At 31.3% G+C, this 72,089-nt stretch overlaps 3 protein-coding genes and 1 long non-coding RNA gene across 6 annotated transcripts; 1 reads left to right on the top strand and 3 right to left on the bottom strand.

The window, feature by feature from the left end:
- Positions 1-9,503: 9,503 nt before the first annotated feature.
- Positions 9,504-21,310, bottom strand: LOC143230649 (D-2-hydroxyglutarate dehydrogenase, mitochondrial-like). 3 transcript variants are annotated; one of them, XM_076464523.1, is made up of 9 exons: positions 21,167-21,310; positions 18,851-19,206; positions 18,030-18,227; positions 17,746-17,817; positions 17,296-17,489; positions 16,382-16,550; positions 14,797-14,973; positions 14,406-14,515; positions 9,504-10,246 (listed from the first exon to the last, which is right to left on the bottom strand). In XM_076464523.1, the coding sequence occupies exons 2-9, from the start codon at positions 19,191-19,193 to the stop codon at positions 9,803-9,805; spliced, it is 1,707 nt and encodes a 568-aa protein (XP_076320638.1). In that variant the 5' UTR covers positions 19,194-19,206; positions 21,167-21,310; the 3' UTR covers positions 9,504-9,802. The 3 variants fall into 3 exon arrangements, with proteins under 3 accessions (XP_076320638.1, XP_076320639.1, XP_076320641.1); XM_076464524.1 differs by lacking the exon at positions 17,746-17,817 and having other exon boundaries at positions 21,167-21,309; XM_076464526.1 differs by lacking the exons at positions 18,851-19,206; positions 21,167-21,310 and adding an exon at positions 18,705-18,838.
- Positions 21,311-34,738: 13,428 nt separating this feature from the next.
- Positions 34,739-52,491, bottom strand: LOC143230648 (myeloid leukemia factor 1-like). Its single transcript, XM_076464522.1, has 6 exons — positions 52,135-52,491; positions 44,176-44,359; positions 42,190-42,318; positions 39,910-40,069; positions 36,422-36,584; positions 34,739-35,727 (listed from the first exon to the last, which is right to left on the bottom strand). Exons 1-6 carry the CDS (start codon positions 52,194-52,196, stop codon positions 35,568-35,570), a joined length of 858 nt encoding a protein of 285 aa, XP_076320637.1. The 5' UTR covers positions 52,197-52,491; the 3' UTR covers positions 34,739-35,567.
- A 7,950-nt stretch (positions 52,492-60,441) lies between these two features.
- LOC143230646 (prostamide/prostaglandin F synthase-like) lies at positions 60,442-69,764 on the bottom strand. Its single transcript, XM_076464521.1, is given in 7 exon segments — positions 60,442-63,638; positions 64,077-64,152; positions 64,492-64,555; positions 64,849-64,900; positions 65,142-65,346; positions 69,521-69,587; positions 69,709-69,764. Coding segments are annotated over 6 exon segments (585 nt in total). The 5' UTR covers positions 69,578-69,587; positions 69,709-69,764; the 3' UTR covers positions 60,442-63,507.
- On the top strand, positions 63,625-71,854 carry LOC143230647 (uncharacterized). Its single transcript, XR_013016557.1, has 3 exons — positions 63,625-63,731; positions 71,106-71,318; positions 71,705-71,854. It is a non-coding gene; the product is annotated as an uncharacterized LOC143230647 (long non-coding RNA).
- Positions 71,855-72,089: the final 235 nt, after the last annotated feature.

Raw genomic sequence — 72,089 nt, 5'->3', positions numbered from 1 at the left:
CATTACTGACATTAAACAAGAGTGTAATTTTAAAATCAACACATCATCAACATTAAACCAGTGTTGATTGTTAATATGAATACATCATTAACATTAAACTAATGTTTCTTTGTGACACGAATACATCTTTAACATTAAACAAGTATTTTTTAATATAAATACATCATTAAAGTTCAACCAGTGTTTATATCTAATATGAGTAAATCGTAAAATACAAAACAGTTTTTATTTTTAATATGAATACCTCATTAACATTAAACAAATGTTTATTTTCAATATGAATACGTATTAAAGGTAAAACTAGTTTTAATATTTAATTTGTATACAATATATACATTAAACCAGTATTTACTTTTAATATGAATACGTCATTAACATTAAACCAGTGTTTATTTTTAATATGATTACATCATTAGCATTAAACCAGTGTTGATTTTAAATATAAATATATATTTAAGGTTAAACCAGTGCTTATTTTAAATATGAATTGCGCATTAAAATTAAACCAATATTTATTTTTAATATGAATGCATCATTAACATTATACTAATGTTTATTTGTAACACAAATACATCTTTAACATTAAACCAGTGTTTTTTTTTAATATGAATATATCATTAAAGATCAACCAGTGTATATTTTTAATGTGAGTGTGTCGTTAAGGTTAAACCAGTGTTGATTTTTAATATGAATAAATCATTAACATTAAACAAGTGTTTATTTTCAATATGAATGCATAATTATGGTTAAACCAGTATTTATTTTTAATTTGTATACGATATATATATATTAAACCATCATTAATATTAAACGTAATCTGAGGGTCGCGGGTTCGCATCCGCATCGCGCCAAACATCATTAACATCCCAGCCGTGGGGCGTTATAATTTGACTATCAATACTATTCGTTGGTAAAAGTTAAAGCATGGGTGGTTATGACTAACTGCCTTCCCTCTAGTCTTACACTACTAAATTAAGGACGGCTAGGTGCAGTGTGTTAACAACCTACTCACTTAAAAACATGTTACGGAAACCGCAGTGATTGCGGCCCTATGTTCCTTAAAGAATTGAGTGGATGATATATATTAAACCAGTGTTTATTTTTAATATGAATACAACTTTAACATTAAACCACTGTAATATTTAATATGAATACATCATTGACATTAAACCAGCGTTGACTTTTACTATGAATACATCATTAGTGTTAAAGCATTGTTTATTTTTAATATGAAAACATCATTAATATTAAACCAGTGTAGATTTTAACTATCAATACATCATTAACATTAAACCAATGTTTATTTGTGATACGAATACATCTTTAATATTAAAACACTGTTGATTTTAAATATGAATACGTCATTTAGGTTAAACCAGTGTTTATTATGAATACATCATTAACATAAAGCCACTTATGATTTTTAATGTAAATACATAATTCATATTAAACCAGTGTTTTTCTTTATTATCAATACATCATTAAACATAACTTAGTGTTTTTCAAAATGAATACATCGTTAAGGTTAAACCAGTATTTATTTTTAATGTGAAAACATAGTAACATCGAACCAGTTTTCATTTTCATTATGAATACATCATTATAATTAAACCACTGTTTATTTTTATTATCAATACTTGATTTACATTAAACTACTTTTGGCATTTAATATAAATACATCATTAAACTTAAACTGATGTTTATTTGTAACACGAATACTTCATTAACATTAAACCAGTATTTGCTTTCATTATGAATTCATAATTATGGTTAAACCAGTGTTTAATTTAATTTATATACAAATTATACATTAAACTAATGTTTATTTTTAATATAAATACGTCATTAACATTAAACCAGTATTTATTTTAAATGTAAAAGCATCATTAATATCAAACCAGTTTTTATTTTGATTATGAATATATCATTAACATAAAACCATTGTTCATTTTTAATATGAATACAACTTTAACAATGAACCAACGTAATTTTTAATATGAATACATCATTAACATTAAACCAGCGTTGCACCTCGCTAGTACAGCGATATGTTTTCGGATTTAGAATGCTACAATAAGGGGTTCGATTCCCTTCGGGGGGCTAAGCCCATACCCCGATGTGGCTTTGCTATAAGAAAACACACACAAACCATTGCAGATTTTTAATATGAATACATCATTAATATTAAACAATGTTTATTTGTAATGCAAATATATCTTTAACATAAAATCACTGTTGATTTTTAATATCACTACATCATTAGTGTTACATCAGTGTTTATTTTTAATATGAATACATCATTGACATTGAACCACTGTTTGTTTTTACTATTAATACATAATTAACATTAAACTAGTGTGTTTTTTGTATCAATCCATCATTAATATTAAATCGATGTTTATTTTTAATGTGAATAGGTCATTATTGTTAACCTAGTGTGTATTTTAGATATGAATACATCTTTACTGTTAAACCAGTGTTTATTTTCAATACAAATATGTCAATAAAGTTAAGTCAATGTTTATTTTTAATATGAATACATCATTAAAATTAAAGCATTGTTGATTTTTGATATTAATTCTTCATTAGTGTTAAACCAATGTTTATTTTTAATATGAATACGTCATTATTCTTAAACCAGTGTTTATTTTTAATACGAATGTATCTTTTAGGTTTAACCAGGGTTTATTTCTAATACAAAAACATTATTATAGTTAAAGTAGTGATTATTAATAATACAAATACATAATTAAAGTTAAGCTACTGTTTATTTTTAATATGAATACGTTTTTAACTTTAAACCAGTTCTTATTTTTAATGGTAAAACATCATTAATATCAAACCAGTTTTTATTTTGATTATGAGTAGATCATTAACATTAAACCTTTGGTTATTTTTAATATGAATACAATTTTAACATTAAACCTCTGTAATGTTTAATATGAATGTATGATCAATTTAACATTAAACCGTCGTTGATTTTAGTATGAATATATCATTAGTGTTAAACCAATGTTTTTTGTTTATTATTAATACATCATTAACTTTAAACTAGTGTTTATTTTTAATATCAAGACATTATTAACATTAAATCCGTGTTTAATTTTAATATGAATGCGCCATTAAAATTAAACCAGTATTTATTTTTAATATGAATCGGTCATTAGTGTTGAACCAGTGTTTATTTCTAATATGAATACATCATTACTGTTAAATCAGTTTTTATTTTGAATATGAATATGTCAATAAAGTTAAACCAATGTTTGTTTTTAATATGTATACATCATTAACATTCAACTAGCATTTATTTTTAATATGAATATGTCATTAACGTTAAACTAGTATTTTAATACAAATACATCATTGAAGTTAAAACAGTGTTTATTTTTAATATGGATACATTATTGACAATAAACCAGTATTTATATTTAATATGATTACATCACTAATATTAAACCAGTGTTTATTTTTTCCAGTATTTATATTTAATATGATTACATCACTAATATTAAACCAGTGTTTATTTTTTATATGAATACATTATTAACATTAATGCTGAGTTTATTTTTAATATGAATGCATGATTTGTGTTAAACCAGTTTTTATTTTAAAATCCATACATCATTAACATTAAACCACTTAATTTTTCATATGAATACATCATTAATATTAACACATTGTTTATTTTAAGTATTAATACATCATTAACATTGAACCAGTGTTTATTTTTAATATGAATACATGTTTAAGGTTAAATCAGTGTTTATTTTTAATACGAATACATCGTTAAAGTTAAACCAGTGTTTATTTTTAATATGAATACCTCATTAACATTAAACCAGTGTTTTTAATGTGAAAACATCCTTGAAATCAAACCAGTTTTTATTTTGATTATGAATAGATCATTAACATTAAACCAGTGTTTATTTTTAATATCAATAGATCATTAACATTAAACCACCTTTGATTTTTAATATGAATACATCATTAACTTTAAACCAACGTTGATTTTTAGTATGAATACATCGTTAACATTAAACCAGTGTTCATTTTTATTATGAATAGGTCATTAACATTAAACCATTTGTAATTATTTTATATAGAAATTTAATTTTCAATGTTATTTGTAGATTTAAACATGAAGTCTCTTCTAAGAGCAGATAAGCATTCTTTTTAACATTAAATCATGTTAAGACAACTTATGCTAAAATAACTTATGTTATTTGATAATTAATAACAACAGTCCAATACAAGTAAGAAAATAAACAAAATCAGTTGATAAAAGAACTTTAAGATTATACCTTTATTTTTTTAAATAATTTATTAACTAATTTTGTGAAGGTTTTGTTGTTGTTCCACCATTTTAGAGGCTCTACTTTTCTTTCCTTGAATAAGAATATCAGTGTATCTTTATCACGTACATCTTCAGAAATCTTGGACACTTCAAGCCCTTAATTAATATTTAAGTAGAAGCAAAAATATTGAAAATAGAATTGGAAGTTGTCAAACAAACGAGGGGCTGGTATAACTGGATCCCTTTCTAAAACTGAGTGATGATTTCATAAAATGTGTTGTTGCTTTTCAATAAGAAGAAAAGAACTGATGGAAAGAGGGCTGTGAATTTAAAGTTGACATTAACTTGTCAAAACAACATAAAAGTCACTTTCTTTTTGTTGTCTTTGTCTGCCACAAATAAATTTATAAAATATATTTAATCACAAGCTCAACTTCAAATGTTCAAAACTATGTATTAATTTAAGAAAGACCTATTTCATCCGATGATGCATTAATTCTGCATTAGATTTATAGAGAAACAGACTTGGTGTAAGAGGAAAAGTTTCCAAATCTTACAAACTATGTATTTTTATGGCCAGTATATTAATTTAATTTGTGTTCCATTTAAGCATTCTTAAATATGTACTAAATGCAGTACCATACTCATTCCAGTTTTTACAGGTACTAACAATAGTACCTTACTCATTCTAATTGTTATTGTTACTAACAATCGTAACGTTAACTTTTGGAAATGCTCGTGTGAATGGCATAACGGAAGTACCAGCGAAATAATGTGTAATAATGTAAGGACTTTAGGTAACTTATTAATGTTACTTAAGGTTATCTAACAGTTCACAATTATTTTCTGCTAAGTTAGAATGTAACAAACTTTTATTTTTTTTATGTATGTGTTATAATCGCTTTACCTGTTATCACTTCTCCAAGTCGAAAACTGGAAACAAAATCTACTTTAACTCAAATAATTTAATGCTCTCCATCTTACTACACGTTATTGAAGGTTTGAATGTGTCCAACAAGAGTATAATGCGTCAACTGATCTCTGTAACAGGTCACTAATTAAAAACTAGCAAACCGTAGACTGTAATCATATCTGGCATTATTGTATTGGAATTGACACTGAAGAATCTATTCAGTTTATAGAAAGAAATATTGGTTTGATTTCAAATATAAGCAGGACACTAAATTAAACGACTAAATACTATCACAGTTTTATAAAGAGGAAATAGAGAGACGGAAATTTACATTTGTTCCCTTGCACTTTGACGCGTATATATCGATTTAACGAATTTCCACACTGGGTGCATTCAGACTTTAATATAGCGATTTGAAATAGCCGGAATATAACAGCTAAATTATTGAAAAGCTCGAATTGGCCCGGTATGGCCAGGTGGGTTAAACGTTTGACGTGTAATCTAAGGGTCGCGGGTTCGAATCCCCGTCGCACCAAACATGCTTGCTCTTTCAGCTGTGGGGGCGTTATAATATTACGGTCAATCCCATTATTCGTTGGTAAAAGAGTAGCCCAGGAATTGACAGTGGGTGATGACTAGCTACCTTCTCTCTGGTCTTACACTGCTAAATTAGGCCAGCGCAGATAGCCTTCATGTAGCTTTGCGTAAAATTCAAAAACAAAACAAAGACTCCGAGATCCCGAGCCGACACGATAACCACGAAGCAGTTCGAAACCAGTAACACGAGTGAATATTTAACTATTAACTCAAACTTGTGCAAGTTGCGGCTAACGATGTTGTGAAATTGTAATGCACTTTTGAGCTAAATGTTTTGACGTATATAAACTTAGTTTTAACCGTTAAAACTATTTTCCCGTTTACGTAATCAAAGAATAAAATTACAGTCAAAATTGATATAAAAACTACAATCTTAAAATAATGTTATTTTGTTCCCAGATATTAAATATTATCTATGTGTACAAGTTTGCATTCCTTCATTGTTCTTAATCATCGTAATGTTTATATTTCATTTAGCTTTCTCTCTTTCATTTAATACGTGATGCTTTGTGTTAATTCGTTCTCATTAATACATAACTTCAGCGCTAGATGTCAGCACCATACATGCATTTGACCTACTTACAAATTGTTTCACTTTCGATCCAAAATGGCGTCACGAAAAAGTTACAAAATGAAGAAGCATTAGAGTTGTATTGTAGCAGCTAAAATACTTGACAGTCAACAGGTTAAACAACCAATCGTTTAATACAGCCGTCTCTTGGGTATGGTTGAACATAACAATAGGCGAGAATTTATATAAACCCGTCGTTCTGATATTTTGTTAACAGCCAACAAGACCAACTATTTTATTCTATACTGAAAACACATACATTTATGTCGAAGTGTTCATTAAATGTTGATTTTTGACCGTCAAATTAATATTATTTTATTACGGTTGGAAAAATTTATTGTCATTGTCTCACAATAAAACCTTACCACGGCGGGTAGAAAGCTCACGTAGACGCAGAGTTCTGTGAAAAATTTAACAATAGAGAGAGATTGAAAATAGCAAAATGAGTGACCTGCCAACCCCTCCCATTCCCCCAGTAATAATGTGATGAAATAAACTTCAAATATCGATGCAGGTGAACGCCCAATAAAACAGCGAGTAGTTCACATATGATAATTTATCGTGTATCATTATCTCTCAATGTTCCTATTCTAAAGTTGTTTGGTTCACCATAACGAAAATGAGCCAAATAATAAAATATTTAAATAATAAAAAAGTCTTTGTTCAGTGGAAGCGCCCTGACTAACACGCACAGCACAAGGACTGAATAATCAACTCAGATTCTAAATTTTAAGTATATTAGTCCCTAATTTACAACACACCAGTCGAAACTATACTTTACAACATACCAGTCACTAATTTAAAACACACCAGTTCCTAATTTACAACATACGTCACTAATTCAGACAATACCAGTTCCTTATTTACAACATATCAGTTCCCAATTTACAACATGCCAGTCACTAATCTAGAACATACCGGTTCCTAATTTACAACATACCAGTCACTGATTTAGACCATACCAGTTTCTAATTTGCAACATACTAGTCACTAACCTGAACATACCAGTTACTAATTAAGACTATACCAGTTTTTAATTTACAACATACCAGTCACTAATTTAGACCATACCAGTTCCAAATTTACAACATACCAGTCACTAATTTACAACATATCAGTTCCTAATTTAGACTATATCAATCCCTAATTTACAACATGCCAGTTCCTAATTTTGACCATACCAGTTTGTAATTTACAACATACCAGTCACTAATTTAGACCATACCAGTTCCTAATTTAGAACATATCAGTCCCAGGTGTAAATAAAATGTTCAAACAGAGATTACGTCCTAAGGTTATTGCTGAAAACTACAAGATGGTTGGTCATTTTCATGTGTTCTGTTATTTCAAAATATAAATAAGTACCATATGGAATACATTGATCCAGTATAGATAAACAGAAAGGCAAATATTAAAAACTAGACACCGACCCAGATTTCTAAAGAGCAACTACGAGTTGTTGTTTTTTTTTCACTTTTGGCAAGATCAACAGACAACGGGTTTCTTTGAAGTTAAACACAGAGTGCACACACAATGGGCTATTTGTTATACACCACGCTTATCGAAACACGAATTCTAGCCTTTTATATCCGCAGAATACCTCTATGTCACTAGAGGTATAAACAGGAAGGTCGAGTTGTTGTTCTACCTTTAAAAGGCTAGTAAGACTTACTCGTGTAGAGAGAAAATTCTAGTCTAGTGAAATGTTTTATTGAAAGAAAGTCCAACATAAATTTGCCAAAAGGAAATGTGTATGTTTTCTTACAGCAAAGCCACATCGGGCTATCTGCTGAGCCCAACGAGGGGAAGCGAACTCCTCATTTTAGCATTGTAAATCCGTAGACACACCGCTTCACTAGCGGTGGGCATCCAAAAGGAAATACTATCATACTAATCCGATATTTGTTGAAGAATGTTGCTTGTCATCTGGACGAAGAAAAATTCATACGTTTTACGCTGTTATATTTTCAAAATACTTTTCATAAAGTTCTATACACACAAAAAGAAAACGCTAAGGAAATTCTATAGGAAATTTTGGATCGAACGATTGGTTAATTGTATTGTAGGATGGCTGAATGGGTGAAAGGAAAATATAATTATTAACGGAATCCAATCAGTTCGTACCACTGTTAACAGTGGAGTTCCTCGAACATCAGTTCTTGAGCTTTTCTCGTTTTTAATTCACATTTATGATACATCGCTACAGTTAGTAATTTTTGCTAATGACATTGTATTTCTGTGTATTTTTAGCTGTATTGAGATGTTGACATAATAGAGGATGGCTGGAACCAACTTTTGAATTGGGCAAATATTTGACAAGCGGCCTTTAAATCTAAGTGCAAATTTTGGTATTATAATTTGGATCACACATGTAATATTCATCAAGTAGCGTGACTAGATCGTTACAAAGTCAATGATCGAATCTGTAATCAGTTGCTGATAATAAAGTTAATATAATTTTAAAATGTATTTATACACATGTTCATTAATACTTAGGCCTCATTTTGGAGGACCTTATATAACTGTAATAACCCTATCTAAGAAAGGATATTGACTTATCGGATGATTACAGAGACGGAAAGGTTATAACCTTTTAGCTTTTCTTGAGAAAAGAACAGAAAGAAATGTTCTTGTTGAATTTAATAATCACCGGATGATATAATGAATTCCGTTTTCTCTGAGCTTTATTCGGATGGTATCAGGACAAGAGAAAACATGTATAAGGTTTAAGAAAAAAAGGAAAGTCAGGCTCCAATTAAGATGGTTTTAGTTTTGTGATGTGGCTTATAAAACGGGTTTATGAATCTGTGATTTGTGATTTTCAGAAAAAATAAGAGTTTAATGTTCATTTTCCTCAGGGTTGGGTGAAGAAGAACACACTTGAAGGACGAATATTTTCCGTTTATTATGATAAAATCCAACGTTTTGGGGCGTTTGGCCTATCAATCATTATTTCTCTTAGTTCGTGCCCTATGATTGGTTCGCAATTAAACATTGCTTTATTATTGGCTGTTATTCTGTGAAGGTAATTTTGCCGCCATATTGGATACACGGAATAGTTGTCACTAGATGTATCTCTTCGTCCATTATCGTGCGATTACCTTATTAGTCTTACAGATATAAAAACGCACGTGATACAAGTTTTATTTAAAATGTTTCAAATCATAAATAAAAAGGAAATAGGATAAAAAATTACCCGTAATTAGCTCTTTCTCAAACAATCTACTATCCATATATAACTGTATTAATAAAAATAGAAATTTCATTTAATAGTTCGCCAGTTCTGACACGATGTTTAATGTAGTCAGTAATTCAAGCATAATGAGAAATTCTGACGTCAGCAATTAAAATACTAATAACTTTTTCTGGACAATAAAAAAGATCCAAACATATTTGGAAATTTACATTTGTTTACGTGAAAGTCTTTTTACAGCTCCTTGAAACTGTTTACTTCATAAGGGAACACTTTGTACGGATTTAATATGGACTTAGGATCAATTAGAGTTTTTAAGTCTTTCATCAGTTTTATGGAATTCGGAGATTTGGCGAGAGATAAGTACAAACAACGTTTCAGTCCTATTCCGTGCTCAGCACTGATACTGCCGCCGTACTTCGTTGTCCAGTCGTACACAAAGGGTTCGATGAGGTTTATAACCTCTGGGTCGTAACCCTGACCCGTGACGTTAAGATGTAAGTTTCCGTCTCCCACATGTCCGTAACCTGCACACCGTTTCACTCTACCTCCTAATCTTTCCTTCATAACAGGCACAATATGATAATAGGACTTGGATGGAAGGGACAGATCGTACGAGTAGACGTAACCGTCGTGAAGCAAAGCTTCGGCTGCACGTTCCCTCACGTCCCATAATTCCTAGAAAAACAAGACAACACAAAGGGGTAACGAAACACTTAACTATCAGACTTTTTCAATGGCAACATTTCATCGCAACTTACAACAGACTTAGTTAAATAATAAAACTAAGATACTGTCTTATATGTCGTAAAAATAATAAACATTTTGTTTAATCAAAAATGCTGAAAATTGTCTTTCGGAAATAATAACAAATTAACTCAGTTATGTTTGAAAATCAAAGATATAATTTTCAAGGTATTAAGCGTTAAACATCGCCAGACTAGAGGTCTTATAACCAGCGTTAGGACAAACAAAAACCTATTTCTTGATCTGATGAATATTACGATAAAAACTGTGTTCTGTATGGTGAGTTACAGAATTCTAGGGCATAGAATATAGCTGACTTAATAAAAAGAATTCCGTAAATATAAAGAAAGAACAGTAAACTGTATTGGTCCACTTGCGTATTCAGATATGTCATGAACAAGATATTTATATTCAACAACAACTTTACAACAAACATTAAAAACAAACTAATTATCATCTCATTAAATACTGTAAGAATCGACAACATAAGACAGTTTTAGTAAAAGTCTCGGAACATTCACAAACACGTTCTGAACCAATAAAAAGCTTTCACTCCTATACTTTACGTAAGAGAAGAATAGACGACCTACTTTCCACATATTTGTCAACTGTATTCACGCCTTAGTTGTCCTCAAGAATCACTAGTACGTTATACTTTCAAGGTGTGAACTCGCACTCAGTGTTACTCAACTGTACTTATACATTATGTTTACAATTTACACATTGTATATAGAATATTTATATCTATATATATATCAGTACTGTTTATTTTCTTGTAGGTTAGCAAAAGTTACACATATATAGGTATTGTTTGTTTCTTTGTAGGTAAGATAAAGCTACACATATATAAGTATTGTTTCTTTGTAGTTAAGAAACCGCTACACATATAGAAGTATTGTTTATTTGTAGTTAATCAAAGCTACACATACACAAGTATTGTTTGTTTCTTTGTAGTTAAGCAAAAGCTACAAATACACAAGTATTGTTTGTTTCTTTGTAGTTATACAAAAGCTACAAATACACAAGTATTGTTTGTTTCTTTGTAGTTATACAAAAGCTACAAATACACAAGTATTGTTTGTTTTTTTGTAGTTAAGCAAAAGCTACACATATATAAGTATTGTTTATTTTTTTGTAGTTAAGCAAAAGCTACACATATATAAGTATTGTTTATTTCTTTGCAGTTAAGATAAAGCTACACATATATAAGTATTGTTTCTTTGTAGTTAAGCAAAAGCTACAAATACACAAGTATTGTTTGTTTTTTTGTAGTTAAGCAAAAGCTACACATATATAAGTATTGTTTATTTCTTTGCAGTTAAGATAAAGCTACACATATATAAGTATTGTTTCTTTGTAGTTAAGCAAAAGCTACACATACACAAGTATTGTTTGTTTCTTTGTAGTTAAGATAAAGCTACACATATATAAGTATTGATTGTTTGTTTACAGTTACGCAAAAGCTACACATATACAAGTATTGTTTGTTTCTTTGTAGTTAAGATAAAGCTACACATATATAAGTATTGTTTCTTTGTAGTTAAGCAAAAGCTACACATATACAAGTATTGTTTGTTTCTTTGTAGTTAAGATAAAGCTACACATATATAAGTATTGTTTCTTTGTAGTTAAGCAAAAGCTACACCTATATAAGTATTGTTTGTTTCTTTGTAATTAAGCAAAAGCTACACATATATAAGTATTGTTTGTTTCTTTGTAGTTAAGATAAAGCAACACAAATATAAGTATTGTTTGTTTCTTTGTACTTATGATAAAGCTTCACATATATAGGTATTGTTTGTTTCTTTGTGGTTAAGATAAAGCTGCACATATATATGTATTGTTTGTTTCTTTGTGGTTAAGATAAAGCTACACATATAAGTATTGTTTCTTTCTTTGAAGATAAAGCTACACATATAAGTATTGTTTCTTTCTTTGTAGTTAAAATAAAGCAACACAAATATAAGTATTGTTTGTTTCTTTGTACTTATGATAAAGCTACACATATATAGGTATTGTTTGTTTCTTTGTGGTTAAGATAAAGCTGCACATATATAAGTATTGTTTGTTTGTTTATAGTTATACAAATGCTACACATATACAAGTATTGTTTGTTTCTTTGTAGTTAAAATAAAGCAACACAAGTATAAGTATTGTTTGTTTCTTTGTACTTATGATAAAGCTACACATATATAGGTATTGTTTGTTTCTTTGTGGTTAAGATAAAGCTGCACATATATAAGTATTGTTTGTTTGTTTATAGTTATGCAAATGCTACACATATACAAGTATTGTTTGTTTCTTTGTAGTTAAGATAAAGCTACACCTATAGAAGTATTGTTTGTTTCTTTGTGGTTAAGATAAAGCTACACATATATAAGTATTGTTTCTAGTTAAGCAAAAGCTACACATATATAAGTATTTTCTCTAGTTAAGCAAAAGCTACACATATATAAGTATTGTCTCTAGTTAAGCAAAAGCTACACATATATAAGTATTGTTTCTAGTTAAGCAAAAGCTACACACTGGACTATCTGTACTCTACCCACTACAGATATCGAAACCCAGTTTCTAGAGTCGTAAGTCTGTATACATATCCCCGTACCACTAAGGGGCATATGAACATAAATATTAGTGAAAAAATTAATTTGTTATTTACATCAAAAAGAAGGCCTAAGTTCAAAACACCAAGACCAAACCTGTAACACAAAACAAACCTCGATACAAATTTAGCACTGCATGATGTCAACAGGCCACAAATGGGATATAATGTGGAGAATATAAAATAAAGGAAAAGGATACACTGTCTATCCATCTTAACCTCTGTTTGTCAAGATGTCCATATAAGAAATAAAGGAACAAAATAAGAATAAAAAAAAAGATGCGAGTTTTCAATCCCACAATGTCCCAAGACTATATGGCCTATTACTGTCTGAGGACAAGTGTAGGAAGGTGGTTGCTCTAAGAAGAAAAAAATGAAAAGGTTCTACCACTGGTACATTGTAGGTTTGAGTACTCATGAAAAGGTTCTACCACTGGTATGTTGCAGGTTTGAGCACCCATGAAAAGGTTCTACCACTGGAATGTTGTAGGTTTAATAACCCATAAAAAGGTTCTACCACTGGAATGCTGTAGGTTTAATCACCCATAAAAAGGTTCTACCACTGGAATGCTGTAGGTTTGAGCACCCATGAAAAGGTTCTACCACTGGAATGCTGTAGGTTTAATCACCCATAAAAAGGTTCTATCATTGGAATGCTGTCAGTTTGAGCACCCATGAAAAGATTCTACCATTGGAATGCTGTAGGTTTGAGTACCCATGAAAAGGTTCTACCACTAGAATGCTGTAGGTTTTAGTACACACATCTTGCTTTCTTATTTCAATAGTTTATTCCTTACACATGAAATGTCACCAATGGTATTTTCTTATGTCATCATAACTAGTATATGGATTCTAATGTTGTAGTAACTTCCCATTGCTACGTAGCACGTACTCTGGTGCCTTCATTTATTTTGAATTATAAATATTTTATATTACATGTTTGGTCTTCCTGGTTTTAATGCAATTTTTCCTTTTAATGTAAACGTTAATTAACTGTTTAAATAATGTTTATTTTGATTTAAATAAAAAAACTGAAACTTTATGAAATAAATTTTCAAAACTTCCCAACAGATATAACGTTTTTAAAGTGATAAATATGATCCCAGAATCACAACAAGTAATAAACCTAATGATAATTTTAGGTTTACTAGTAAAATGTGCAATTTATAATTAAAGAAATTAATAGCATACTAACATTGAAACTGGTTCATCAGTCTATGGGTACAGTAATTAATAAGTTCATTACACCTTTTTAAAACTTTATTCCAAATGAAATCCTTTTCCAAACCTACTTTTCCTGTATACTATACCTATATTGTACACATTTGAGACTTATTTCAAAGTCAGTGAAAAAACAAATAATTAAACAGACATTTTAATAAATGAACTACCTGATATATTATTTGAAAAATCGAGTTTCAAATCTGCATATAAAAATCCGATATTTCACATGTATCCGTCCAACGCTAAAAAATAAACTAGGCTTACCTGTACGTGCCCGGGATCAGAAGACATCGTTCCGTCGGTAACTATGTTGTTTTCCATCGCGGACTCCAAGAAAGAAGCTAATTTTTCTTCGTCGTGTTCTTGCTCAGATCCTAAAAAAATTCGAAAGCTACTAATGTCATATGAACAACGAAGCATTCTCCAAATAAGTTTCGGGTTTTTCTTTTAAGTTAAACTTACGAACCTTGTACAGATATAACCGATGACTCTGGAGTAATAACAAAAGTTTGACGACATTAGCTTAACGTCTTTTCTCAAATATCCCTAAATCCAAAAAGTACTGAAAAAACGAAATGAATGGATAATTTGTTAAAATAAACCACTGAATGTAATTTGTCCTGTTTCCTTAATTAGCTTAAGATACACTACTCACCCACGGTTTCAATCAAAACATAGAAAGGGCTATGACTAATTGGATTTCGAAGGCGAACGTTCTCTTCAATGGCTTCCATTGTGGTGCCATCCATCATTTCGAATGCCGATAGAACTTCCGAAAGCTTTTCTCGACAAGATTGGAAAGTTTTTAAGACTGCTTCGAACGTAGGACAAGCTGTGTGCGACAAAAACAACCGTTAAAAACACAAAATGCACCCAGTTATACATTGTTTGAAGAGATGTGCAGAATCGACCAGTTACAGCAAGAGAAAACAAATAAATATTTATAAGATACTTGTATTTGTATCTTATAAAAGTGACTCAAATAATTTCTGCATATGAAATCATACCCAGGTGATATTACATGACCCCAAAATATAAGTAACGGAAGTGCAAACGAAAGACCAACAGATTCACAACGAGGTAAGATAGGCCTAACTTCTTATGAAGCTACTTATTAGTTCAAATGAAAAATTAACAATAATGAAATTTCTTCAGCTAATTTAAACTATATTTGTAATATTGTGTATATAAATTTAAACAAAAACTAACAATGATTAGAATCAGTTCAGATACAGCCTTACTTTATTTAGTCCTCATTTCCTTCGAAATAATATTTTCGAAGCGCCATCTGGACATTATGGTAATTGTTGTTGTTTTGAATTAAGCACAAAGCTACACAATGGGCGATCTGCACTCTGCCCACCACGGGTATCGAAACCCGGTTTTTAGCGTTGTAAGTCCACAGACATACCGCTGAGCCACTGGGGGGCGTTATGGTAATTAATAAATAGGTGAAGAGTTATTGTTGAAATAACATGGAATTAAGAATATCGATTTAGTGTCGATCCGTTAACAGGGAAACATTTTAGAACCTATTAATAAATAAATGTTTTTTGGTACTGTACTGCTAAAATCTATTTGATAAATTGCTAAGTTGTTGCCCTCGGTCCTTGAAGATATTTAATGCGGCAATTCCAGTTTTATTTCTTTTTAACTATATTTTATTTTGGTAAAATCAAAACAGAAAACGAAACCAAATAAATCAGTCCTGTGACGATTCTAGGAACTTTATTCAAATGTTAACTTAACCACTTATTGAAAACCACAAAATTAACTGAAGATCTATATTCAGTTAGTTATATACAGTGTGAATTAAACTTTTATATTAAACAATTATATTAAATACCCGTCTGTCCACATTAAAACAAATGAAAAGTTGGCAGGTTGTCACTAAACCTTGCATGTGTCATTAGTCCCCCCCGGGGAAGTGACATAAGACGTTCGCGGTCGGATCTAATCTCCTCCTATAGTGCCGTATTTTTATCATACGTTGAACAAGTGCACCAGTTAGTATCTACACAATATATTTCAAGTATGAAGCTTTAAAAAGTTGCGTCATAGTTTGAGAACAGATCAAAAAACGTTTATATTATTAGTTCTACGGCTACTTTTGAAATCAGTAAAACGAATACAAACATTAAATTCCCAAATTTAACTTTAGCTACTCTCTCTCTTCTGGAGTCCAACAAAAACAAATACAATATTACTTTCTCCACTAAATCTCAAGTAAAGTGCTGTACCAATAAACGCCACTGTTACAGCAGGGGGTGTCGGATGACAAAGCAGGGCGACTTTGGTCACCACGCCTAGTGTTCCTTCAGATCCAATAAAAAGTTGCTTCAAGTCGTAGCCTGTGTTGTCCTTCCTAACATGTGACATATAGTCAACAACGTTCCCGTTAGGTAGAACCTATAAAACCAACAACAGAAAAGAAACGATATGAAACACGAGTCTACTGAACCAACAATCTGTAATCAAGGCTGTAAATGTCGAGTTTATGAAGCTTTCAAGGTAACATCCTGCTAACAACAGAAACCGGCGTCTTTAACTTCAAACCTTGCCGCTACTCTGCTAATCGGTTTTCTAACTCACCAGAATACAGTCTGTTTCTAGGCTTATCACGAGACAACTGCAATAATAAATCATTTTACTTCGAAACATATTGAGCAAACTGTGGTTTTGAAACCAATATATAATTAAACATATGTAACTAACTTATTTCTGTCTAAAAAAAAACGTGTGTTTCCATTCCCACCTGTAAAATTTCCATTACTTTGTGCCTGTTAACAAATTATTCCATATAACTTTTAATAACAAAGTATTGTCCTCTGTCAATAAAATTTCACAATCATTAGATTTCCACATATCTATATTTGATATTTATTGAACATTACGATCACAGAACTAACATTTCTCGGAAATATTTTTGGTAAAAAAAAAAAGACTTATTTTCAAACTCGTAGATTTTTTGGTGTAATTTTAGAAAAGTAAAATGTAAGAACGGGGAATAAACGTTTTTACAGGTTTTAAAAGTTCCAATGAATGGTTCTGTTTGTTAGCTCGCTGTAAACTTCGTTTCTACCCACGATTCCCAAACCTACATTAATTAGTTCATCAAACTTTATCTTGCGTGTAATCATGGAAACATACTTACAGCCTCCACACCTATAACATTGCCATGAAGAGACCCATACCGCAGCAGACGAAGTCCACCTGCATTTGTTGACACAATTCCCCCAATCTGGCAGCTGCCCTTCGCCCCTAAATCAAGGGGTAGCATATAATTCCGTTCTTCTGCATATTTTTGTACAGCTTCTAAAACGCACCCTGCCTGACATCCCAGTACACCTTAAAAAATAATTCATCGATTTAACACTTCACAAAAATTGTTTATATCACTTCATATCATCAATAATTCAACAAACGGTAAGAATGTTTAGTACTGTGAATTTGTTGTTGTTTGTTCATGGCAAAGATGCTAAAGTTATTTGTCATTATCACAGAGAGTGAGAAGGCACTCAACCAGCAGCATCAACCACCAACTCTAGGGCTACTTTATTACCAACTGACAGTGGGACTGGCCTTTGCATTATAACATACTCACAACTAAAACTGTGAGTTTGTACAACTTCGGGTTTCAATCCAGCAGCTCGCAGTGCATCAAGCACCACGCCATCTAAGAAAATAAAACATATCTTTCAAAACATTGTTTAGACTTTCTATAAAACGATAATCTTTCTCTACCAACAATAAAAATTCATATAATTTCGTCTTGAATCTAAAATTCAGTCGATTAGTAAAAAAAACAATAAAACAACAATTATAATTAAATATAAATATTCTTCTTTACTTTAATATAGTTTGGCTGTTAAACAAACAATAACAAACCGGTCATTTCATCCAAGTTTAAAACTTCGTTCATTAAAGACGTCGACAAGATAATCTCGTCAAATACAGGAACGCTGCCTCCTACTAGCCCAGTGTTGCCACCTTGCGGACATACGGCGAGATTCTGCTTGTTGCAGTAAGAAAGAAGTTTTGAAACTTCTTCTGTCGTTCTTGGCCTTAGTAGAACTGAGCTACAGCCTACAAATCAAATAATAATATATAAATGTATCTTACAGTCACAAAACTCGATATACAACAGTAACAAAACTATTATTTTAAATAGTTTTGTTACGGTCAACTACACTTACATAAATATATACACATTTACTAAAAATAACACAATCAAATACTTTATTGTGCAATTAAGTATTATTATAAGTGACGGAAAATGGTACTAAAGACAGATAGATAATGCAATATCAAGGCATACAATCATTACGAAATCAGTTTAAGTTCTGGTGAACTAATATAATACGAAATTAGAAATGACTAAACTCTGTATTAAATTTACTAAAACTGTTTATAACTCCACAATATTTTAACATGGAATAAAAAACATTTACTGAAAGTGTTACAATATATTTTCTTTCTACATGTATTTGTCTTATCAACAAAATTGTGCAATTTATTTTTAAACGGTTTTTGGTCATTGCGAAATTATAAATCAGAACCTACGAATCCGGAAGTTTATCCTCATTACATAGATGTGGCGCCATCTAGTAAATAAAGAGAGCAAAATCAATAAGTAAAACAACTAGCAATAGAAAAACAAATAAATAACAAAAAACAAGGACATATTAGGCACCCCAGATAGCTTTTACCTTTACATGTTTTATACCAATCAATGTTATATCCTTCAAGTTCATCTTTGTCTGTAATAACTCCACCTTTTCCAAGGATGGTCTTGAAATACTCGATGTCCGTATGTGTAACTTCAGCGTAAGGCCCACGTTTCAACCCCGGTAGACGTTTGTAAGTTAGTTCCATCGTAGTCGATAAAGACTTGGAAGTGTGAAACGGCCTGTAGCCCCACCTTTCGGAATAACTTTCATTGGCAGAAGTTAGACAAACTGCTGGAATCCTCTGGGTAGAGAACTTAGTTGTTAAATGTCTTCCTCGCAGTAGAAGCTGCCTCAGATATCTTCTTTCAAACAATAATGCCATTTTTTTTTCTTTCCTGTATGAAATGAAAGATGTCATCCGAGTGACCCAATATGAAACGCACAATGTTACCAGTCTAAAACTAGTTATTATATTGAACATTTGTATCACTCAGTCTCAGTGATAGGAGATAGAAATATATAACTGTAATATAACCTCGTAAAAATATAAAAATAAGTAACCCATTAATTTTAATTCCAAAGTCTGAAATAAGGCCTAAAACTGCAGACAGGGTACCTTGAATAGAATGAATTATAATAATAACAAAAATTGAAGCAATTTATTTAACAAAATAGGGATTTAAGCATTTCACCCGAAAAAATGGCATTGCAAACATTTAATTAGATTTATACATATGCCTTCGTAGTCATATGATATGGACACCTCGTCTTGACCAAGTGAACAGGATTACATGCTTGTAGTGTATAGTGTTTATTGGTACGTAATTTCTATATATAAAGCTTTAAATAGTTGTACAAGGGTTAAATGGCGTTAAAAAGTATACTTTTACATTTAAATATTCCTTAATCATTAGAACCATAGTGAAGTAATAAATAAATAATAAATGTATTACGACTGTTTGTTTAAAGTAATATTACACAATGGGCTATGTTCATCACAAGGATCGAACTCTGAATTTATGGTTTAGCAGCCCTGAAGCTTGCTACTGAGTTATTGGGAAAATTAGTATAAATATTAAACAGAAAAACACACATTTGCAAACGCAGCGATATAAAGGTTTAATGTACAAGTAACAGTTTAAAATCACCAAAAAGAGCGTTATTTGGTGAAGGTTTCGGTAAAGAATTCATCGAGTGCATGGTATATCGGATCCTTTAAAATATACAATTTGTATTCCTGTAAAAAATAAGTTCCACCACTTTATAGACTTATAGAACTGACAGAGAATAATAAGATATACACACTAACTACACTTCTGTTATCCATGGTTCACGTACCATGAATATGATTGTAATAGTCTTAGAACGTTGTTGATAATAAGTGTGCACTATGTGGTTACGCTATTACAGTTTGATCATTCATGATAGAATTTGTTCCTCGTGGCAGTTATATGATATTAATTTATTGACTGCTGGCTGAATAAACTAAATATCTTTCCTTTCAGATCTCACCCCCACTCTACCCTTCAAGTACAAGAAGTTTATGTTTATCTTCTGCTATTGATTTTACTACAGGACTGAAAGAAGATATCATACGAACAGGTTCTAGCATTATTAATTTATTATAAAAATTAATTTCTAAAATTAGAAAGTATACTAAAACTCTTAGAAGACCGAGGCCTAGTGTATAACATTTGTCTTTTAATACTTAAAATATGACCAAACTTGTATTCTCAAGACAGCTGGTATAAGTATTAAAATATTTTAATAATGTTATCTTAAAAAAACACCTGACAACAAATATTCACATTTTCTAATTCATCAGTACTTTTTATCTGATTAATTAAGTAATGCTTCATGACTGTTAAAGACGATGACAGGTAAACATAACGTCAACTGTTTTGTTTAATGTTTCGGTTAGTGTTATCGCCCTACTTTTGAACAAGCTACACGCGTCACTGTAAGACTAGGGTGTTGAACAGATAGCTTGCGCCATCTGGAAGTGAATGAAGTCTATTAATTACCTAGAAGGTGTTTAAAACTAAAAGGCTTAAGATCTAGTTCTACACTTCAACGCCTTTTAAACTCTTCTATTTCTGTGATATTTCTATAGCCTACCAAAGTTACTAGCATCAAATAGTTCGTCTAATTTCTATGACACTCCGGTAGCCTAACATACATACTGGCGATTACGAATCGGACTACTCTTATTTGTCATCCTTATATTTTTGTAATTGTATCGTTACTTGTGAAACTCGTGCAACACAATATTACATATTAAACGATATTTTCTTTGTCTATTTTTTAATAAGTTAAATGTTATCATTTTGGCCTCAATAACATGAAAACCCTTACCTTAAATAGCTCGAAAATATTTGTTATCACAAAATATAACTAAACGCTTCACATGCTGGTCTGCCTGGCTTGGTCACGTGAAGCACAAATAGCTCTCTTCAAGGTCAGTTGTGTATATGTTTAAGTGTTGTATGGACTTTCTTGACTGAAATTGTCTGTTGATAATCGTGGCGTGGCCTCGAGAAGGTAATAACATTTTTATAATAGTAAAATATCACCGATAAGATGGAGTTGTAGTGCTAATCTGTATCATGTAATGTATTTTAAACTGACAAAATAACGAGTCTGCACGTCGGTGTGCAATAAAGACACATCGCTATCAATGTTTGTTTGGAATTTTGTATAAAACTATCTGCGCTAGTCATCCCTAATTCAACAGTGACAAACTAAACTAGAGGGAAAGTAATTAGCTACTCAACACTATCCGTCACCAACTCTTAGGTAGCTTTACCAATGAATGGTAGGATTGATAGTACCATAATAATGTTCCCATGAATGAAAGAGTGAGCATGTTCGGTCATGGTGATTCGAACCTGTAAACTGCGAGTCGAGTGCCCAAACTACTAAACTAAGCATGGCACGATCATGTATTATTTTTTAAAAAAACAATAGAATAATTAAAACAAACAGTCAAACTCAGTTCACTATTTAAGATTTAAACTTTATCTTCATTAAGACAACCGTACCAAAAAAGTAAACTTCCTAGACTAACCCTTACAACTTTAGGCCAGTACGTTATGATTTAATTAGTTGTTTAAAATAAAGGTTAGCTTCACGGAATAAAAGGTTTAGAATTTCAGCAGTTTTGAAACGTATGATTTAAACATAAACTTTAAAATCTGCAAAGGAAAATAAATGTTTGTCACGATATGTTAACCAGATTTTTCTGGATTTTCATACTTCAACTATGTCGAATTCTATTAGCCTTCTACTTTTAGCAACACTAAATATAGGTTCTCCTTTCCACATAGGAAAAGCTTCCAATTCAGATCACAAAGAGAGTAGCCAGAGTCAGAGAAAAGGTTAAGGTTCAGAGGTCGTTAGCCTTTTAACAATGGAAACACAATATTTTGCACATTTTGCAATAAACTGTTTTTATCAACCAGTATTGCGCCATTGCACGTCTACTGGAGAATGGGCGAGCATGATAGACAGAACATTGATTTTCCAGCGCCACCTCTCAGCTTTAATCACCAAGCTAGGGATGGGGGCGCCACCGTCTAAATATGCTTAGGGCTTCCAGTGATTTTCTCTAAATGCTTTTTATCAGTAGAATACTCTACACTCTGTTTTACAACTCACCCTCTGAACCAATGAACTGGCTAAGTTCAATGTTCACCTTCAAAAGCTGTTGTTGAAACTAACACCTGATGTCAAATAAACAAACAAACAAGCTAATAGTTTAAAATACCTCCACTAATCTTCTTCTTACAGTATCGGGTTTATTTGTTGAATTTTGCTCACTGCTACTCGAAGGCTACCTGTGCTCGTGCTATCCCTCATCAAGAGAAGGGGCTAGAGGGAAGGCAATTAGTCAACACCACCTACTACCAATTGTTGGGCTACTCTTGACCTTCACATTTAACATCCCCAGTGGTGATGTGGTGAGTATGTTTAGTATTGAAATTCGAACCCCCGATTCTCAGATTAAGAGTGGAGTGCCCTACACCATAAGGTTATACCAGTCATGGAGCATAATGAAATACCATTATTAACTAATTTGATACCAGATCTTTCCTCAAGTAATCAGGTGCTAATGCTAAACTATAGCCATAGGTTTATCTCGTCTATAAATGTGTTCTTCAGATAAAATAAAGCCCCATTATCCAACATTTCTCTCTCTGAAACATAAATTAATATTTAAAGGGGAACTATAACACACTGCATAGATAAAGTAATCCTTCCATTCAAACAGAACGTTTCTAAATTCTTAACGAACAAAAACTACACATCAAATACATTCTTGAACTTGGTCTAAAAAATGACAAAAAATAAAAATGTTCACTGAATGTTCAAACGTAACTGGATTCAGCCTAAAGAAAGTAGGAAAGTTCTTTAAATATTACTTGGTTTTAAAACATAACTTGTTCTAATAAGTAACATACTTTTACCTCACAATCTGAAATCATTCGTATTTCCAGTTATGACTAAGATTTTACTAAATCCTTAAGTTACATCAACGATACATGTTTTATGTACATCCGCTGTTGAGGACAAACGGGGAAATTGTAACCTTAATGTTACTTAATAATACAAGTTGATCGTTATATCTATTGCTTTAAAAAATATTTTTTAAAATAGTAGTAATTATCTTCAGTAGATGTCGCCACTTATAGTATTTAATTTAACATAAAAAATATAGTGATAATTTGTTCTTCAGCGCAAAGCTGCCCACAGCGAGTCTTGAAACCCTGACGTTTACGGGTGAGCCACCAGCAAGTTAATAATTCTGGAATTAAATAGAAAATCAAATAAAAATTACAATAGTCAGTTTCTTCAGTGATATCAAACCGCCCAGTACCTCCCCCTCACCCACTGGAATTATTGATAACTGTAATCTAGCCTTCCAATAAACTGATCTGACGAGTGCTCTAGTCTAAACAGAAATTCCAAATAAAATGTAATTTAAACAACGACAATTGGTTGACAGAACACCAGCACATACAGATTCGAGATTCAAACCTCTCGAATGCGCGCCGTCAATAGAGGCCTAATTTTGTTGACCTATAAGCAATTCGAACATTTTCGGTTTTAATTTTATTTTGCCCTGTTCATAAAAACTGCAATTAAATAACTGTAATACAATATTGATAATACAACTATTCAGTGTGATTACAACTGGAGTGTAAAAATATTACACAACATATTGCACTGACACAACACATAACAAACCTTTATGGCTGGTATGGGTATTAACAGTTTTACTAATAAAACAGAGAACAATGTTTCAACCTTGTTAGGTTATATTCAGGTTAACAGAGAGAGAGACTGTTAACACAATATTCTTGAGACTAACACCTGTGAAAAGGTGAGCTAATGAAATCTTCTTACGCCATAGAGTTCAAAGCCGAAACAGTTCGCAGATAATACCATAGAGTGTATAACGTTCACAATGGGCCTCGTTCCAGTGTTGCTACGTACAAGGTCATAAAAAAAGTTAAGAACACAGGTTTTGTCCATCACAAGCCACGTACAAGCATATCATCGACATCTACTGAAACTATCGAAGCTATGTACGTTATGTCGCGTCATGTCTAGATTTAAAATATTCATAAAGCTCTTTGGACCAAAAAATCTCTATGGTGAATTCTGCACTCACTGTATCACGCGATGGTCACAACGAATGTGAATCATATACTACATTAACCAAATGACAAAAATAGGCGGTAACCCTCCGCAGGTGAAACATGTTTTGTGGGAGCACGTTTGAGACAGGATAATTTCATGTAATTTGTCATGTAACCAGTACCCTCATTCAACAAACCTGGCAAAACTAGAAGACTCACACAAACATAACACCAGCCAAACTATAAAACTCACATAAACCTAACACCAGTCAAACTAGAGGATTCACACATACCTAAGACCAGATAAATTGGAAGACTCACAGAAACCTAACATCAGACAAACAGGAAAACTCAAACAATGAGAGACCTCAAGAATGACAATGCCCAAGAAATGGCCAGCATACCACACGACAGTTTTAATGTTCTTGTAATTTTGGACTGTGGATGATAGAGAGCAAAGTTTTCAATAGTTGCTACGATTAATTAGATAGTGAAGCTCCGTGTGATTACAAAGTATGTTATAGGAAGGTTATCTTAGTTCAACTTTCCTATACCATACTTTGTAACGCATGACATTTTGAACTAAGATTACCTTCATTTACCATATTTTGTAACACATGACATGCTGAACTAAGATGACCTTCATATACCATACTTTGTGACACATGACATGCTGAACTAAGATAACTTTCTTATACCATACTTTGTAACGCATGACATCCTGAACTAAGATAACCTTCCTATACCATACTTTGTGACACATGACATGCTGAACTAAGATAACTTTCTTATACCATACTTTGTAACGCATGACATCCTGAACTAACATAACATTCCTATACCATACTTTGTAACGCATGACATCCTGAACTAAGATAACCTTCCTATACCATACTTTGTGACACATGACATGCTGAACTAAGATAACTTTCTTATACCATACTTTGTAACGCATGACATCCTGAACTAAGATAACCTTCCTTTTCCATACTTTGTAACGCATGACATCCTGAACTAAGATAACCTTCCTATACCATACTTTGTAACGCATGACATCCTGAACTAAGATAACCTTCCTATACCATACTTTGTAACGCATGACATCCTGAACTAAGATAACCTTCCTATACCATACTTTGTGACGCATGACATGCTGAACTAAGATAACTTTCTTATACCATACTTTGTAACGCATGACATCCTGAACTAAGATAACCTTCCTATACCATACTTTGTAACGCATGACATCCTGAACTAAGATAACCTTCCTATACCATACTTTGTGACACATGACATGCTGAACTAAGATAACTTTCTTATACCATACTTTGTAACGCATGACATCCTGAACTAAAATAACCTTCCTATACCATACTTTGTAACGCATGACATCCTGAACTAAAATAACCTTCCTATACCATACTTTGTGACACATGACATGCTGAACTAAGATAACTTTCTTATACCATACTTTGTAACGCATGACATCCTGAACTAAGATAACCTTCCTATACCATACTTTGTAACGCATGACATCCTGAACTAAGATAACCTTCCTATACCATGCTTTGTAACGCATGACATCCTGAACTAAGATAACCTTCCTATACCATACTTTGTAACGCATGACATCCTGAACTAAGATAACCTTCCTATACCATACTTTGTGACGCATGACATGCTGAACTAAGATAACTTTCTTATACCATACTTTGTAACGCATGACATCCTGAACTAAGATAACCTTCCTATACCATACTTTGTAACGCATGACATCCTGAACTAAGATAACCTTCCTATACCATACTTTGTGACATATGACATGCTGAACTAAGATAACTTTCTTATACCATACTTTGTAACGCATGACATCCTGAACTAAAATAACCTTCCTATACCATACTTTGTGACACATGACATGCTGAACTAAGATAACTTTCTTATACCATACTTTGTAACGCATGACATCCTGAACTAAGATAACCTTCCTTTTCCATACTTTGTAACACATGACATCCTGAACTAAGATAACCTTCCTATACCATACTTTGTGACACATGACATGCTGAACTAAGATAACTTTCTTATACCATACTTTGTAACGCATGACATCCTGAACTAAGATAACCTTCCTATACCATACTTTGTAACGCATGACATCCTGAACTAAGATAACCTTCCTATACCATACTTTGTAACGCATGACATCCTGAACTAAGATAACCTTCCTATACCATACTTTGTAACGCATGACATCCTGAACTAAGATAACCTTCCTATACCATACTTTGTGACGCATGACATGCTGAACTAAGATAACTTTCTTATACCATACTTTGTAACGCATGACATCCTGAACTAAGATAACCTTCCTATACCATACTTTGTAACGCATGACATCCTGAACTAAGATAACCTTCCTATACCATACTTTGTGACACATGACATGCTGAACTAAGATAACTTTCTTATACCATACTTTGTAACGCATGACATCCTGAACTAAAATAACCTTCCTATACCATACTTTGTGACACATGACATGCTGAACTAAGATAACTTTCTTATACCATACTTTGTAACGCATGACATCCTGAACTAAGATAACCTTCCTTTTCCATACTTTGTAACACATGACATCCTGAACTAAGATAACCTTCCTATACCATACTTTGTGACACATGACATGCTGAACTAAGATAACTTTCTTATACCATACTTTGTAACGCATGACATCCTGAACTAAGATAACCTTCCTATACCATACTTTGTAACGCATAACATCCTGAACTAAGATAACCTTCCTATACCATACTTTGTGACACATGACATGCTGAACTAAGATAACTTTCTTATACCATACTTTGTAACGCATGACATCCTGAACTAAGATAACCTTCCTATACCATACTTTGTGACACATGACATGCTGAACTAAGATAACTTTCTTATACCATACTTTGTAACGCATGACATCCTGAACTAAGAAAGTTTCTTTGTAATCACCCTATACCTAAGCGTAATTATTTTTGTGAGTCTGTCTTTAAACAGACACAACTTTATTGAAGTCTTTGGTAAAGGTAGATTCCATTCTGTAGTCCCCCACTAGTACAGCGATAAGTCTAAAGATTTGCAACGCTAAAATTAGGGGTTCGATTCCCCTCGGTAGACTTAGCAGATAGCCTGATGTGGCTTTGCTGTAACAAAACACTTCATTTTGTAAGTGTACATTAATATGAATATTAGCAGTACAGTGTAATTAGCTGCAGGGCGAATTATGATGTGATTAGTTTACACTAAATATGAGTATGTTCTAAAATAAACAGCTAGCTTAGAGATACCAATTACATTTTTCAAAGTACAAAATATTCCTTCTAATGATACCAAAATTATAGATATCTATATTCTATAACCAAAGATTTCAATTTCAATCTTCTACATAACTAAAAACGAACAAGGTACAAATTTGTAGTTTTTTATTAGTGGATGGATCAAACCTTTTTTTATTTAATCCCAACTTCCACTATGTTTATTTTTAGCTAACACTACTAATAATTACTATCAGCTCAGGTGTGTAGGGATGCTTGGAAAACAAACGAAATAAGAAGAATGGTTCACTATTCACCATGTTACTCTTTTGTTTGTTTAACAAGCGTAAATATATTCCATTAACAGAGACAGTAAAATTAAAGATTCAACTCACGGGGTTGTCTTATTTTCCATATTCCTCAGAAGTCTCGCTCTCTGTCATGGCCGTTAATTTAGTGTTTTTATCCACATTTATTCCTTTTTATTGGCCGACCTTTGCTAGGGAATATGGATGAGAGGTATTCTGGTTTCATCACATCCTCATTAGTAACCAATACTAATAATATTTTTGAAATGCTTTGCTCTAAAGCATTCCTATAGTATTTGACTGGAGAGAAAATAGCCACTTAACATTGATTATTCTAAGCATTCTTCCAAAAGGATCTGCCAGTAAATAAAAACTAATTCCATTTCGCTTCAGTTGGTGTACCCATTAATCCCACAATACACCATTCTACCACTACGAGATATATTTTTCACACACAAACTCAGTGACTGTTGTGACAGCTACCAAACGATTTGATACACATGACGTCACCCAACGAAAATTGTGTGCCAATCAAAACTCAACAAAATCGACGTTTTTCTTTTCTTAAACAAAATGTGCTGCATGTTATAATAGAGAGTAAATATTATATTTTTACAACAACAATAGACAAATCCCTAACAGCAGTGAAAACACCTGCACTTGTAAATCATTTATTTTGAGCCTAAACAGGTTACTCGTGTTCCCATTTCCTAGCAACGAAATCAGGTTAACAAATTTTGCTCTCCAAGGGTCAAAGATCAAAAATAACCAGAATCAGATGTGTAATGTGAAGATGTCAGAAACAGTTTTCTACAGGAATGGATTAGGTGAACATTGAATATTAGATGGCAGTAAAATACAGTTTTCTACAAGAACAAATCGCGTGTACATTATATATTACATACATTAATATACAGTTTTCTACAGGAATGGATCAGGTGTATATTGTATGTCACATCACAGTAACATACAGTTTTCTACAGGAATGCGTAAGGTGTACATTGTGTATCACATGATAGTAAAATACAGTTTTTCTACAGGAATGGATCAGGTGTACATTGTATAACAGATGACAGTAAAATACAGTTTTCTACAAGAATGAATTAGGTGTACATTGTACAATAGATGGCACTAAAATAAAGTTTCTACAGGAATGGATAAGGTGTACATTGTATATTACATGACATTAAAATACAGTTTTCTACAGGAAAGGATCAGGTGTATATAGTATATTTCATGACATTAAAATAATTTAAAATACAGTTTTCTACAGGAATGGATCAGGTGTACATTGTATATTACGTAACAATAAAATAAAATTGTCTACAGAAATTTATCAGTTGTACATTCTATATTAGATGAGAGTGAAATACAGTTTTCTACAGGAATGAATCACGCGAACATTGCGTATTACATTACAATAAAATACACTTTTCTACAGCAATGTATCCGTGGTACATTGTATACTACATGACAGTGAAATGGATCATGTCTTCATTGTATATCATATGAGAGTAAAATACAGATTTCTACATAAATGGATCAGGTGTACATCATATAATAGATGACAGTAAAATACAGTTTTCTACAGGAATTGATAAGGTGTGCATTGTGTATTAGATGAGAGTAAAATACAGTTTTCTATAGGAATGGATCAGGTGTATATTATATATTAAATGACATTTAAATATAGTTCCAAAGGAATGGATTTGGAGTACATTGTATACTACATGACAGTGAAATACAATTCTCTTCAGGAATGGATGAGGTCTACATTCTATACTAGATGACAGTAAAATATAATTTTCTACAGGAATGAATCATATGTACATTGTATATAACAGTAAAATACAGTTTTCTACTGGAATGGATCACATGTACATTGCCTATTAAATGACAGTAAAATACAATTCTCTTCAGGAATTGATCACCTTTGCATTGTGTATGACGTTACATTAAACTACAGTTTCCAACAGGAATAGATCAGGTGTCCATTGCATATTACGATATTAAAATACAGTTTTCTACTGGAATGGATCAGATGTATATGGTATATAACATAACAGTAAAATACAGTTTTCTATAATAATGGACCAGGTGTAAATTGTATATTACATAACAGTAAAATATTGTTTTCTACAGGAAAACATGAGGTGTATATTCTATAATAGATGACAGTAAAATACAGATTTCCACAGGAATGAGTCAGGTGTTCATTTATATTACGATATTAAAATGCTGTTTTCTACAGGAATGGATTAAGTGTACATTGTATATTAAATGAGAGTAAAATATAGTTTTATACAGGAATGGATCAGGTATACATTATACACTAAATCACAGTAAAATATAGTTTTCTACAGGAATGGATCACACAAACTTTGTGTCTTATATTATATTAAAATACAGTTTTCTACAGGAATGGATCAGGTTTACATTGTGTATTACATTAGAGTAGATTACAGTTTCCTACAGAAATGCATCATGCATAGATTGTATATTAGATAACAGTAAAATAGTTTTCTACAGGAATAGATCGCATGTACATTGTGTATAACATTAAAATACACTTTTCTACATGAATGGATCAGGTATATCACAGTAAAATACATTTTTATAGAGAAATGGATCAGATGAACATTATGTATTACATCAGGGTAAAATTCATTTTTCTACAGGAATGTTTAACGTGTACATTGTGTATTGCATTATATTAAAATAGAGTTTTCTATTGTAATGAATTAGGTTTATATTATATATAAGATGACAGTAAAATACATTTTCTACAGGAATGGATCAGGTGTATTTTGTATATTAGATGACAGTATAACACAGCTTTCAACTGGAATGGATCAGGGGTACACTGTATATCACATGACAGTAAAATACAGTTTACTACAGAATAAGCCATGTGTTCATTGTTTATTATGACATTAAAATAATGTTTTTTTACAGGAATGGATAAAATGTACATTGTATATTACCTGACACTAAAATATAGATTTCTACAGGAATGGGTCAGGTGTACATTGTATATCACATGACAGTAAAATACAGATTTCTACAGGAATTGATCAGGGTTACATTGTATACTACATAACATTAAAGTACAGGTTTCTAAAGGAATGGATCAGTTGTACATCGTATATTAGATAATAGTAAAATACAATTTTCTAGAGGAATAGATCAGGTGTACAATGTATACTAGATGATGGTAAATTACAGTTTTCTACAGGAATAGATAATGTGTATATTATTTATTGCATTAATTAAATACAATTTTCTACCTCAATGAATTACAGGTACATTGTATATCACATGACAGTAATATACAGGAATGGATCATGTGTACATTGTGTATCAGATGAGAGTAAAATACAGCTTTCTAAAGGAATGGATCAGGTGTATATTGTACACTACATGAGAATAAAAGTTTTCTACAGCAAAGGATCAGATGTACCTTGTATATCATATGAAAGTAAAATAGTTTTCTACATGAATGGATCACGTATACATTGTGTATTACATTATATTAAAACAGTTTTCTACAATAATGGATCAGGTGCATATTGTATATTGCATCACATTAAAATAGTTTTCTAGAGCAGTTGATCCACTGAATAATGTATTCTACATGACAGTAAAATACCATTTTCTACAGGAATGAATCAGGTGTACATTGTGTATTACATTATATTAAAATACAGTATTCCACAGGAATGGATAAGATGTACATTATTTATTCGATGACATTAAATTACACCTTCCTATAGGGATGAATCACTTGTACATTGTGTATGAGATGACTGTAAAGCGCAGTTTTCTACAGCAATGGATCACGTGTATATTGTATATTACATGACAGTGAAATACACTTTTCTTCAAGAATGGATCACGTGTATATTGTGTATTACATTACAGTAGAATAAAGTTTTCTACAGGAATGGATCATGTGTGCATTGTGTATTGCATTATATTAAAACAGTTTTCTACAGGAATGAATCATGCATATATTGTATAAAAAATGACAGTAAAATGCAGTTTTCCAGAGAAATCAATCAGGTGTACATTGTGGGTTACATCACACTAAAATAGTTTCCTACAAGAATGCATCATGTTTATTTTGCATATTATATGACAGTAAAATAGTTTTCTACAGAAATGGATCAGATGTACTTTGTATATCACAAGTTTTTTTATAGTTTTCTACAGGAATGGATCATGTGTACATTGCATACTACATTAGAGTAAAATACAGTTTTCTATGAGAATGGATCAGGTGTACATTGTGCATTATGTTAAAATACATTTTTGAAAAGCAATGGATCAGGTATGCAGTCTATACAAGATTACAGTAAAATAGTTTTCTACAGGAATGGATCATGTGTACATTGCATACTACATTAGAGTAAAATACAGTTTTCTATGAGAATGGATCAGGTGTACATTGTGCATTATGTTAAAATACATTTTTGAAAAGCAATGGATCAGGTATGCAGTCTATACAAGATTACAGTAAAATAGTTTTCTACAGGAATGGATCATGTGTACATTGAATATAAAATCACACAAAAATACAATTTCTACATGAATGGATCAGACATACATTCTATACTACATGAGAGTAAAATACAGTTTTCTACAAGAATGGATCAGGTGTACATTGGATATCACACGAGAGTAAAACAATTTTCTACAGCAATAGATCATGGGGTCATTGTATACTACATGTATTAAAATACAGTTTTTCACAAGAATGGATCAGGCGTACATTGGATATCACACGAGAGTAAAACAATTTTCTACAGCAATAGATCAGGGGGTCATTGTATACTACATGTATTAAAATACAGTTTTCCACAAGAATGGATCAGGCGTACATTGGATATCACACGAGAGTAAAACAATTTTCTACAGCAATAGATCAGGGGGTCATTGTATACTACATGTATTAAAACACAGTTTTCTACAAGAATGGATCATTTTACATTGCCTACTACATTACAGTAAAATACATGTTTCCACACAAACAGATCGCTTGAACATTGTATATTTCATTGTATTAAAATAGTTTTCTATGGGAATGAATTAGGTGTATATTATATATTACATTAGAGTAGATTACAGTTTCCTACAGGAATGCATCATGTGTATGTTGTATATTAGATGACAGTAGAAAAGAGTTTTCTATAGGAATGGATCAGGTGTATATTTTACACTAAATGACAATAAAATAGTTTTCTACAGGAATGAATCAGGTGTACATTGTATAAATGTCAGTAAAATACACTTTTCCACAGGAATGGAACAGGTGTACATTGTTTATTACATAAGAGAAAAATACAATTTTCTATAGGAATGGATGACATGTACATTGTGTATTACATTATATTAAAATAAAGTTTTCCAGAAGAATGTATCAAATGTATACCGTATATTACATGAGAATAAAATACACTTTCTACAGGAATGGAGCAGGTGTGCATTGTGTGTTACATTACAGTAAAATAGTTTTCTCCAGGAATACATCAGGTACACATAGTGTACGAGATGGCAGTAAAATAGTTTTCTACAGGGATGGATCAGGTGTATGTTGTATATTAGATGACAGTATAATACAGTTTTCTACAGGAATGGATTGACTATGTCTTCACTGCATGTCTTTTTGATTTTCTTACTCTTCTGGTCAGCTGGACAACTTTAATGAAGTCTTGAATAACCAAACTCTTATTAACAGAAGATTTTCAATATGAGAGATATGCTGCAGGTCACAGAAAATAACTGAGCAACAAATATTGAATGACCAGATTGACTGAAGTGAAACTATATTAGAATGTTCATCAGTGCATTTCTTTTACTCCTTTAATATAAGATTAAGTTAACCTTTTATTATTAAAATTTAAACCTTTAAAGCTTGTTTTTGAATTACTTCATTTTTATGTAATTTTCAGAATATGTTGTTAGAAAACGTTATCTTTGTTAAAAAATTTATTTTCTAGCCGAGGTGCTTTAAGGTAGACTTGAGCAGTTACGTGACGAGTTACAATCTGTTGAGTCAATGGGGCAGGAGTGAGAAAGTAGAGATATCTGGGGTAAAAAGGAGCATCATAAAGTAGAAGGGATATCCAGTACGTTTTGTAGCATTAAAGTATGTATAATATTGGTCCTTCTTTGTAAGTTACTTCTACTGGTTAAGTAGGGTCAATAGTTAAGTAAACATCAGACCAGATCTTATCACTAGGAAATACTTCCACGTCCACAATTTAACTTGTACATCAGTTACTCGCTATGCTAAAAAGAATTTAATTTTACTGATTAGTAGTAGACTAACGGTTTATAAACTTTTGGAAAAGGAACTTTAAAATGTGTATGACTAAAATTCTGTTAAAAAGTAAACAGTTAGGCTAAACTAAAGTTTCCTTTTTATGCACAAGAAATTACACTTAGCTGGTTCAAAATTTACCTTAAACATTTAATTACAAGTCACCCATATTTGTGGAAATATTAATAAACAATCTTTAAAAAAGCATGAGATTGGTTTTGCTTTCTTATATGTACATTTATGTAATCAAACATGAAATGAAGATCTGGTTTGTCATGAATATGTTGTTAACTTTGTCATAAAATATCAGATTAACCCATAAAAAAAGAAATGACACTTTAAAAATGTTTTGAGTCAAAGACTTTGGAGATTAAAGACATGTTTAATAAACAACAACATCCAACACCTTTTAGAATGATATACAGACAAACTGATCTAAAGTTCTCTACAGGAAGTTCCTTTATTAAAACAATCCCACACTTAGTACACTCAAATCCTTTTACAATTTAATTAATTGTCTCTTAGGATTTGAAATATGTAAACAAAGTTCAAAGCTAGCTAAGTATATTAAGATTAAAAACAGCAAGTAATCCAGCCCAAAGACTGAGGATTGTCTTATCAGTGGTAACAACCACATGGGCTAGAAATTAAGTGTTGTAACTTTAATGAAACAAGTACATACAACATCAATATATGTTATTTAGTTACCAGGTAATGGAAAGCAACAACTGAAGAAATGGTAATAGTGTATGAGCTTCAAAACTTCACCTTTGCTCTCTTCAGGTTCTAACCATTTCTCATTCCAACCAGTTTATATTTTTTAGGAAATAAATATATAAAGCAATGTTAAGCCTCATTATAGATTCAACTTTCGACACATCATAACTGTGAACTGCATTTTAACAGATGGAAAAAAACAACATGGCCAATATTTGACTTCACAATGGGCACTGTATGATGTTATATTTTTGCTCTGTAAAAGTAAAATGGTCCATTTCTGATTTTATTTTTAGTGACAAATTTTCTACAGAAAATAAAAGGATATTATTTACATTTTTTGTTCATTTTGATCAAGGTGAAATTTTATGTCTAAGGCTACCACCTAGTGGTAGAAGTAAGAAACATCTACGGGTTTTGCAGCTCATGGAAAAAAAAAGAAAAAAGAAAAATGACAGATCACATGTTAGTTTCGTGCCTAGGTCGATGTTTCACTTTCTCGTAACCGCTCCGGCCAGAATGTCCACTTTTTTGCTTCTTTTTCTGTTTAGCTTCTTTCACGGACAAACCTTCACTGCTACGTTTGTGAGAAGAATGAGGCTGCTCATGCTCAGCACTACTGTAAAAACACATAACACAGTTGCTGCAACCTTCATAACACTTAACAGTCTAAAACATGTAGTTCAATTTTAATATCAAAGTATATGTTTCTTAACATCCACTGGTAGAAGGCCAGTTATACTTTAGATACCAGGTATTACACATTATTATCTTGTAGTCTTTTAAGTTCCAGGTTATAAGACCTTTATTAAGTTCCAACAGAATCAAAGGACATTATATGGTATCATGTAAAGCTATTAGAACTGTAGAAAGAATCCCTTTTAGAGTAACTAAAACATCACCTGTTTCTATACTTCTCAATCAATGCTATAATAAGTGTCTTCTGAAACACCTTGTATAGAGAAGTCTGAGAAACTGTTTATGAAATTATCAGCCTGACAAATTGTGGACTCATAAACAAAGATTAGAAAGTATGAAACTAGAAAAGAATAATACAATATAATAGCTGACATCAAACTATATGTTTGTGTTTCAATAACTAAGATGTCTTTTACAAAACAGCCATATACATTATAATATTAATCCACTTGATACATAATTAACATCACAAATCTATTTAGAATTACTTCTACTTTATTAGTAAAGTTATAGCCTTATGTAGTAGAAGACATTTCAACCATGCAGCTTTACACACTGTAACTAGTAACAAATAGACCTAAAACTGAACATAGCATTGTTCTAATGAGCCATACCTTGGTCCAGCAGTGATGGCCAGTTGCTCCGAAGCACCAGGGATACGTGAACTTCTTTGGCCAAATCGCGGATGGTCTCTGTAAGTGAGATGTTCGTGACGTGATCGATGGGCATAAGGTTGAGCACGGTTCTTCCACTCATTATTGAAAGCTCCCAATTCCTCTGTATAATACATTACTTTCATATTTTACAAGCTTATGAATAATACAGTTGGTTCTGGTCACCATCTAAACTTAGAACAAGATGAATGTTCACAAATAAGTAATTCTTACATACCCAACAATCTTTAAATAACCTTATATCACAACCCAGAGAAGACAAGAACTATAATACAACACTGCTTTCACAGTTGAATTTTCATTACAATAATGTTGTTATGGTTATATTTTTTCCAAAATAAGTAACATAATAATTAATTTAGTACCTAACAATGTGATCAAACTCAACTATTATAAAACTGTTTTGGGTTCACTTAACATGTTCCATTCACAGCTGTAATTAAGGCTCCAACTTTACTGTATGTTAATAAACCAGGTCATGTTATTGGTAATAAAGCTCTCAAATTACAAATTTGAAAACCACAGCTATTGCAACGTACATAATTTTAACATTCAGGGTTTCTGTCAAAACTATATTATATTAAGGTATACATTTTGAAATTACTAATAACATGAAAAAATATCACGAGTGTCAAACATTAATAGAAGGACTTTTCACTATATACATATATTTTCCCACAAAAACACCTTTAAAGCTTTTTATGAAAAAAATATCTAATTATTTAAATCTGTTAACAAATCTAAAATGGTATAAAAGTAAAATTCTGATACTAGTTAACTCCAAATTCTGTTTGGACAAAAACAGGTTTTAACCTGACATTGAATGTTCAATTAGTGTTGGGTGGATATGAGGTATGTACTAGGGTTGATGCACTTTGATTACAAATGTTTCTGTTAATTCCACAAAATTGTGTCACCTGACAGTCATAAGGAACAAAAAGTACATGGCAGTTATGAAGCCAGACCTGATAAGCTGTCTTCTCTAACTCAGTAGATTTCAGACAGATCTTGGAATGTAAGCCATTATCAACAAAAAAGGTAATGAAGGAGTTTCACTTACACAGCAGCTACTGTGACTCAAAATTTGGTTTGTGGAACAAACTGTGAGACTTATACAGTCAGTTAAAAAATTATGTTCTCATTTTCTTTCAATTCAGTGTGCATTTAAAAAGGAATCCATAAAGCACAATAGCATGCCTACAAATAACCACATTATTATTTACTTATTTGTACACTGAATTTTAAACATGACCAACTCTCTTGTGAATTATTTCCATTCTATGTTTTAAGAAAAATAACTAAAATTTAAAACTTATCTGTAAACAGTAACAACTTGTATACATATGAAATACATTACAATCAAAACATGACTATTTTATAATACTGGTTCACTATGACAAAGTCAAGACAGGTTATTTTATTAAGACCAGTTTTATACTAGTGGATGGGGCAGCATGACAGCATAACTTTAATTCTATTCATAATGTTAGTCAGACACATCTGGAAGGTGAATACACTAAAAATAATAAATATATGGATCATGTTATGAGATTCAAGTATTTTACATTTAGATTCAACATTTGTGGTTTTGTGTTATAACTTGAAGTCATTCTAGAATGAAAAACACAATTATGTCTACCTCTCAATTACTTGTGGTCCTTAAACGGTTAGTCCAATCAAACAACCATATTCAGAGATACAACAGTGAAATTAACAGAAATTAAAGTGTTTTTTTGAAACAAATATGTTCAATAATTACCTGAGAGGTTTAAATATTTTGCAAGTCAAATTTGACAATTCTGTGATGCATAAAAATATTTTTAATCTTAAAATCAAAATTGCTCTACATGTCCAAGATGACAAAATTCATGACCAAATCATTACTTAAGAAACCTTAAAACTTAATAAAAGAATATAATATTTTGTGTACAAGTAGCCTTGTAATGTTTATTGATAATCTACAAATTTTCATGAATATGTTTACTGTATTAAGTCATACTATGAAAACTGTTCAATTTACATTTTTTTTGACACACTGGAGCAATTATACCAAAAATATCTGTATGATGAGTAGTGGTCTACTATAGAGTGCCACACTAACTAACTCTAAAAATTCTAGCCTGAACTCTTTTATAGAGCAATATTTTTGTAGATATCATGCATAATATTACAAACTTATTGTATGTATGTATAAATATACATAAAAACATAACTAAGAAATAAACATCTAAAAAATTTCAAGCCTCTACATATACCATTTATTAAACTATGTGAAAGTACTTATAAACAGTGTGTTCAAAAAACACATGTAGCACTTAGTGAACTACATGAAAGTTTATAAAAGAACCAGTGTTCAACTAACACATAGAGTAGCATTTAGTGGACTATATGAAAACTCGTAAAAGAAATCAATGTGTTTAACTCTCACTGATACGTTACATTCAGTGGACTACATCAGGAGTGATTTTCATGGTCAAAGTTGTTACAAATATACTACTGTGGCTATATTTTATTACTAGATGTACTACAGTTAGAAGAACAATGTATTGACTGATTAATAAACCCATTCATTAACAAATACCACAGATAATGCTGAGAAAACCGAGAGTCTTAAAAAACAAACAGATTTTCTAAAATCACCATTTATTTGTGGGAATTCAGTGTATAAAAGCTAAACTACAATATTTCAAAGCAACTTGTATCAACAACAAGTTTTTTTTCATAGATATCATCCACAGTTAAATTTAAAAGTATCTCTAAACCTAAAAGTAGATTTCAGTTTACAAACTGAATATTGCCAACGATAGCATATGTTATTTATGCATTTAATTGTCTATTGAAGCAACTAGGTTTACTGGATATATCAAAAGATGGCTTAAAACATCAGTGTATGTAAACATTGGAAACAAGCCTAACATAACAGAGTATCATGATCTAAGCATCAAGGTCACAACATACTGAAATGAACTCAGAGATGAATCAATAACTGAAAACATTTCATGTTATAATATTCTCACACTAGTTAATGACAAATGTTGATGAAACATACTTTATTATTAAATTAACTTTTGAAAGGGAAGTTGCAATATTACACTCAACAATGGTACTGTCAACACTTGTAGTGACACAGTTAAGGCACATTTTAATTTCAAAAAGAAATACCTGAGGCAAAAATTACGTCCAATGTCAAGATGTAAAAATCAAAAACATTTCAAACAAAAATTCTTTCTTTTAATAAACCTAGATCTTACATTATCTCCTTGTACAGAGAGATATGAAACATCTTAATATTAAGTAAACCATAACATACCTTTATCAAGGTAATACACCTTGTTTTGTAACTGTTAGATTACATGACTGCACACGCTTTCAATCACAGCAACATCACTGCACACACACCCTCATCATGGCAACATGACTGTACATACCTTCATCAAGGTTCAACAATTCTTCATTCTCCTCCTCTTCACCAGTAGCCCTGTTCTTTACATGTTCCAAAACATGACCTCTTTCCCCAAGATGGTGTCCAATCGAGATCTTCTGCATTCCTGACCTAGAATCCTGTAAAGTCTTTCGTGTTTCTTTTACCTATGGAAACAAACAAATAAAACATTAATGCTATTACTAGAGAGTGTTTCTAAAGAGTTTAGTTCACCATGAAAAGTTAAAATGATGACAAGTATCTAAGCAGGGTATAATAAAATAAAAATAGTTCATGAGAATTAGCTATAATTGCCATAATGTATTAATATTAAGCCTAAGGTATTTTTATGCTACATCCTTTATTAAGTCTCTTAGGGTTTTCAAGAAATGTATATAATATTTTGAACACATTATGTCCATCATACTTTCCACTAATAGTGTTCCAAAGGGACTGAATAATGATTTTGTACAAAAACATTACTAGTTCTAATATTACTGTCTTAAGATAATTATAATCACATTCTGTCAGCTTAAAATAAATTCACAACATGAGATAGCAGCTGTTGTAGTTAATAATATGATTTACTTCTAACCAAAAGTCAGTCTTGATAATACCAGAAATATTCTAATGTGGAGATTAAGACCCAAGAAAACTACCTTAAAACAAAACTCTAAAAGCAAACCTTATACTTATTCAGCCTAGGAGGATCCAACAGTTTGCAAAACACACAATGTACAAAAGGAAAAAACAAAACAATATTCTTTAGATCTTCAACTCTCAAATCTTTTGATACTGAAAAGACGCCCACCAGTTTTTAATCCTAACTGATGTGAAACGAGGACTTCAGCATTAAAAATGTAATCTGAGTACAAAAAAAAGTAAATGTATGATTTATGTAGTCACTTTAATGTCAAATTGTTGTGGTTCATGTTGTTTTTACTTTTACCTTAAGTTTACTTTAGTGGTATTATTTAACAAATAAACTTTTTTGATTGTTGAAACTTTGCAGAATGGACAGAAACTGCCTGTAGTGGAGACACAAGTGTAGAGGACAACATTTCGAAAGTCCTTCACCTGAAGACTTTCGAAATGTCATCTTCTACACTTGTGTCTCCACAACAGGCAGTTTCCGTCCATTCAACAAAGTTTCATCATGAATACTCTCCCTAAACAATCTATCAAAAAAACTGTTTCATTGTTGTGGTTGATGTTTTTACTTTTATCTTTACTGGTATTATTCAGCTGTTAAAACTTGTTTGATTGTTGTGGTTGATGTTTTTACTTTTATCTTTACTGGTATCATTCAGCTCTTAAACTTGTTTGATTGTTATAGTATTTTGATGTAAAGATTGTGTCCCAGCATCCTACAGATACTAACTTGGGTATAATTGCTTATATTTTAATTGTATGGTTGTTTTCTCTATTATTATTAACTTTTAAATAATAAAAATTTTGTGATTCTTTACAACTTAATTTGTCATTTGTAGCATCTGAATATGGAATGCTCTTCCCATGTATTGCTAAGAATGCATATTTAGCATTATATTAATATAATCCATTAATAATGGATTAACTACAAATATAGATATTTATTGACAAATATTTTATTGAGTATTATAAAAGCACTTTAGTATGGTTTTAGTACAATGTTAAAGTACAAAAACATCACTAGCTATGATGTCATCAGTGTCACTTTATTTCATAAGTTTATTGGATTTTGTATGATAATAATGGCATAATCAGAAACAGAAATGTTTCTGCCAAACAGAAGTGGTTAGCACCTGTGTGTACAAATCTGTTAAAGAAGAGTTTATGTTTGAAAATGAAGTTTGTTTAATCAAAGCCATGTACAAGAAAAAAGTATTCTCTCCCTATATTTAATTTCTGTTGGATTTAGGCTTTAAATTAACAATGTTAATTGTAATATGCATAAATACCATGCACAATTATTGTTGCCTATCACACAGGTTAGCTCCTCAAACAATAGAGCACATTCATGGCTTCACAAATATTCCTTCTTTTTTTTTTTAGAAAGTACAGCCATTAGTTTCCCATGAGATTAGTTGAGAGTTTCACAAGACTCTTGGTTTATAAATCTCTCAAGCAGAACATGCAACCTCCACAGGAAAGAAGGTGTTTTGTGTATTCATTTTGGAAACATAATTCTACCAACATTTGCTACATCTAGCAGGTATGATTCATTTCCAGGTATAAAAATTATCCACGAGTTTTCAAAAGCGTAAATTTCACGTTTAAGAAAACTTCACCAAAAAAGAATATTTACCCCTCCAGGAGCTGTTCTAGTCGACGAAGAAGCCTGGTAAAGCTGTGGGCGACCAGTCTCATCAGTTGTGTAAGTCATCACTGATGATGAGCTATAACAATGCGAGTTAGGGTTCTGAGTCAGATGTTCCTGTAATAAAATATATCCATTAACTTTGTAGTTTACTACACCTCATATACTTAAAAAAAAACAGCTCAATACACATAACATTAACGTGTTAAGATTATATGATGTTAAAATTAGTGTTTTCTTCTATAAACAAATACTTCTAGAATCTTACCAGGGTAATTGATTAAATTTACTCCTCCTTATGACAATATAATTTACAAAGTAGATTATTCACAAGTTAGAATTATCCTTTTCAAATGGAAATAATTTATTAGATATTTTGCTTACCAGTTCTGACTATTTTTCATTTACAAGTACAATTTATAATCCAAGATGTTTTAGCTTGTCTGGTTTAATAAAATTAGCTTTTTAGTATTATACTTAACATTAACAACAATTCATTTTATTACTTCAAAAAATATTGCATCTTGAGTTAAACAAGCTCAATATTTAGATTTCTTTTGAATCATCAGTGATATATAAATATGTTTAGTGCTAGGTAACTACAATATTTATTGATATTCCCCTTTTTAACTAACAGAATTATTTATTTTAATTCTTGTATTCTACTTGGATGAAGATCACTATTAATTCTCAGTAATAATGTTTATTCTTATTAAATATTTTATATATGTCAAAGGAAATATTTCTTGTGAAATATATATATATTTTATTCACTGTTTCATGTCTATCACTATATCATTCATATTTTTATTATTTTATTCTATTATAAAGCAACTGGTTTTAATGTAGCTATACAAGTTCCTTTCCTTATTAAAATTCCATACTGAATTATGAACTCTATCAAATCAATAAGAAATAGTGAAATATTAACATCTAGACATCTAAGATTGTTTCTTGGCATTTGTTAATAATGTTAAAATAATAAATAACACACAATGATAAAATTGGAACCCAAAGATTTGTAATTAAGCCAATTCATGGTATCCAAAAACTTAATGCAAAAAAATAAATCTGTTGTATTGGCTGAACAGACAGTCACTAATAGTTGTGAATCCTTGGAAATAATGAATTATTAAATAGAGACAAAGGTCCAGTGAATATCTGTGTAAAAATGTGGCACAACATCTAAGTTATACAGGAAATGTAAACCAATACATGGTTCACACAACATAGTTAAAAACATACAAATACAACGCTATCATGTTTTTACAATTAACTTGCGATAGTTTTCACAATTAGCATATTTTAAATTTCATCTTCTTTATCAGTTGAGAAACTATTTTAGCAAACTTAATTAGAAGAATATTTACACTTGTATTTAATATTATAGCAACATTTAACACTAAGGTTTTTCATCATCACTGACATGATGGAGTCAAACCTCTGCCAGTTTGGCTGGAATTCAATCTTCTTCACCCAAACTGATCCAAGTTACATCATTTATTTTTTATACTTAAATATACCTAAATCTCTGATCTTGAACTTGTTTGGTAGAATACAAAAAATGAAAGTCCTGAAAAGCAACAATCCAAGCCCATACTATCTGTGAACAAATTTATCAACCCTCAAGCAAGTAGTTTCAATACAAATTCAAGTTCACATACATTTAAATACACACACATATCAATAATTATTCAGATTCAAACAATTGATTCAACATGGTTGACAGTTTTTTTTACTCCCACTGCTTTTCCCAGTTTAAATGTTTTGGGTATTTTGAAGAAAAAAATAGCTCGGCATGGATTCCAGAATATCAAATGAGGGTTAAAAGAAAAACCTACAAAAACACAACTAACCAAATACTCCCAAATTATCATTAATATACATCAGAAATTATAATTACAAGTGTATCATTACTTTTTCATTTTAAATTTAAAAATCAGTTACTTTAAGAACAAACTACAGTATACGTACAAAATTTCTAAACATGCCATCCATATTAGGAAAAAGAGAGTGGCCAAAGCCAAAAGGCATTAAACTTGAATTATCTCCATGTTGACTATGCCTCTGGTTGGGCCCCATAAGCTGAGGAAACATACTTCCACCAAACATCCCACCAAATGGAGCCATCATTTGTCTCATTGTTTGAAACGGTCCACTATGAAATAAATAATCACAGACATTAATGCATTTTCTACAGTATCAAATAACATTTCAACTCAAAGACTGAGATGTCTGTGCATTACAGATAAATATGAAATACGATGATTGAGTTTACTAAAAGTGCATTAGAACAAAACACAGTTTTACTAAAATAACTATTCCATGTGTCATCCATTAAACAAGTTAGGCACTTTTTATCAAAATATCCATTCATTATCCTACAATATTCGACTTATACAGCCAAACAAATTTAGTCACATACTCAAAATTTTGATAGCATAAGTGTAAAATACATATAAAAACATACAAAACAAACAATTTAAGATTTAAATTACCAGAATAATGCAAACAGAAGTTACATATATTATAAACAAGGTCACTACAAACTAAAATTTAGCTCTCAGATACAATCATTTGTACATACCTTTTGAATGATGTTAAAATACAAAAATGTTGACACAAAAACATTAAAACTACAAATAGAGCAATTAATTACAAGATTATAGCCATTGTTTTACATTAATTAGCCATGAAAAATTAAACATTAAATACACCCTTGTAACAGTAGAGCAGTTACATGCATAACAGACTGAGAGTAGCACATAACAGATCTGTTACCAAAGTTTAATTTAAGGTTCATTTTAAAATTACAATAGAATCACTTCTCAGGAAACTGGATCCAACAGCAAAGAGTAAATTATTTCTATACAAGTTTATTAATGGGCTTGCAAGTCTTTAATATCACACCATATAAATATTTAATAAACAGAAAAACATCAGAATAAACATTTGTATCACACGAGCTACATTGTACCTATAAGTACGTATCATTCGCCTTCAGGTATACGTTTTCTTATAAATTATTAAATACTACACAGGACACCAAAATCAAATATGATCTGAAACCTCTATATAAGACTTCATAATGCATATTTCATCAAAAATTGTTTTAGCTACCACTACTTGTGTGTAAGACAAGGCCTAAATAGCTGTCTAAATGGGAAAAACTATATGACATATTAATGCTAACTTCTCAACAGTCCAAACTGCCTCTATTACTTTGGATTTTGTCACATTTTATTTTAAACAATTATGTGGGTTTATACAAGTCCACTCATCTTTATTTATTAGTTTTCAACTATTTACTATTTTAATGGCTGTAAAAGAAAAGTCTCAACAGCAACTATTTTTTTATATTAAAACAATGTATATAGTGAGAGAGGTATATTTAGCTCTTCAAATATCCTAGTCAAACTAATCATGGCCATTTACATGTCTTCTCTGACTAATCAAAAAATTGTTTTGCCACACAGCCAGCATGGATGTGGGTTTAAAAATGTTCACATTTCTTGATCACATTAATAATCTCTAAAATTCACTACCCAATGACTTCCTTCAAGAACCTCAGGCAATCAGATATTAATTTTTAACTGAATCAAGTCACCTATAACTATCTAACACTAAAACAAAAAACTTTGAGCCTTGCTTCATAAATTAAATTTGTTAGCACAAATTTCACTCTATATAGCACAAAGGAGAGAAATTTATGACTGGTCTTAGAATCTATTAATAAATATACAATTACAAAACAGGTAATAAGCTTAACATCATGATGTGCAAGCAGACAGATGCTGTCGGCAAACAAAACAACAAATGAAAATATCTTAATATGTAATGAAACGACACATTGAAAAAATGTCAAAGTCCTTTACAATTAGAAGTAGTGTCAACTGCATACTACCATTCAAATGGTATGAAAATTTGTCTCTCCAATCATATATAAAGCAATTATTTTTGCATTTACTTATCCTCTCATATCTTATAACATTACTTCTCTGTCATTAGCATCATGAATTAATTTGCTTTACCTGTAGTTGGATTGTTCATTTGAAATTAACAGGTAACTACCACCTACAATCAGCTGGATACAGTGAATGTGTAGCATTCAAATACCAGAATCTGACCCTCTGCTAATTTCAGACCTACTTGTGTCACATAATACTGTCTCTTTAAGGTACATCATAGGTTTATAGTTTGTTTTATTGAACTGTGACTATACTTCAAAGGAGAAATTTAAATGTATTGCCCACACACATAGAAGCCACATAAATGGAAGCAAGCCAATCACAGCAGGTTATTGTGAATTAACCATAAACATACTCAAAATGCAAAACCACAGTGTTTGTAAAAAAGGCAGATCCTAACCCACAATATTCTGTGGCCAGTATCTCCTAATTCTATTTACCACAATAACAGAGGACCTGATCTATAAAAGTCAGATGTTCATGACAATAAATGAACATCACATTTTCTGATTTTCTAACCATTCATCCTCATTTAAAAATAATCTACTTTAAAAATATTTCAATAACAGTAATTCAAACTTAAATAAGAATGAAGGTTTAGAAAATCTGAAAGTATATTTTTTAAACATGTAAACTAGTAGCTATAGAATCATATATTTATGTACCTATATGAAGTCCAGCATGTTTTTTCACACCCTTGAGAATGTAAAGGAAGTTAATCATGTAATCCTTTAGGATGCTTCATCAGCTTTTAAATAAAATTTTAATTATGTAATATACAACATTTGTGTATTTTAATATTTACACAAGTTCCTTGAACTTTAACCTACCATAACTATATATTTTGTTAATTTCAACATGTTCTACTATCAGAATAATATCACTTGGGAAAATTGGAATTTGACTATCCATTCTGTAAGCATATAAACAAGAATAAATAAATAAAATTAAATTATGTGTATAGGTGTCAGTCCCTGTTAAATGTTATTTCTGCATCTACATATTGTAAAATTTAACAAAAAGTTATGATGCAAGATGCATAAATTATTTCTATGTATTGTTTAGGTTGTTTATGCCAACAAAAAATGTTACATTTAATAACTTAAATTTATGTGCAATAAGCATGTTTGAATTTTTGTTTTATATTTCTAATAGTCTTTTGCTAATTTCTAAAATCGTTTAAAAATTCAATTTTTGTCAAGTTATAAGAATTCTGCTTTTTAGTGTAAAAACACTGAAAATTAAATGATATTTTTGAAAGACAGGTATTATAAAAATGAATAATTAAATGATATTCTTGAAGGATGAGTATTACAAAAAAGAATAATTAAACCATATTTTTGAAGAACTGGTATCATAGAAATGAATAATTATATATTTTTGAAGGATTGGTATTATAAAAATGAATAATTTATATTTTTGAAAAACTAGCACAATAAAAATGAACAAGTCATATTTTTGAAGAACTGGTATTATAAAAATGAATAACTAAATGATATTCTTGAAAAACAGGTATTATAAAAATGAATAATTAAATGATATTCTTGAAGGACAGGTATTATAAAAATGAATAATTAAATGATATATTTGAAGGACAGGTATTATAAAAATGAATAATTAAATCATTTTTGAAGGATTGGTATTATAAAAATGAATAATTAAATCATTTTTGAAGGATTGGTATTATAAAAATGAATAATTAAATGATGTATTTGAAGGGCGGGTATTATAAAAATGAACAAGTCATATTTTTGAAAGATAAGTATTATAAAAATAAATAAATAAACAATATTTTTGAAAAACTGGTCCTATAAAAATGAATAATTAAGTCATATTTCTGAAGAACGAGTATTATAAAAATTAATAATTAAATGATATTTTTGAAGGACTGGTATTATAAAAATGAATAATTAAATGATATTTTTGAAGGGTAGGCATTATAAAAATTAATAATTAAATGATATTTTTGAAGCCTTTTCAGGTCAATGAAAATTTCAAAATCTTAACATTAAAATAGAAAATCAAACACTAAAGCAAGCAGGCGAGTTCAAAGATCTGGGCAGCAGCATCTTACAATATAGCATCTTTGATGCAGAAATTGATGCCATATGCAATAAACAAAGCCAGAAAACAATATAATTAATACCTTTGTTGGAAAAAAAAATAAAAAAATCCCTTGAAACAAAAAACTCTACAAATTATCTTCATAACAATTATCTATCAGTGCCAAATGTGGATATCAACACCACACTGTCAAAACAGAACTGTGGTATCTCAAACATTCCGCATGTCACCAATATGTAACAACAACATTAGCATGAAGTTGAAAACTGTTCCAGCCTTGTCATACACAAAGAAATTTAACAAACTACTTTGCCACAAAGAGCAATCAATATAAAGATAAATAGACAGAAAGCAAAAGGCCAAACATGCAAATGGTGGATTGAAAGTGTCCTAAGTGCACTGAGAAACATGATAAAAATGTAAACTAAGTAGTATACCACAACTCTATACATGTTGTGGATTCAGACGCATTCTTGTAATGGATAAATAAAAATATAGCTTTGTGGCAGATGTCAGCCAGTTACATTCCTTCTGGTCACCACTCCACTACCACCAACATACACAATAATGATAACAGTATAAACAAAAATGGTCATTAGTTCACCCAAAACAGAAAAAAGTAAAATGTGGTGACAACAATACTTATTATACACTGTTTGCAGCTGGCAAGTATTGTGCATCGAAAACAACAGGCCTCTGAAGGTGGTGTTTCACTTGAACAATCATGTGTCTAAACATAAAGCAGGAGTACAGATGCCAACAGCCACTCAAAAAGTGTGTTGAACAAAAACTAGTGTTAAGCAGAGTTTACAATTTGTCCAGTACAAAGAAAAATAATGGACAAAAGGTGCTGACAGCCATAGAAGGTTTGCCATGACAAAAACAGAGAAAGCAAGTTTTGTGACAAGAGGAATTAAACCCAAGATCCTCAAATCACAAACTTAAAAAACTAGAAATAAAAAAATAAATTTTAAGACTAAAATTGAGCAGAGTAAAGATAGGCCATTAAGTAGCTTCTGCTTTAAAATGAAACAACAGTAATACCCAAGTTGTTTGAATAATTAAAATATAACAGAACCCCAATTTTGATAAATTGGATTACTTTCACGACAACTGACAACGTACAATTAAATTGTTAGAATAATTGAACACAGTGGAAATTGGAACTAATTTTAATTAGTAGATTAATTTATGCGACACCGATCAAGCTAATAACTGCTCATAAATATCTATTATATCAATTAATTGCCCAGCACTAGTTTGAAGGTTCTTCAAACTGTCCAGCATCCAAGAATATGATTAACACTGACCTGGTAAATTCTAAACATTAAACACATATGCTGCATATGTAATTTATATACATAAGTGATATTTAGAAGCAGAGGAGATGTAACAAAGAAACAGGAGGAGGGCAACAGGCCTAAATAAAACAGACATAATTCATGAGAAAAGTGTCAAGCCTAAAGTTAAATAACAGTTCACACAAGGAAACAAAATCACAGACAAAAATTGTTCAAAAACAGAAAGGCAGAAAGAAAGAAAAAATAAGGAATTATATTAGGCCTAAATTAAAGAGGATTTTAGTACTAAGTTCAACATTCAGTAATGTACTTTAATTTTAGAACTGATAATGGTTACGTGCACAATGTGAATTTGACATTTTTTGGCTGAATAAAGAAAAAAGGGTGTAAATATGAAAATGTGAGTTCCTCATGCAAAATACTTTTATAATATTAGGAATTTCTCTCAAAAGAGCAATCAAAGATAAAGAGATGTGTCTAGTTATTTATTAATTATGAGATTCTTTAATTTTATTAAAGGCTTCTCTGATATTTTTTTGTTAATTACAAGCTAATGTTTTAGTAATGTGACATTCTGTTCAGAAAATAAGTGACTGGTTTTCTTCTTTAACTCAGGTTGCTGTTTTTTGGTTTTCTTTCAACCTGGTGTTCAACTTAATTAACCTTTTCACAACAGGGTGGTATACACAAGTTCATACACACATTTGTACATGTTTAATACACTCATTTTAATAGACTTTTATTAAAGAATACAAATTTTTGTACATAAAAAATTGGATTTTTTAATGAAATATTTTCACTAAAGATTTGTTTGTGAAAATATCGAGTCTGTTTCATTACTAGTCCGAGTGCTAAGTGGCTTTATGATAAAAAAAAACTATTCTTGGGCCCCAAAATCTTAAATATTATTTGTGTAATCTTTAAAACCTCCTGCATACATTTCATATTTGATGTTATTTTCTGTACCCTAACCATGTGGAGTCTGTCAACTAACCAACCTCATTACCATCATAAGGTTTTTATTGTACATTCTAGTTTGTTAGTATATGTAATGAAAGTTCCTAATTTGTACAAAACTATAGACGTAGTATTTTGACATCTTAAACATCTGATTTTAATTAAAAACAGTGCTGCATTCAACATACCACATGACTCATTAAAATCTATATTTAGGTGTGTTCTTTTGATATTTACTCCTAAATTAAGAAACAAACTCATATAATATCAAAGTTTGAATTATAATCTACAGTTTGATACCAAATGTATTTACATAAATTCATAAAATAGTTGTTCAATAAAATTTTGAATGCAAGTCAAAAAACACAATGGCACGTCCTTTGACCCATAACCCATCATGAAAGGGTTAATAAAATATTTTGATTAAATGTTAATGAAATAATTTGAAATAAAATTTTGCTGAAGCAATTTCAATTAAATCAAGCCCTGGTACATTGCTCTTGCTTCTTACATGTGTGTTGGGTAACATTTCAAGTTACCAACCTTCTGGTGTCCCGACCTCTACTGTGTGGTCAAATATCATTTGCAATGTATTCTGACTTTATTATTATTCCATTTAATGAAGAATTCATTTATTTTCTCACTACAACATGATCTGATTAAATACTCAGATACCAAACATCTGTTGAAATTATTGTACAGCAAGCAAAAGATAAGGCTGAAGCAAGCCTATTCAGTTGAAGTATTCATGCATATTTAAGAGGAATCACCAGCTAAGTGGTGTTAAACAGTAAACATGTATGTCTAGAATAAAAGAGGGTAAACCAGATAATACAAACAAATGAAGGCTATATGAAATTTTTAAATATTTTAAACTGTAACTGATTATGAATACAATGATTAAGAAAAGTCCTAACAGAATAAACAAATAATAGTTCTCTTAATCACACATCATAGAAATCTGGCCTTTTCAATCTGAAACCAACTGTTTATCCTGTTTGCAAAAACATTAATTGGTCACTTTGGCCTCAGTCTGCAGCCTTGAGCCCATGTTACTTCCTCCACAAAGTTGTACCTGTACCTCAGATTTAAGGTTTATGACTTTAAATACATGGCATAAGGAACAAAGACACAGAAACATTCATGTTTATATAAGTGTATATAATTAAAGAATACAAAGGTTCCTAAAATATTGTTAAAATTTAATCTCTATTATCTCAGTTGGGAACATTTAAGTATCACATTAAATATTATTCATCGCAATATTCCTATTATTTTTATTTTAAAAGCGCGAGTTATGTGTAATTCTTTCTTATATTACAATTTATACTGCTATCAACATAATTACCATTAATATACTAGTCTAAATTTATACATCTGTTACTATATTAGTGTTACGCTATGTTTGAAAACTTCAAATTTAAATAAAAATAAATTTGTAAGTTATACTAACAACAATATTGTGTAATCCTACTAGTTGTAATGTAACTAATAAGCTAACTAAAACTAAAATTTGAAAAGCATAAATTGATGATATCAAATTAGGCCTAAGATAACTTTTGTTTGATTAAGCCTAACAAGTGATGTCGATAATCCATACTATTACTAGTACTAGCAAAAGCAAATATGAGGTCAAAACTTACTTCATAGCGTTAAAAAACGGATCTTCATCCAAATCTCTCATTATTGCGTCGAAATGTGACATGAATTTTTACTAACTACAGTATGTATCGTAACTTTTCAAACAAATTAGATAAATCGTAACAAATTATATCTATTCCAAAAAATCGAGAAGTATTTCACAATTACAACAATAGACGTAAAGTACACAAACTACCTTTGCAATGGACAAATTTCTAGAAAACTAATCACGTGATCGCTACCCTCACGTAATAAAGCAAACAAGAGGGCTATATTCCAATAATTTGTCTTAATATTATTTCAAAATTAAAACTAAACTTCCACGCTCTGTTCATTTGACCCGTTTCGGAAACAAGATTAGTTTATTACTTAGCCACTCTTCTGAATAATGACATTGTTGAGTAAAATTAATTCAAGAAAAATATAAATAATAAGAAATAACTCTGTTTAAATAAATAAATAATATATTTTTATTACTCCTTACTCTAAATTTGATTTCTGGGAGGATCAGCGGTAAGTTTATGGATTTGCAATGCTAAAATCTGTGGTTTGATTTTCCGCAATGGACAGAGTGAAGACAACCCATTGGTAGCTTTTCATTAAAACAACAATAATTTAATTTTGATTTAGAGTCGAACAAATTTGACAAAATTCAATAATTTAATCATATCGTTCATGCAATTTGATATTAAACTTAGCGTATCGACCTCAAAAAGTCTTATCCTAGCCTGTTCGATAACCACAGGTATTAGGCAAAAGGTTTATTCGGCCCTGTATGTATCAGATAGAGTGTGTTTGATACATTGTTACTCATTCATTTTTGCTTCTTTTAAAAATACTAAGAAATTATTTATCCAATTCTTACAAACATGCAGGCTAAATCACTTAGGAAATACTATTAACCATAATGCTAATAAACTATCCACAGGGAACGCTACCTGTTATGCCTATTCCGCTAAATGTATATATTCTATCGGCTCCTCAACTTGAATGTAAAACATTCTTTGAAATTAACAAGCCAGGTAATGCTGATTTTTTATATCTTTAGTAGACTACTGTCTCATATAGCAACGCCATTTGATGTCTAATTTGGGTAAGGATGGCAAATTCTTACTGAGGTGGAGGGAATTTCTTAGATTTTTCTAAAGTAAAAAATTCAGTTATATGTAACCTCGCAACGTATTGCACCATTGCTTTGTATCACATATCGTAAAATCGGTACTTTGTTTTATTCCAGGTTATCCTAATCTTCTGGGTAGATGATCCAATTGTATCACCTACTTCCCCAATATTTGACGTCCCTAAGCTCAAGCTTAGACTTTGTGTCGATAATAATGAATTTGATAAATGTCATATCTTATTCACATACCTAAATTATTTTAAGTTACTATATGGGAAAGCAAAATTGACTGTAAATCTCACAGCTATTACATACACTTCCCAATATAAAAGGCTAGTGATAGTTCTTTGGTTTATTAACTCAAGCTGTGCTGATAAGCCTTGAATAGGAGAAACTGCAGTCCATAGCAGAAGGTATGGCCAGTCAATGAATGCATTAGGTCTCCGTGTTACAGATTCTCTTTTCGATTTACCTCTGGTGAAAAAGAAAAGAAAGCTTAAACAGATGCACAATAATTCTTGCTTTCTTGACATCTTATTAGCTTTGTGCATCTCCTCTGATCTGATTGAGATCTGTCTCTTATGTTTTACAACAGCTGTCAATTTTTATAAATCGGCTGTAATGGCTAGATTCTCTCTATGTGGTATACTTTGAGAAAGCTCTTACTCTACTTAGACTTTTGCTGGCAATTTTTTGCAGTGTGTTTCTTCAGATGTTATATGTTAGGCATGTATTGTTTTTTAGTCCATTTCCCCTGTTATGTTCACCAGGTTCGCTAAATTATACTTTCAGTACTTCTACACTGTTGATAGCGTAAATAGAAGTTTATATTCTACAGGACCTCAAATCCTTGTAATTTCTAAATGGCACTGTTAGTAATTTAAACTTTGACAGACTCAAGTTCCATCACCAGCTTTAGAGATTTTTTTCAGGATGTACAATATTTGGCTTCAGCATAATTATCATATCCTCATCTTTTATTGTGTCTGAATTTATCACCTCCAACGAATCCATCATTTCACGAGAAGCATTCAGGTAAGATATTTGGACAAGCATTTCCATACCTTCTGCAAGACTGACTAATATTTATTCTTTCGCTTGCACCATGTTCTGGAATTTGCTACTGATACTTCCTACTGGTGCACACGCTCCAAACCTATTGAATAAGGTGGACACTAATGCTTGGTAGTTGTTACGGTTTTCAGCTGGAGTCCAAATTGGTCATTGTACATGGATAGCAAGTTGTATAAGTTGTTGCTCACAATTCCGCTCAATCATTGCGGAAATTATTTCTAACAGAATCTGGTATAACTCTTGTGAAACTTTCTCATCATTGTCAACTTATTAATAACATTCTAGAATTCAATTTGATAGTGTTATGGCTGAAATAGCCTAGGAAGATCATTTAGTAATAAGTAGTACAGAAGTAGTAGTAATATGTTTAGATGTATTATAGATCAAATGAGTCTTCTATTCCACATTTTCTACCATATGATGTTTTAAGTTGAAACTCTTGAGTCAATGTTTAAAGAAGTGTGAATGGTTTGATTTTTGCATTTAATCTTTTGTTTTCCAGATATTTTACTTTGTCACTGATGTTCTGTACTTCAATGATGCTCTTTTCTATCCCACTGATGTCTTTCTATACTTCCATAATGTACTTCAGTTTTGACTTAATTTATTTTGCCATTATCCTCTCAATCTTATTGTTATAATCTCAATGTGCATCCTTACTTCATTCATAACTTCGTCGATCCTGTCCACAATCATATTTATTCTTCATTGTAATTATTCTATATAAATAATGGGTCTGTTTCTTTTAACTCCTCTAATAAATTCTCATTACTTTCTTCTGGTCTTCTCTTTCACTCTCCCTGGTCGTATTAGGATTGTCTGTTTCTTTCCTCTTGATTCTGTCTTAATAAAGGCCCGACATGGCCAGGTGGTCAAGGCACTCGACTTGTAATCCGAGGGTCGCTGGTTCAAATCCCCGTTACATTATAACACCCTCACAGCTGAAAGGACGAGCATGTTTGAAAGGACGAGCATGATTATATTTTATGAATATAAGATAGAACTCTGGATACCCGTGAAATAGAATTTCAACTGTTGAAGGTCAAATATTGAGATCCAAGCACCACTTGAACTGATGAAAATATTAAGACAGTTTGTTTGTTTTTAATTTCGCGCAAAGCTACACGAGGGGTATCTGCGCTAGCCATCCCTAATTTAACAGTGTAAGACTAGAGTGAAGGCAGCTAGTCATCACCACCAACTCTTGGATCTCAATATTTGACCTTCAACAGTTGAAATTCTATTTCACGGGTATCCAGAGTTCTATCTTATATTCATAAAAAAGAAAAACTTCTGGCATCAGTGTTGTTGTGTTATTCTTTCCCCGGTGGGTTCTTTTAAATTATCCGATGAAAACAACTCACTATTCAGTCCATGTAACAAAAAAAAAAGTCAATTGTATTTATTTTGTACAGGTTTGTTCATATTTTGTAATTTTTTGTAGGTCTACGTTTACAGCTACGCTATCTACAATGCACTAATGTAAATATCATCTACGTTACAGTTAGTGATAATTGATATAAATCTACCGGCTAGGAAGCGACTGTCTATCTTTCTCATGCCTCTTTATTTCACTATAAGCTTACTTAGCCAATTATCTAGCTCACCCATATTTATAACTAAATCCTTGTCCTAGATATTTAGCAGAATATCTCGTATATTAAAACTTGTTTAGAAGCTAGGACTAAGTGGACTTCAACATGGTGCTTTCTCCAGCTAACGTCTAAATCAAAACGTTAAGAAATATTGATTATAACTATATTTACTTATCATTAGATAGAAAAATTTCCGTTATTCTACCAGCATTTCATTTTCTAAAACATAATAAATGACTACTTTACCAATTAAAATAGCTGTCTAGTTGTTTTATAATTCTATCTCCAAATCTACAATGTCTCATTTCTTAAATATGGACGTATTAAATCTTGTTTATACAAGTAACTGTATAATTGAGTATAACTGTATAAATGAGGCAATTAAAATTCGACAGATTACTTCACAAAATCTAGTGTTCATTTTCAAGTGTACAGTTGTATCAATGATCGCCTTCTTTTAGCATATAAAGGTTAAAGTTAACATCTATCAATTTACAGAGAAAACAAACGTTCGAAAAAATAGTACTCATAATTTCACTTAACACTAGGCGAGACTTGTCATTACATCTCATTTTTCAAAAGTATTTAATATCTATAACAGTGACCGTCAGCAATATATGCCATCGTTATATTCTGTATCTAACACAATAGAATAGAAGGAATTATTATTTATAATGATGCTAATTAAGATAATTAAATTACGACAATCAATCCATTAAAATATCAAAGAAGCAGCAGGAGGAACCAAAAATATTTTTCTTCAATTCTACTTCCATATTTAAATACTGGTATTGGTACTCAAGACACTCCTTTAAGTCTTATGAAATTATAAATCAGTATACTCGTTTGTCTGTCGTCCCACTACACCAGTTTTAACACAGTTAAAAAAAAAAAACAAATTATAAGATGTATATGAATTATATTGATATGAAATTTAGCATTGCATGTTGAATATATGGTCATGTTGCAATAAATCACGTAAATGGAAACTAACAAAACATAAAAACACAACACAATAAACAAAAGTGAAAACTACGACGGCTGGGAATCAAACCCGGGTCAAGTGCTTGAAAATAAATTATGTTGTTTTTCTTTATTAATACAACCTCACAAAGGAGGTATAAACAAAACACATCATTGATTCAAGAATTCTTTTGAAAAAGACTGTATTTATCTAGAACAGTGGTTCCCAACCTTTTTTATGCCCCGCACCCCTTAAAAGTTTTAATATGTCCTCGCACCCCTCACAGTAATTATTTATTTAAGAATAAAGGTGAAGGTGGCCAAAACGAATGTTATCTTTCACCCCCTGAAACGCTATCTCGCACCCCTGGTTGGAAACCACTGATCTAGAGAGTAAAGAAATATTAGTCAAAGGTAATTCTTTGAGATACATTCATAGAAAATTAGTGGTAATAAATGCTAACAACTATACCACCGTCGCGAATGAAAAAGATAATATTAATATTTTATTACAATATTTTCTTTCATTATTTTGACATAAAATTATTTTATGAATAATGAAAATATTTCAAAATTAATATTAACATATGAACCAAAATATTGCATTAATAAAAATATAAGTTATTTTTCTAATTATTTGGATCTTGAATACTCAAAATATGAATTTTTTATGTTTTTTTTGTGTTTTCATACAATATAGTCACATGGGGCTATCTGCTATGTCCAGCGAGGGGCATCGAACCCCTGATTTTAACGTTGTAAATCTGTAGACTCACCGCTGTCCCAGCGGGCGACATATTTTTATGTATTTTCGTTTGTGGTGCAATTCAATTGATCCCACTTCTTAAGCCTCATTTACCATTTATGACATCGAGATATTGTTGCATTTCATCGTAACAGATGTGAAAATTATATGTTATTTCGGTCACATGCATATGTAGATAAATGGCCACGCCATTGTTGCACTATATGAAATTTCAATAAGAGGTTAAAGCTACCAACTTGTGTCATTAGTGCAACATTCATTGTATACATACTTTGGTTTATGTAATATAATAACCTGATGAACATTAGGCCTACAATTCGTGATGACGATAAATCCACTTGAAGTAAAAATGTATCTCAAGGCAGCTGGTATGAGTATTACAACTTTTATTAAAATAAAGTATGGGACGAGAGTATAAACAGGTACTGCATTGTAGGGGACGTTGCAGTTAGATGTTGGGTTATTAATTGGTATCGATATAAAAGTGGTCCCTTATATTGATTTAATTTTGGTTTTAGTTGTTGTATAAGTAGGCTTCTTTGATTTTGCGTTTGTTTATATTTGTTTCCCTACTTAGTACCTTGGTGTTTTTATGGTTATGTTGTGTTTATTTGATTTCCAGTGTTCAAAAATGTATGAAGGTGTTTTTTTTTTTCTTTTGTGTGTGTATTTGAATCTGGTTTCCATTTTTCTGTTTGTTTCCCCAATACAGAAGTCGCAGCAGTTGTTGCATTGTATTTTATAAACTATGTTGGTGTGGTGTTTGTCAGTTTAGTTTTTACATAGTATAGACCGTAGTTTTGTGCCTGTTTTTTTTAAAATAAATCTGGTATTAATTGGAATGTCTTATTATGTTACTAATTTTTGCCAAATGTTGGTTATTTTTCTGATGTCGGGAATATATGGTATGTAGCAGTATCTGGTTTCGTGATTTTTTTAATTCGTGAGATATATTTACTTTTGTTAGTTGATTTTGCTTTTTGTCTAGGTGTGTGCGTATAATGTTTTCTACCGTTTGTGGAGAAAACTTATTGTTGTTAATGAAGTATAGTTTTATTTTGTCTAATTCGTCGTTAGTTTTATTTGGTGAGCATAGTTTTATGGCTGTGTTTATTTGGTTTCTTAGTATGTTGAGTTTTTGTTTTGTTTTATGTGCTGAGTCCCAAGGAATGTATAGACCAGTATGAGTGATTTTTCGGTGGATTTCTGTTTTAAATTGTGTATCGGTTCTTGTCATTTTGAGGTTAAGTTCAGGTCAGCTATCGGTCAGTTTCCTCTTTCTTTCTTTGTGAACCTGAAGATGAACCGAAGAAGGTCGAAACGTTGTTCGCTCTTCTACATAAAACTTTTTTTCTTAACCCATACCAGCCGTTTTTACACATATATTTTTCTCTACACGTGGGTTTTTTCGTCATCACAGATTATCTTGGGATTTATTATAGTTTGTTGTTGATCTAGGTGTGTGCGTATAAAACCATTGACAAAATTATACGCACACACTGAGATCAACAACACAATCGAGCCCTGCAGTTTAACGTTAAGTCTGTAAACCTTTAGTTTCGTCTTGTTTCTTTTTACCATTCATGGAGCACAGATAGCCCTCGAGTAACTTTGTGCGAAATTCCAAAACAACCAAAGAAAATTTAGTTCTGAAAGAAAACATAAAATGTTGAAATATTTACACGTGCTGCCATCGGTTAACATTTTAAATTTCCTTCCCACAGATCTTTCTATTCTTGTACAGTGTACGTCTTAAAATAGTTCTGTGGCAAAGTTTCAATTTCAAAAAGGTTCTGTCATAATGCTGTCATGTCCAAAGCACATCAACACATTCCCCGTTTCTTTTCCATAATCGAGCTAATGTACAAGTATAATGATTTCCAATTACTTGTTTCACTACCGTGAATGCACAGAAATTCAAAAGGTGCTAGATCTGGCAGCTCGTTTAGTATATCTTAATACAGAATAGCATTAAAACCCATATAACTTTTCTCCAGTTAATTGGAATATATTACAGTTGATTGTGAGGTATGACTGGAAGACTTACCTAATGAACCCATACTTTACTGGCCTACTTTACAGATAAAGATTCTATCTCATTATGTTGGGTATTGCTACTTTTATGTTCATGGATTATCTCATGTTACAACATGTTACTTTATTTAGCACGGCTGAGGCAGAACTTGAGTTCTCCTATGTGGTACTGGTGCTCCAAGTTGATCCACATCGCAATTTGAATGTCATAAATTAATTTAATATAATGTACTGAACACTGCATTTAAGTTGAGAACTTTTCTTGCTGAGCCAAGTGGGCTTTTGTGACCAATTCTCTTCTTATATTCATAAAAATCAAAGTGACTCTGGCACAACTCTCACACCATCTAAAGTTACTGTGGCATAACTCCCCCACACTACCCAAAGTAACCATCATATTACTGTCCTGTATGAACACTTGATAACTGGGAAGTTTTATACAGATCACTTCAATATGTAACAAATGTTAAAAGTACTTGTTTTTATTGTTAAGTATAAAGCAACACAATGGGGCTATCTGTCCTGTGCCCACCAAAAGTATTGAAACCCAGTTTTTAGCCTCATAAGAATTCAGACTTCCACTGGGATGGGCAATGGTTTTTGTTTCTGAACTTGTAAAAAGCTACACGAGGGCTATCTGTGTTAGCCATCCCTAATTTAGCAGTGTAAGACTAGAGCAGAGGTGGCCAAACTTGCATAACCTAAGAGCCGCATATGATAAATTTCAGATGTTTGAGAGCCACAAGACATGAACAAATATCATACACGCATTTTTATTGTTACATACACATTTTGTTACATAAATTGTATATATATATTAAGAAATACATGTATGTAATAATATTTATTCATGTATGTAGTTTTCAAACTGTTAATTTGCATTTGTTTCAATAATTACAAAGTACATAATATATATACCAAATGTTTTCAAAATCCTCGCTGATTATTGTTTTAACTCTATTGAGTGTATTTAACATGGTAATGAACTACAGAAACATTTAAGAAAAATATGCAAGTTTGCATTTCATTAACATTAAATGAGACAGCCATAAATATTTGGGGTAAAACAGATATTTTTAATGATATTTATATGTCTTAGTAAATATCTGATCAAAACATAGAGGAAAATTTGTAAAACAATAAAATTAGATATTTTAATCAGATGCCACCTTTCCAAGGCTGTATGAATTACCTCCATCAGGTGTTGATTTGTAAGGATTGCATGACGCTTTGACTTTGAAAGTTTATTACAGAGTACAGTGATTCATAGCAGTACGTCATGCTGGAAATTGAGATGAGTCACACACTAGTTTTCTTCAGTTCAGGATATTTTATATCTGGAATTTGCTTCCACAACTCAATTGTAGAATGGGATTTATGGATCAACTTTAGACCAAGGTCTTCCTGTAGTTCTATTATTTTCATTTCCACAGCAGATGATTCTGTAACTAGAGGTTTGAGAATTGGACAACCATCATTGATCACATCAACCATGAATGGATTTACAAGAAAGGCAAAGCAGGGCTTCAGTTTCTGCAAGTCCTCAAACCTATCTAGGAAATTATCAAGCAGTCCTTGTAATTTATTTTTGTATTCTTTCAGTTTGTGGTCTTTTATTTCAATATCAGGGAATGTATTTACTCTCATTTTTAGACTGGGAAAGTAAGTGAAGTTTCTTGACAATATGTCTCTTTGAAAAAGTATTTTATTCTAAAAGCTGAAAATTGTCTGAGTAAGATCGAAACAATCTTATCCTTCCCCTGGAGTGCCAATTTGAGAGTTTGTAGATGATTCATTACATCAGTAAGGAACATTAGATCTTGCATCCATTCATCATTTTCCAGTTGAGGATAGAATCTTTTATTTTCTTCAAGAAAAGTAATAACAGGCTCCAACTGATCCATAAACCTATTTAAAATATTGCTGGTTGACAGCTGCCTCACAATGCAGTAGAAAGAGACATCACTAGGTTTATCTTCAAGCTCCAGTTCTTCAATAAACGTTTTGAACTATTGGTGGGTATTCCCATTTAAGCGTATGAAATTGACAATTTCAAGAACAAATTTCATAACACCTTTATACTTGAAGTATCTGGCTACCAGGTGTTCACAATGACTAATGCAATGAACAGGAAGAAACTCTGGAAAGTTGGAATTGCTTTTCAGAAGTGCAATTAATCCTATACTTTTTCCCCACCATTGTAGGTACTCCATTTGTTGCAACACTGATGACTTTATCCAGTGGAATAACAGCATTTGTTAAGGCTCTGTCAAATGCATTTTTAATGTTAATACTATGAGTTGTTTCTTTTAGTGCCACAAAGTCCAACATCTCTTCTTTCACAGTTACATAAGAGGAAACATAACAAACAAATACTGCCAGTAGTGGGTTGTCTTGTATGTCTGTAAATTCATTAAGGGCTAAGTTGAATGCAGGGAATTCTTTAAATCATTTTGCATTTTGCCTGCAACATCAGCACTGATCTGTCAGATACGTCTCTCTGTAGTGTGGCACGAAACTGGTGTTTATGCTATTTGTTGCTGAAGTTTTGTGTTATTTGGATCTAACACTGCAACAACTTCAGCTTTATTCTTCTTAACAAATTCACCATCATGATATATCAAAACTAGCTTCAGTCACTGTGCCAACTTCGTTACTGAACAGTATCTGCTGGCTATTTAGTGATGATTTTAATACAGTAGACTTGTTTTTTCTAAAAAAAAATTAAAGTGAAAAGAAACAATAAGCTCCAACACATGCAATGCAACCAAACTCAACAGCACCCAGTATCCCACTAACACTCTGCTTATTTCACTGCCCGAACACAGCCACAATTACACAACTACAAGCCATGCCCATTAAGACTAACATTGTCAGCACCAGCTTGTATGACTACTGATTCTCTAGCACAATTCCTCTGTAATCCTAGCTGATCTGAAACTTCTTTAATCCCCGACTCCAATCTAGCATTAAAATTAAGATTTAAATTCTTAAATATATTTACTCACCATGAACATTAAACTTACGTTTTAATCCAGTGGACTCCCACCTTTTTCTGGTAAAACACTGTAATTATAAAGCTTGAAATTTTTTTATTTACTTTTTGTATTAATTGTGATGCAAAAAGAAGCTCAGCCAATGTATTTCTGTGAGCTGCACATTATATGTCAAAGAGCTGCTGTTTGGCCACCCCTGGACTAGAGGGAAGACAGCTAAATCACCACCACCCACCGTCAACTATTGGGCTACTCTTTTACCAATGAATAGTGGGATTGACCTTCACCTTATAATGACCCCATAGCTGAAAGGGCATGTTTAGTGGTACAGAGATTTGAACCCACAACCCTGAGCAGACTAACAATCTGGTTATGACTGGCCCAGTGGAAGGGGGGGGGCTTTCAAAAGTAATATGCTTATTAGAAGCTAAATTTCAAAATTTCTGGGGGTGTAACAGGTTACAATGAATTATTGGTTTAACATAACAACAATGCTTTAGTTACTAATATTGTAGAACGTTTTATTCATATTAGAGAGATTATATTACATAAAAGAAACAACAGTAGTATTAGTAACTGACTCTCATCATTTCCATACCAAACTATTAATGTTCATCCACTACACTGCTGTTTTGGTTTACAGTGTAGCTTCATATGTTACAGTTTGATTGTGCTTAATATTTTCTGAAGCAACAAATAGTTTTTACATACCAGACATATTAATACAATCATGATATTTGAAATACTTATAAAACTATCTATATCCTTAAAAATATATATATATTGAAATATTATGATTTTATATTATGCCCCAAACAATGTTTAAGCTAAGCAGTATATCTTCCACCTTCAGCAGATGCTTCTTCTTGAAGAATGCCAAGAGCTTTGATGACCTCCTCAGGATCTACATTATCTGATGGTTCATCTTGCTTGTGAGATAATAAAACTTCTTCACCTCCTATCATATCAAGGTTAAAAAAAAAACATTCTAAATTAAATTTGTGGAGAAGATACTATAAACAGTACACAATAAACAGCACAGAACATGCTGGTAAGTAGCAAATAATTTGACATAGCATTAGAATATAAAAAGTTCAGATTAGGTTATCATAAACTTCTGAAAATATGAAACAACTAATTTATGGAAGTTCAATAATGGTACTTTCATCTGTTTAATAACGATGAAAAAATATATCATACTTATTCTCTCTGCATTTTACTTTTTTTAGAACCTCATACCCAAAACACAAGTTAACAGGATAAGATTTTTAAGAGCACACAGAACAGTTTTATCTCTTGTTCAAGGAAGTAATTACACTCACTATTTTCTAAAACGTAGAGCTCATCCTTTGTGTGAGTAACTTCTTTATTCTTTGATTTAGTCAAAACATCTTACCTTGACTGACAACTAATGCTCCACCATTTTGATATCCATCTCCTTTCTTGTCACCACCTACACCTAATTCTTTAACCTAAATAAAAATAACAAGAATGACAATTACCATCATAGCTAGCAGCTTACATCTACATAAGCCTAATTTCTGAACAGCTTTTGAAACATGACAAATTCTATCCAATATCATCACACAGCTACTGTGGAAGCTTCCATAAGTAAAACAGTTTATTATTTCAAAAACAGAGAACCACAAGACTTGACAAAAGACAAAACAACTGTGAAATATTCCAAACTAGAAAAGATTACAAATACATAATAAAAGAAATTATCAGTAACTCTTGTTATTTCAATCTATTTTACAGTATCATAAAAGTGACAAAGTAAATTTTCATTTCTCCTAAGCCTAGTTTCTTACCTTTTCCAAAGCATCACGTGACTTTTTATTGAACATTCCTAATAAGACGTTGAAGAAGCTAAGCCTAAAAAAACCAAAGAAAACTGTATTGATGACCATACAGATTTTATACAATTATTTCATGGGTTAATACTTATAAAAAATAACACTAACACAGTTATAAGATATACAGATGTATAACTTGAAAGGGTTAAAAAATAACAGTGTAGAAACCCTCTTGGTAAAGTAAAAATAAGAGAAACAAATAATATAAAAACCCTCTGAGATAAGTAAAGAAAATTTCATGACATAAGATTAAAAAATTTTCTCATGTGATAAAGGTAATAAAAGCATAAATGTCAAAAATCTATTCCTTACCTTTTAAATCCTAAGGCTCGGTATGTTTTTTTCTGATTATCTAAGTAAAGTTCTGTGAATCAGAGAAGTTATGCATGAAGTTATATTTCCACAAACATGTTTGTCAGTGATAAAAATGATAGTTTAGGAATTACTGATATATCAATTAGTATTAAAACATCAATAATAAACAATTCATCTTCATTAGTTGTTGTTTCAGTTATATTATTTCTGTTTTTAAACATTTCTATGTAGTAAAGAAATAAGTTTGTTTTCCAGAATTTGAAACAATAGTACTTAGCACTCTTTCTTACCTCCTTTAAAATAATTTCCTTCCACAAATTCTTGAACTCCAATGTCTTCTAGGCCTATTCCAACTAGCCGCACATTATGGGCGTCCAACCGAGACTTAACACTACTCAGTTCACGGGCACCCAGGCGGCAAAAAGGTCATCCAAAACGGCGAAAAAATGTGATGACACACGGCTGCTTAGCCCAGAAGTTTTCAATGGCAACATTCTACAGAATGAAAGAGGAAATAATTTACATTTCAAGAATTCAAGGTTTAAATTCATTGCTGAAATATAACTTCTTTCCAGACTTTTCAGTGTTGTACAAATTTTACTTACCAGAAGAGTAGAAGCTGTTCTTATTTATGTATTTAAAAATAACATGTGAGATACGTTTTTCTAGGATTATGTAATGTATAAAATCAGCATTGAAACCAAATGGTTTTAAAAATATGTTAACTCTGCACAGTTATGCAAATTATTTCAGGTACAATACCCAAGTTTCATCACTGGTATCTGTAACAATCACACAGCTACGTCAGGTACAATACCCTAAGTTTCTTCTGTGGTATCTGTAATAATCACTAATTTCTACACAGTACATACCATTTTTCATACATATTAAAAGAACTGTTTCATTCAAGGCATAACAAGAGTTCATTTAGTCCATTTAGGCTAACCCACTTTTACTACCAGTCTATTGGATCTACACATTTAAAACTCCTTATATCCAAAATATCTGTCCAATATTTTAAACTCCTGCAGTTGCTTATACTGTCAGATCCCAAAGTGAACTATTTCACAGAACAGTCATCTAAAAGAAAAGTAAAATTTTACCAACTTGAGTTCTAACAGTTATCTATATCTTAAACTGGTGTCCCCTAGTTTATGTAATTATGTGAATTCCTAGTCTGTAATAATCATAAAACCTCCAGTCATGTCTCTTTTTCTGAAGTGTAAACATGTCAAGAGATTTAAACCCATCTCAATACAATATACCCCTCCAGAACTAAAATCAACCTGGCAGAAACATGTCAGGAGATTTAGACCTATTAAAATGCAACACACCCCTCCAGACCTGGAAAGATTCTAGCAGAAACATGTCAAGAGATTTAAACTTATTCCAAAACAACACACAACTCCAGACATGGAATCAGTCTAGTGGAGATTTCAGCCTACATGAGCACCCAAACACCTGGAATCACACCTAAATTTTTTCCAGTAAAACAATTTTATAAAAAAACACACCAAAAAGTACAAACAATGTACCAAGTAGGTTTAATAAGTACTTCATAGAGTAAACTTACACCTTCCTTAGAGTTGTACTCTATAACTATGTATACAACCTCACATCATGTATCACTAACTAAACTTCATTGTCTAGGACACTTTAGAGACTATATTATAGTCAAATAATGTTTCTGCTCAACTGCTTCTATAGTTATTTATTGTATCTGGTATGTGTAATATTCCTCATAATAATATTAAAAGGTCTCATAACATTTCAGATCACAGATAATCCAAATATAATTAGAAATGTAAAGCATCTATGTTAAGTGGGAAATACACATGAATATCTATAAAATTAACATATTTTTACCTTATTACCAAAGTTATTAATTAAAACCAGCATTGAATTATGGGATATACCAGTTTTAACAAAAATCCATAGTGATTTAACCTCATTTGAAACAGTTCTCTGTCATACACCACACAACTACACTTTAACAATCTTATCACATCTTGTTCCCATCTTTGTAATTTCTATTGTAATGCTTTATCAAAAGCCTTCCAACAATCCAACAAATTTGTTTCATTCTTAACATAAGATTAAATGCAACATTCTCAAAGATAGCAAAATCTTAAGACACGACTTTTCCTTTCAGAATTCAAATTGACCATCTGTGATAACATGAAACTCCACAGCTTCACAATGATTGGAATAGAAGTTATTATAAAACTGTCACCCTCATGGTTTAATACAGGTTATAAGATAAGATATTATAAAACTGTCACCTTTCTGTCTTCATACAGGTTAAAAGATATTATAAAACTGTCACCCTCATGGTTTAATACAGGTTCTCTTCATACAGGTTAAAAGATATTATAAAACTGTCACCTTTCTGGCTTCATACAGGTTAGAATACTAGTTATTTTTACTGTGATTTTAAAACAATAACAAAACTTCGTATCTAGTTAAATAGTGATTACAGACTCTTAAATTTTTCTGCACTTTATTCTCCTGACGATATAGTTATTACTGTTTCATAGTAACAATTCTGTTCTTAACTGTACCCCTAACTACATGTCAGAAACATTGTCCTTAGTTACTTCCCCAACCACTTAAGGTGGAACACTGTTCTTAAATGGTTTTGTAATTTTTTAAAGAAAATCACTGTCTCTAGTTGGTTCTCCAAATACATGAAGAGAAAAAATGTCCCTATTTGGTTCACTAATCATTTCAGTAAAAAAATTCCCTTATGTAGTACGCTAAATACTTCATGAAAAACACTGTTTGTTCTAACCATTAATAAAACCTTTACTACAGGGTGTTCGGAAAGTCACTGCGCAATTTTGTAATCATATTTTATAATATTTCAGATTTTAATCCCAATATGGTTTTAACAACTGAAGAACGTGTATAGCTCGTCGAACACGTATTCTGAGAAAGTGGTAGATACACAGATGTGATGCGACAGCGATTTGCTGAAAAATTCCCAGATACACCTGTTCCACGTCGCAATGCAGTTCGTAACCTTGTTGATAAGTTTCGAGAAACAGGATCAGTGGATGATGCCAAACGCTGTGAAAGGCCAGCAAAGCTATCGGAGGAGAAACTGTTGGATATTTCTGACAGTGTGATGCAGAGTCCATCAAATTCATTACGAAAGTTAGCTCACCAGCATGATATTGGTCTTGGAACTGCTCATAAGGCCGTCAGAAAGAAATTAAAGCTCTCCCCATACAAAATAATGGCGGTACAAGAACTAGAAGCAACTGATAATGAAAAACGAATACGCTATTGCAGATGGTTTAACCGATTTATCGAAGAGAATGCAGCTAATGTGTTGGATGTGACCTTTTTCACCGACGAGCATAGTTCCATCTCTCGGGTTACGTTAATTCACAAAATTCAGTCTATTTCAAGCCAGCAACTGATAGCGGTGTTTAGAAACAAAATAAGAAGGATCCAAGCCTGCATTGATGCCAACGGGGGTCACTTTCAACATTGTTTATAATTGTCATTTATATTTACCTCCTGTATTCTATATTGAAATGTCTGTTAATAAATATATAAGTGCACAGTGACTTTCCGAACACCTTGTATTAGACCACATACCAGACGTGGAACACAATCACTTTGTTCAGGAATGTTATTCTGTCAGGTGTGGGTTGTTGCACAGTTAAGAATAATTAGTTTGCGAGTACACGCTCTGTCTTTGTCCATATATAGTATATTATATTTTGAGTTGGTGAGAACAATACCCTACAAAGTGAGGGAACATATCTCTGGGAAGCCAAAGCCTTTCAAATCTTTTAATGTGCCATCCCTGTTGCATAATGACCTACTAATTATAAAAAGGCAACTTATTATAATAATAAGTTTTTCTACGTACATTTCTAATTACCCTATAAATCCTAAACTCCCGAGGATGATAAGGTGTTCCATAGCTACTTAGCACTTTATATTTTTAAGTAGATAGCTATATATGTTCTATTGGTAACCGAGTTAAATAAATAATTATAAACCAAATTTCAGACATTTTAAAAACAAACTTAACAACTTCATAAAAATGAATAAAAGAAGATATTTATAAATAATGAATAGCGGTAGAGCGTCATTACTATACTGCCACCCAGTGGCACAATGTTATGTCTACAGACTAAACCGCTAGAAATCGGGTTTCGATAACTGTGGCGGACAGAGCACCGATAGCAAATTACGTAACTTTGTGCTTAATCCTAAATAAACCAAGATTAATACTTCTACAACTACCAAAATACAAATACGCAGTTATGCAGCGTTACTTTTAAAAATTAAAATATATATGTAATTAATTTATATTAATCAAAATTAACCCTAGAACTTACAAGTACGTGTTGGCAATACTGCAGGGTAAACTAAAATTAAATTGTTAAATTACTACGAGTTACAGCTTTTAAATTTATGCTAAAATATAGTTAGTGCGATCATTATTTTGAACTTGAGATTATATGTCAAAAATGATTGTATCAGTTACTGAAAAGTTGTACTCGTTTTAAAAATATTATTTATTATAATATCTGTAAGTCGCAATAAAACAATACCTATAATCAGCATGCAAACTATAACAGACACTATTAAGGTTACATTGGTTACAACTTACTTATGGAGTAATACCAATTTTTTAATACAAACTTACTTCTTGTGTAGCCACAGACTTCACCAAGTTTTTTGCAATTTTCTGTGCTTCGTTCATTTTGAACAATCTAAAATAAATAAGTTATGTTAATATCAACATAAAAAACACATTATAAACTCTGGAATAAAAATACTGCTATAAGGAGTATAATATTTTTTATTATTTTCCAACCTCACTTCTACACCAACCTTCCAACTAACTCATCCTAAACTATAACAGTACAATTATAAATAATACACAAGTCATACAAACTTTTTGATTCAAATTATAAGTAGCGACATCTACACATTGGAACTGAATTATTAAATGATATATTTTATTTTTGAACATATATTTAAAAGTATAATGAATGGTTTTTCACAATTGTATCAATTTTCCACGTCAAACGAACGAAAATTAATGGTTAGTTATAATAAATAACGAAAACTAAATTGTAAATAAGTAATTCCTAAATTAACAGTGAATAGCATTTTTTTCATGAGTCATTTCTGTTTGAATTAATCTAAATATGATCATAACACAGGTTACAACACCATTGCAACAGTTCCACCAATAGGAACTTCATTTGAAACTGTTAAAATAAATAGGAAGGAACTGCAATTAAAAATCAGCTGCTTTTTTAGAGCAAAACTGAAAATCAGTTTAATACCTTATATATCTAGTTTTATGTTACGGTGCTAAATGTTGTTCGTCTTTATTTATTTTCTGATTCAGTAGTCTGATTTATTAGTTTAAACTTACAATGCGCTAATCTAATCAAAAGGTTTATTTTCAATAAAAAAATTAAAAGATAAATGACACTTAGAAAAGTACAATAAAAATAAAAATACCGGTCAAGGTGGAAAGTTTTGTATTTTTCAATAAAGTTGCAAATAATATTAAACTTCTGGATATTATAAGTCAAGAGGTGTAATACTGATTTTAAATAAGTTTTTTTTCTAAATAGGAATTTAAAATATTGTTAACAAATGGCAAAATATTTAAATATATTTTAATAAAATTAAATAAACCTCTTAAACAGTATCATTAAAGTCGAGCTTCTTGACCATTAGAGTATAATTTTGTTTTATGGTGTTCTCTCATTTGGCTGTTTTTGTTTTCTATTTTGAATTATTTGGTAAAAATAATACTTAGTCCAGCCCACGTAACACCAATGAATTATTTTTATTTCTTCAATATCGTTTTTGCAACCACTTTCACTCATTATCCTAATTTCATAAATAAACTTTTCAACAGAAACTGCGAGGCAAATGGTACATACACCAAACTTATTGAAATTCTTCTGGAAGTAAATCGATTGATAAACAACCGCGTTAATTTTCCAAGTGAAGTGACTGAAGAGACACGATAACTCTTACAAATAACACTGAATATATCACTTATTATTTCACAGTTTCACTCACTAACTGACTGGTCAGAAGTGAACTCAATTATCCTTAATTACTAATATTCATATTGTACTCAAACTGTTTGATTACACGAAGTTTCTTGATTCTTAACTTTCATGAAATTTCCAGACGCCTAATGTCAGACGCCCTCTAGCAAATATCTATTATAAAATATTGAAAACATTTCTTTTCTCCAGAATTTTCATGCAACGATAGTTCTTTGTACAACTGATTTTGAACTGACTGACTAAATGGAATGTAACCAGTAAACAGCATCCACCGCCACACTGTTGTTTCCCCAACGGCCCAAAACGCACAGGGCGTAATTGCAACAACAAACTGTGAACCGTGAAATTCACAGGATGAACAACAACAACTATCGTTATCACACACCTGCCTTTACTATAAATGTAATTATATTTTAATATGATATTTTATAATATTTCAGTTAACAATATTGTAGATAAGTCTCTGCTTTTATGTTTGTATAACATAAGGGTTAAAGATAACTGTTTAAAAGTTAAGCCTTCTACTCTGGAACCCTAAAAGTTAGTAATTTGTTTATTTTTCGAATATTCAAACAAGTAAAGTTAATTTCTCATGTTATAATTTTTGCCAGTACTTCATTATTACCATGTAATGTGCAAGCATACCAAGTATTCCCTACTTTCTATAATGCTTTAGAAATTTCAATATTTATGACGTAGTTTCCACGCTGTCATGGCGGTAATGTGTGGTCCAGAAGTGTTAACATTTCCTTGTTTTAGTTACTTCGTGCCTTTGTTCTCTTTAATAGGTTATGCCATCTCTGTCTACAAGGATATTTCACAATTAGGTGGAGCATCCGAGCCGAACGGGTTAGCATTGGAATGTCCTTTGCTGTCAGAAAAGTGGTCACGAGGTGATACAGTCAACTGAACAAAGAAAGCGATTTCACATTTTAGATCCGAGCGTTTCCTTGATTCAGTTGTTTCACTAGCCGAGATCTTATTTTGTATATTACAGTGTTAGTTCTTCTGCTAGAAAAAGATAACAGAATTAAACATTATCCAGTTTAAGAAAGGGCTGTTAGTTCTTATAGTGAGTCACATTAAACTTATTTTATTCATTTGTTTAGAACATATTCACCTGTGATTTTCACACTAAAGGAAAAAATTGTCGAATTATCTCTCTCCCAAGAA

This window comes from Tachypleus tridentatus, chromosome 10 (genome assembly GCF_004210375.1).
Source record: "Tachypleus tridentatus isolate NWPU-2018 chromosome 10, ASM421037v1, whole genome shotgun sequence".
Classification (NCBI taxonomy): domain Eukaryota; kingdom Metazoa; phylum Arthropoda; class Merostomata; order Xiphosura; family Limulidae; genus Tachypleus; species Tachypleus tridentatus.
This window is presented reverse-complemented; position numbering and strand designations above follow the sequence as displayed.

Excerpts from the sequence above, each read along its gene's own strand:
- LOC143230649 (XM_076464523.1), bottom strand. The coding sequence starts at position 19,193 with ATGGCATTATTGTTTGAAAGAAGATATCTGAGGCAGCTTCTACTGCGA. Across the intron at positions 17,818-18,029 it reads AAACTTGGATGAAATGACCG|ATGGCGTGGTGCTTGATGCA; the intron begins GTTTGTTATTGT and ends TTATTTTCTTAG. Across the intron at positions 10,247-14,405 it reads CTGATCCCGGGCACGTACAG|GAATTATGGGACGTGAGGGA; the intron begins GTAAGCCTAGTT and ends TTGTTTTTCTAG.
- LOC143230648 (XM_076464522.1), bottom strand. The coding sequence starts at position 52,196 with ATGTCACATTTCGACGCAATAATGAGAGATTTGGATGAAGATCCGTTT. Across the intron at positions 42,319-44,175 it reads ATGGCATGTTTAGAAATTTT|GAACATCTGACTCAGAACCC; the intron begins GTACGTATACTG and ends ATTTTATTACAG. Across the intron at positions 40,070-42,189 it reads CTAGAACAGCTCCTGGAGGG|GTAAAAGAAACACGAAAGAC; the intron begins GTAAATATTCTT and ends TTGTTTCCATAG.